The following is a 56583-nucleotide window of genomic DNA, read 5'->3' on the forward strand; positions in this document are numbered from 1 at the left end:
CCTGGGGTCATTTTAAGCCTCTCACAAGTCCAAAATTTTCTTGGCGATGAGGGGGACTCTGCCCCCTTCAAACCCCCAAACAGAAGGGGGCACATCCCCCTTCTGGCAACCCCCTGATGTAATATTTGGATGGGGGGCGGCGCCAAAAAAAAGGTCACTTTTTTTTAACAACATTTCTCAAACGAAAGACAGTGTTTGGGGCCTAAATAGGGCATTTTTTCACTGTTTGAGGCCTCAAAAAAGGGGGGGGGGGGCAAAAAGCCGTCGAAACACGCTTATATAAGGGAAAAGGTTAAACCATTCATTACAGTTAACGATGATTCAAACATTAAATTGAAAAACTTTTGCTTAGTCGGCCATGTAAGATACTTTTTTCTCAAATCGGAGAACTTCGGGCAAATAATTAAAAAATGATATTCATTCTCTATTTGATTAAATTGACAATTTTCACAAAAACGTTCATTTCTTGGAATATTACGATATCTTCCATATTCTATAGCTAAATTGTGTGACAATGTTCTAAATCTAGATAAGGCTATTCTATACTTTGGTTCTTTAATTACACTTAAGAAAATTTCTAAATCAAAAGTATGTTTAAATAAACTGTATGTATCAAGACAAGGTGAATTATTTATCAAGGTATACCATTGTTCGTAATACAAACTAAGAATTCTGAATTTAATTGTTTTAAAATCTACCTGTATGCTATATTGGTTTTCCCATACAAATATTAATCCAGATTCATCTAATATTTGTTTAATAGTGTAAGCCCAGTTTTTACCATTATAAGATTGTCCATTGTCAGCATCAATTCTTAACATAGAATATGTTTTAAAAAGGATAGTACTTTCTTGAAGCGATAATAACTTAATCCAATATTTAATCATAATTATTTTCCATTGAATATACATAGGTGTTCGACCAAGTTCGCCATATAACGCTTCTCGGTTTGTGGATAATTTAGTTCCTAAAATTTTTCTACAAAATTTACAATGAATAACTTCGACAGTGGGTGCGATGTGTGATCCCCATACCTCCGCCGCGTAATTTAAAGTTGATGATACGAGAGAATCAAACAATTTTATTTGCTGTGAAACGGGTAAATCTACTTGATTAAAGATAATAAATAAATTATGAAGAGCGAAAGACGCATGTTGTGCTATACGTTCCTGCGTTCTATTCCATTGTCCGATTTTGAATAGATGTACACCTAGATATTTAAAGGATTTGACAATGCCTAAACTGTGATCTAAATGTCTAAACTGAAATTCAAATGCTTAAAACATTAAATTTAAAAGCATAATAGAGCACTTAAAATGGAAAAAATATGCAACAGATAAAAAAGAAATTTATCAGAATTGATTGGATTAAGAAGACCATTTGTGTTAAAAGTGTTTATACACTTCATTTTTGTGTCATTTTGCACACTGAAATTGACTTTTCTGGAGTAAAAAGAGAGAGCAAATGATCTGAAATTTTGCCACACAAGTTATTAGTTCAGACCTACATCAAATGGTACAAAAAAATCTTGATAAAAGTTTCCAGTCCTGTCTTATTCAGTATACCTCAATGGCTCTTAAAGACTTGTACAGCTTCAAGGATATCACATTTTTAGTAACTCAGGGAAGATTTTTGTCATGGTGCATGTATTTTTTGTTTTGCAGGCAGAATTTTGCAAAGCCCTAGAAGCTGAGGAGGGTGGTAAAAAAATTCATAGTTGATAAATGGCAAAGAAAAGAGGTAGTTAAATTTTGATACAATATTTCCATTTTATTTATTAAAAAAGCAAAGTGTATAATTCTGTTTTGTTTTATCAGCATGTGTCAGCATGTGTCAGCAATACATTATTTTACAGAACCATTTTTGTTTTCATTTGTCAAGAACTTAAGTTATCTCCCTTTTGCAGAAGTTCTATTTTTGAGTCCATTGCACAACTATCGGTATAAGCAAAGCTAAATTTTTTGTTCAGTATATATACTTACAAACGGCAAGAGTACTCATGTCAAGGCTTTTTTTCACAGGTTGGGGGAAACAGCCCTGCCCTTAATTTTGGGGTAAAATTACACGGTATATAATTACAAAAGGGGAATGAAAAACTGGATGTAAATTCAATTTTTGAGAAAAACTGCATGATTTTAAAGAATTTTTCTATCCGGAAGCAGCCCTATGACAGCCCCTGCTAAAGAAGGTAAAAAAGCCCTGCTTGTGGTAGCATGGCTGAGTGGTTAACATAATGGACTAGTGGTCTAAGCATTTATTCTGGCCACATTGGTTCATTATGGGAAAGCTGTTGTTTCCTTCAGCAAGAATCTGTATACTCATTGTGTAGTACTTGTTCATTCTAGAAACAGATTCACGTTTATAGCCTCCTACACCATCAAACCAAATTAAATTCTGTATTAACTTAAAGTACTCACTTTTCTATTTATAATCTATTACCAGTTGGTGTTGTGTATTGGGCTTGTCCTAATTTTACCTTTGAACTGTCTTTTGTTGAGAAAACAAAGTACTACTATCCAGCAGTTGAATGTAAAGAGTATGGTAAAACTGTACAAATTTGCTGACTGGCCTGGCTGTTCAGTAATTGCATAGGCAAGCCATTAGGTGTTAGAAAAGTTCAGTTGACCTTGAACTTTGACCTTTCATTACAGGGAGGTGGAGGTATCACCTGTGTGATGCAGGATGGTGAAGTGTTTGAGAAGGCAGGGGTTAACATTTCTGTTGTCATGGGCAACCTTCCGCCAGCGGCTGTACAACAAATGAAGTCAAGGTCAGTTCATTTTGCATTTATGTAAAATAGCATAGATATTCTACGTTCAACAGTTACATCTTTGTAGAATCAACCATAAAATTATCAAAACAACATAATTTTTACTGGTAATAAATTTTGTTAATAAAACTTTATATGCACTTCAAAACAATGAAAACGCCTAATAAATAGTCTTGTTTTTATTTACTTTAAATGATATGAATTTTATATTTCAGAGGGAAAAGCCTAGAAGGAAAGACTCTGCCATTCTTTGCTACTGGAGTGAGCTCAGTAATACATCCTGTAAGTGAACAATATTGCCTGCTCTGCTGGCTTTACTCAATAGAGAGGGTATTGGATTTGTAATCCAGGGTCACTGGTTTGATCCATGGGGTGACATGAAATTTCTCCATGATAGTCTGTCTCAGATACTTACATTTGTAGTCCAATGATCATTTTCTCTCACAGCTGATTTATAAGTCATGTGGGGTGAGTTGGTGGTCACTTAGGGAGAAGTTAGTAATTTCTGGTTACAAAAGTAGTTGTCGAAAATAAATAATAAGCCTTTGCCACCAGTTTAGATGGATTTTTAATATAATTCATATTTCTTTATCATTCTTTGCAGAGTTTTACATTTTAAGTCCTTAAACTTGATCTATGTAAGAATTTCAATTTTTATGTTTTTAGGCTTTTTATTCTCAGTGGAGTGCCTTTAAAACAAAATTCAAAGGTGCAAATTTCAGACTAGCACCAGCTTAAAGCAATACAAATTTAGATTTTTGAAGCAGCCAATATTTGTTTCCCTTATTGCATGCATCAATTAGTACTGGTAATTGTCCAATGAAAAACGAGTTAATGCTGACAGCAATCTTTGTATAATCCAATGATGATGTGTTATGTCATATATCCAGTAACGCTGATCAGGTTATATATCCAATCATTGGACAGATATAATCACATAATTGACATTTCTTTAACATACAGGGAGAAAATAACAAAAATAACAGAAATTTGATTTTATTGCAACAAAATTGCTATTTCTATGTATTTTGAGAGACATGAATATGCAAGATGTAAAGGTACAGGTAAATTTTCATATTTTGTATTATAGCAGAATTGTATTTGTCGTTTTTTAGAAAAATCCCAATGTTCCAACCATACATTTCAACTACCGTTATTTTGAAGTAACAGATGAAACTGGAATGAAACACTGGTGGTTTGGTGGAGGCACTGATCTTACACCATACTTTCTTGATGAAGAGGTAATTAACTCAACTTTTTATATGATCATTGGACTTGCTGGTGGCATGGCTGAGTGGTCAACATGTCATACTGATAATCTAAGGATAGCTGGCCATGTGGGTTCAAACCCCACCAGGAGCAAGCCGTTTTTACACTCATTGTTCGGTCATGTTTGGTTCCAGGAACAGATTAGAGAATGTGTCTGTAAGTTCAATCAGACTTAAAATCAAAAACAAACAGTAAAGAGTCTGGTTAGATGTAAATTCGCCAGTTTGTTATCTGGTGGTAAAGGTGCATTTCACAAAGGATGTATTACCTCCCCTGGCTGCCATTTTAAGGGTCATTTCCAATATAACTCATGCAAGTTCATGGGCGGTGAAAAACAGCCTGTGGAGACAAGTGAATTTTTTTCAAAATCAACTTTATCATATCATATGAACAAGTAAACAATGATTAAAATAAAACAGACAAGTAAGTCAAAATTATTTTTTGCCGACCCTGTAGCTTGAGATAAGATTAAAATCTCTCACAATTTTATATAATAAAAACCTTTTTGATGCTATAAGTAATAGTTTCCTTCAAATATATAAAATGAATTTGCCGATCACCTTAATTAGCTGTTTGTATTGCTTCAATTATATAAAATATTGAACCTAAAAATGCAACGGAGTTAAATATTGTAATAATTAGGAAGTATCTAATATATACAAATCATTATTGCGACTGTAAAGAGAGTCACCTGTCTAAACAAGTGGCTATGTACTTTTTAAAAAATGTCTTTTTCCTGAACTTCAATCTACATTTATATTTTATAAATAGACTTGTCAAATTTTTTACTTTACTTCAGGATATTACACATTTCCATAAGACCTTGAAGACTGCCTGCGATAAACATGACAAAAGCTATTATCCGAGGTTCAAGAAATGGTGCGATGATTATTTCTACATCAAACATAGAGGTTAGTAAATATGCTTCAAAATTTATTTTGTGTAATTCATAATGTAATTCATTTATTTAGAAACTTATGTGATTTGGAGTTCTGTTCGAGATGTTGAATGCATGATATGAGCCGCGTCACGACAAAACCAACATAGTGGGTTTGCGACCAGCATGGATCCAGACCAGCCTGCGCATCCGCACAGTCTGATCAGGATCCATGCTGTTCGCTATCAGTTACTCTACTTGTTATAGGGTTTGTAAGCGAACAGCATGGATCCTGATCAAACTGCGCAGATGCTCAGGCTGGTCTGGATCCATGCTGGTCGCAAACCCATTATGTTGGTTTTGTCATGGAGCGGCTCATATGAAGGAGCTGTTCAGCTAGTTTGTGGAAGTTGATGATTCAACACAGAGACTTTTCTTCCAACAACCTCTTTAATTGGAAGAAGCCTGATATTGGGGAGTGCACTGGATCCCTAATATTGAGATCTAATGTTCAAATTATATTTGAGGTTAAATCCCCCTTTGGCTTCCTCAACCGCACAGGTGTTTTTATTGGATAAGATGACATGAAAGAATTATCTAGCACAATTTTTTAAAGGGCTAGGACTAAATCCCTAAAAATGGTGTTACATTATATTTTATGAAATAACGAATATATCTGTAGAAAATATGATTATTTTTCGCCCAAAATAGTACAAAAAGTCTTTATTGTATAACATAAGATTCTTTGAGATACAAATTTACATTTTTCCCCCTTTTAAAGTTACCTAACTATAATTATGCCTTATCATTTGTTTGTTTTAATATTTATCCTAAGAGTGTGAAGCAAAATGTTGATAAATGAAAGCATTTTGAATTAAGGTGCTTCTGTTGATCTACTGATTATAAAATTAATAGAGCCGTGTCACGACAAAACCAACATAATGGGTTTGCGACCAGCATGGATCCAGACCAGCCTGCGCATCCGAGCAGTCTGATCAGGATCCATGCTGTTTGCTATCAGTTTCTCTACTTGTTATAGGGTTTGTAAACGAACAGCATGGATCCTGATCAGACTGCGCGGATGCGCAGGCTGGTCTGGATCCATGCTGGTCGCAAACCCATTATGTTGGTTTTGTCGTGACACGGCTCAAATAGAAAAAAAACGAACAAACAACTAGCAATACTGGCTAGCTGCAGCATCTGTAAAGTTTCATAATTCCACTCAAGCATTTTTCAGCCATGAAAAGTTTATGCATAGAATCAAAAACTTCATTAGATTCATTCCTTCCCAGGAAGAACTTTTAATGAAATAAGAATGTATTATAAATATACACGAGATATTAACATTTTGATACTGGTATTATTGAACTTTTCTTAAGTACAATTTCATCTATGATTATTTTTTTCATATTTATGTAAATTTTGAGGTGCAGATGTTTGAGTATTGTTTACATTTTCAGTTTCACTGTGTTGGGCGAGTTTCAAGGCATTTATTTTGACTACGGAAATTTTATATTTTAATCTGTCTTAACCTTGCGTATTATAGTATGACATGTTACAGGTCAGTCTCGTGGTGTTGGTGGTATTTTCTTTGATGATTTGGACGACGGCTCTGCTGAAAAAACTTTTAAATTTGTTTCTGTAAGTTTGATTTATGTCTTGTTAAATATTTCCATCTTATTGAAGATATCAGTTAAGAAACTTCTTTTTTGTCAAACATCTTCCCTGACAAAACTTATGTAATTATTTATCATGAAATAAAAATGTATTAACCAAAGAAACATTTTGCAGATACATGTACTATAGTACTATACATGTATTGCATCTACGTCAATATCACATAAATTCGATGTGCTAATTTGCATACGTAGCTTTACCTATAAACATTGCGGATTGACCTAATTGTTATTGACTTTTATCATTGACTACACTTTGATAGATATGTGTACTTTAAGAAAAGGTACAGCAGCAAATGCTTGTAGAATTAATCAGTGAAACTTAGTCCTTTTCATTCTTAGAAACATAAGGAAATATTAAATATTGTAGCACCATCCTATATACATATAAGATACAAAAAATGTATATGAAGCTTACACATTTTATGGACTAAAATATTCAAGTTGAGGTAAAATGGAATTATTCCAACCTCAAACCAACATTATAATTAGAAATACCATAAAAAAAATAGGTACATTATAGATATTTTAATTTTGGTAGTTAAGATAATGGTACTGCAGATGGGATGGATATACCCGTCTTGCAAGCAGCAGCAGAAAATGAAAAAAATATTAACCCTGTTTGCTGCAAATAATTCTGCTAGTACAACTAATTCAGATCAAGATTAGCCAGTATTTGAGCCGTCTGATCATGGTCTGTTAGTACTTATTTTGAAATTTTCCTCAAATATGATGAGTGCTGTTTTTTTTCCAAATCAAAAGATAGACAGGTCCATATATGATATTTACCATGGTAAGGACTAATTCATACATCGTATATGTTAGTAGTGATATAAAGTGCTCCCAATCAAGTTTAAAGCAGCATGCCTCAAGATTCATGCTAATTTTCATGAAAATTTAAAAATGAATTTAAAAGAAAATTATGAACATATAAAGTAATTCACACGCTGCAAATGGCCCTTGCAATCCACGTTAATTACCAAAAATAGAGGCATAGATCTACATCTCTGCCAAAAAGAGGTCAAAATATGCTAAAAAATATCCTTAACTGCATTAGAAACTCAGTAGAATTATGGTGAGTGATGCTGCAAAATCAATCATTAATCGTACATAACATGTAAATCACGGCTCGTGAAAATATGTGGCATTTTATCATGTTTCGTGAAAATATGTTCCATATTTCACTCAAACGAAAAAATATCCTCTTAATATTTGATTAATATTTGTTTATTTGTAAAAGTATTATATTTACAGACCTGTGCATCATCAGTCATGCCTTCATACATTCCATTGGTGAAGAAAAATAAAAATAAAGGTTACTCCTACAAGAATAGGTAAGGCTTGCTGACCAAATGAATCCACAATATTCACCTTTAATATTTATATTTCATTATTTAAGAAAATACAAATATGGTGGATCAAATAGATGCTGACATTAGGCTCAGTGATCCTTAAACTTAGCTGTCAATCTTGATTATGGATGGTACATGCTAGATCTACTACCAAGATTTCTGATATAATGCATAGAGGGACAGAGACCATAGAGAACCATTTTGAAGTGAAAACGTGCCAAATATTGAAAAGTTAATTAATAATGCTCAGTATAGAAGAAAACTGGTAAACTTTTATTTTTTACTGCAGGAGATGGCAGCTTCTTCGCAGAGGTTATTACGCAGAGTTCAACTTGGTGTATGACAGGGGAACGAAGTTCGGACTTCAGACGCCTGGTGCGAGAATAGAAAGTATTATGATGTCTCTACCACTGAATGCTGTAAGTTAAAGTCTGGACATTATATAAGAAGTTTATAATCCAGAAATACCCATGTTGCTGTGACAATGTGGTGGAAGACTTTAAAATGTTCAGTACTATCTTTAGTTCATTGCTGATAATGTAGAAAAGTTGGCATTTTTAATTGTTGCAAAAAACCACAGAGAATTACTGATAACGGATATAAAACATTAATAAGGAAATTGGGGTTGCTTAGTCAAATTTGAATTTTGATACATTGCAACTGTCTTTTCCCATGGTATATGTTGTGGAAATATCTGCACGTATTTGCATGTTTGACTCACAAAGTCTGATACACAATAATGTAAAATATACATGCAGCAGAAAATTTCATAAGGCTTCACCGCTTCACCATTTTCCTCCTGAAACTGTTCTTAAGGTTATGCTTGATGACTTATCCAAGCTCAGTTCTCTTAAACAGCATAATGTGTTCTGTAAAAGAAAGAGTAATGTGTCTTTAAAAAAAAAAAGAAATAAGAAAAAAAAATATGACTATAAAAATTACTATGACCTGTAAGGAAACATTGTGTTGAATTTCTCTATACACAGTTTATATCTATATTGTATTTCAGAGTTGGGAATACTGTCATAAGATAGAACCAGGATCCCCTGAACAGAAGTTAACAGACGTTCTAAAGAACCCAAAGGACTGGGTTTGAACCAAAAGTGTTCATTACACAACAGCATTTACCTTGCATTTAAAACTGCCATGATTATATACAAATTTTCCTTTTATTTTCTTCTTTTTTTATTATATATTATGGAAGTCTCAGTCATTTATAATAGATTTATAAAAAAAATAATGATATAATAATTACATGCTAATAAGAAAATATTAAACAATTTAAACAGCCAAAAGGAGGTAGGAATAATTTACTGTAGCTGTTGAAAGTGTTTTTCTTATCAGCATCTGATTTACTTAGTCGTTGACCTAATTATCAAGATGGGCAAGAGGTATGTTATCAAAAAAGGTGTGACTTTAAATGATAAACAGGTCATAGAAACAGTTTCCTGGAAAAAGTCAGAAATTTTCAAATTTAGAACATCTAATTGGCTAAAGAAGTAGGACTGTAGGACAGAGAGGTGATTTAGTCAGTTATGTTAGATTATATCTTAAGACACACTGTATTTTTTGAGAGAATTTTTGATTTGTTGATATAAACAAGATACCAAGAGATTCAGTCTTATTTGAATATTTTTTACATAGGACAAATAAATCAAAAACTAACAAAAATTTTAAATATCAAATACATGCTTTGGTTTATCAGCCTCATTTGTTGATACATGATTATATTTTTACATGAATATTTGAAGCAAACTGTTTGTTATTTGGCTAAATTTGCATATGACTCGAATTTTCTCTTTTCTGATTCATATTCACCTGTTAGTTGTATTCTGGTCTTAAATCTATTTTTGCTTAAATTTTTCTGAAATCCTCTTTAAACTTTTCCCCTTTAATTGGTGCAGGCATTTATTGTCCCTATTTATCCATATCAGTTTTTTAAATATGATAAAAAGATGTAAATTAATTTTTTCTTCTTTAATTACAGTTAGGTTTTTCATGTTATGTTTTGTATTAGGCATACAGTATAAATTTTTAGGGGTCATAGTACAATGTCCTCCGTACTTTTGACAAGGTATTTATTGGCAGCATGTCATTCTCATTACTACTATTGCCCCTTTTACCTAATTTAAGCATGACATCAAAAGTTTCCAAGTGAATGGAATGACAGTTAAAAGATTTAGTGCCATACTGTTATACTTGAACTGTAAGGTTTTTTGAGTCATGACAATATTTCATTGAACTCTTTATATATGACATCTTAATGTGTTTTTTTTGTTTACTCAGGTTCCCACTTGTGCATGAAATACAAATGCAATGCATGGAGGGGCACTTGAGGTCTTCCTCCACCAGTAATGCTGGAAAGTGGCCATATGACCTTTATAGTTTATGTGTGACTTAAAAACTCAGGATAAGAATGTTAAAAAATAAATATGTGGTCTTTTTTCTTCATTAAATGATTTATTATGATGTAATATCGATATATAAGGCTGTTATATTGCAAAGATATACTGCATATATATAGTATTTACATACTTTATTTACTTAATTTATTATTTGTTTTGTCTGTAGTAATAGTTTCATTAGTTTTTGGTGTCTAAAGGTGCTAATTGTACTACTCGATGAGATATTGTGCTATTTAGTGTATGGGCATTATCTCCTCTCTTTTAAAAGCGAGATTTTGACCTTGTACAAAAATATCTCAGAATTTGCTTTGGCATGTTAATATATTTTGACTAGCGCACCTTCAAGCCTTCTGTACTTATCTGGAAGTTGTGTACTTTTCCATTCAAGAGCAAATATCAAAGTGGTTCATGTAAGCTCCAAACTTTCATCATACTTCACTCAAGTTATAATCAGACTCAAACAGATATTTTTAATCTTGGAGATTTTTTTTGATTTTTTTTTTTGTCCTTCTCCTCTATTTATGTAAAAGGTAATTATGGATAAAAGCACCAAATGCCGTATGCTAAATTCATTACATTTTATTTTCTACATGTACATGTGACATTAATATGCAATTTGAATGTATATGATAAATATGTGAATTTGTTATATTGTAATTTTGTTATAAAGTATTATTTAAGTAAAAGGCATTATTCTCCTGACACTGACTAAATATGACCGTGATGACAGGTTATTTATAATTATATAAATATCTATGTGAACTGTTTTTGTTAAAGGCAATTTATCTTCATGCATAATATGAAAGTTGTATGCTACAGTTTCATATAGACATATAGGCAGAATGAAAATAGAATAGAATTTGTCAAAACTTTTTGCACGATATTAAAATATGATAACAGAAACATTTTAAGTGAAAAATGAGGGGTTAACAAACTCGTTTTTCAAGTTATCTGCCCTTAAATTTTGATTTTAATATACAGTTTTCATTCTGCCTGTATGTCCCTATGTAACAGTAGCTTATGCCTTTTATATGTATCATAATTGTATATATTACATAGATTTACTTTGGTAATTTTTAGGAAAGGAATGTGATAAGAATATATGAGATAAATACACTTCACATCCTTTCCATGTTAGACTAAGCACTCAATCACAACATTATACAGTTATTGACTATTGAGCCACTGAATATGATGTTATATTCACCCGTAGATGACATATTGACCGAGGCGATATAAACAGATATTCTGTCCCCGTAGCCTTTCTGAGACGCTGTTCGAATATTGTCGCGGGCATGAAGCGGTGACAGTGTGATGGCGTCACTATGTACCTATCTTCCCTTGGCGTTGTTATGCGCGGTCTCCCTGCTAGGTCGATCATTAACGCTGCCTGTCTGTCGTACACGCTGTCGCAGATGATAAATAGTCTGTTCATTGCAACCAAAAAGTCATGCGATGTCAGAAGCCAAGCACCTCCTTCCAGCAATCCCAACGCGATATTCCTATCATTTACTGGCAAGCCAGGACGGCGCCTCATGTTATCCAACTCTGATTTTACACTGGTTTATTTAACTGACCACAATAAACAATCGATACTACACAATGTATGACAAAATGACCATGTGGCATACCCGAGCACGTGCACCTCATGCTTTTCAAAATATTGGCCGATACGGTACAACGATTTTAGAGATGGTGTTAAAATCGTTACATACATAGCCGCCAAGTATTACCCTGGACGTATATGAAGTTTAACAGTGATATATGTCATATTGTCAATTTGTTTAGAATTTTATTAAAATGTATGAAGAAGACCAAATTTAAGAAACTTCAAATATAACAAACCAGTGATTATAATGTATAGTAGGGTATGATAAGAAATGTATCTTTGAGGGTTGAGAGTTTCCTCATTATCATTGACATATGTGACATACTATATGATTTGAAATTTGTATACAAGTTTCGAAAAAGTAAAGATAAGGCTGAAAACGATGCGATAGAATGATCTGGTGTCAGACTGAAAATTAAACGTGTTGTTTTTTTATAAAATATTTTAACATTATAAGATGAAAAATGAGTAGGGAAAAAGAAATAAGTTGCTTTTATTTTGTAATTTGTTTCAAGAAAACGTCCTATCACGTGACTATAGCAAAATGTATGTGGCCTAATATTTATAGGGAGTGTCGACCGGCCAATAATTTAGTGAGAGCTGCCGACCTTGAGGGCTGTCTTATTGCCCTCGTCGGCGACAGACTCTTCTTCTGAGGAGGAAAGTGCCAGTGATCGGCTTGCTCTTGTTGACATCCGGCTGATGCTAGGTCTGTGTGACGACATTCAGCTTCTATTTCGTTCAGCATCTGCCTGTCGGTATCACACCTTGTTTCGAACTTTTCCCGGAACCGCTGTTCGCCTGCCTCGTCTTTTCGTTGCTTACATTCAGTTCTACAAATTATCAAAGAAAATTGTGTCAATGGAATGTTTATCAATGTCGTTGAATGATGTAGATTATAAAGATATATTTATGTGATATGAATGATGTAATATCTGATGTGATGTAAATGATATAATATCTAGTGTCATCTACGTAAATGATATATGTCTGTTGTGATATTTTTTGTAAATGATATTTATCATATGGAAAATGTATAATGATTAAGCGGATGAAATGTGATATTTTCTTATCTTAACATCAGGTGTTCGCAAACACCATTCTTTTGAAGATAAATTATGAAATTATTTATACATGTATATGTAATCCAATTGTTGTGAGACAACATTACTGAACTACTTTTTTCTCTGATGCTCTCTTGCTAATACTTTCTTTTTAGATAGCTCCTCACTTCTCTTTGCCTCGGCTTTCTCTTGTCGAGTGTCACATCCTAGGCGTATCTGTAAAATGTTGACAGTAAAATAAAACACAAAATAAACTATAAGGCAAAATCAAACTTTCCTTTCAAAATTCGCAATTTTGCCTAAATTGTTTATAGTTATTGTAATAATAACAACATATAAAAGTCCGTAGAAAAATTTCTTAGACTTCTATTCCTTACTTGCCATACAGTGCCGTTCTTTGTCTTGTGAATTTACAGTTATTTTATAAGCAATATTAAGCTTCATCATATATTCGTCAATATCTCATCATATTTCGTTTTTTCCGTTACTTATCTAGCGTCGATGGATTCAATACAATGAAATATGCTTAAATTTCTGCGATTTGTAGCATTGTCTGCCGGATTCCAATGTTGCATTTAAAATGGGATTTATACTTTCAGGCCCGTCAGCTTTCTTAATTGGCGGCAAAATTGGCTTAATTACTATTGGTTTACAATCCATTTCAATGGCAAAGGACTCTCCGCCACGTGATTTCCTATGCTCATATTGAACTAAAATATTAGATAGAAATAGTATTGCCACTGCCTTATCTGAATAAATAGTTTCAAAATAAAACCATTCTTGTCTTCTCAGTACACTGTCGAATATTTTGCGTTTTTTCTCTTTCAGTAAAAGTTAACGATGATAACCTTAGTAGAAGAAAACATTATTTATATAATATTTTTAACTGTCACAAATGTGAGCAAGGTGTGTTTGTGTACTAAGTGTAATTCTTACCTAGCGTTGGTGTGGGAACGCAGCTAGCTATAGCCTTCCTTTTCTTTTCACGGCGTTTCTCCTTCCTTTTAGCAATCCAAGTTGAAATGAAACCAAAACACCTTGGGAGCTTCCTCTTCTTCTTTTTCTTGTCATTTCCTTTGTCAGATTCTTTAGAAGTGGTTTTAATATTTTCCTTTTCTTCTTTTACCACGTGGTCTTTTTTATAAGTGTCTTTCCTTCATAAAAGAGGAATTCCAAGGGATATTGTATTACAAATGTACTGTCGCTTTCATTAAAGTATTCAAACATATACAATAAAAAATCAACAAAACAAATCACGTGTTCCTCGATATTGTTAATCCTTCATATGAAAAGAATCGAATGAAATCCGGAATATTTAAGTATTTATATAATGGACAAAAAGCTATTGGACAAAAAAAAAAAAAAACTAATGCAAGAACATGACCCGTCATCTGGTAAACAAACAAAGAACAAATTAGATACTTTGAATTTGCAGAGTATCTTAATACACTTATGTTGTTTTGATATAGGTTTGATGATTGCACATTTGAACTTTATTTTAAAAAGACATAACCCACTAATGTACCTATAATATTGAAATAAAAGCATTAGTTAGGATATTTCCATACAAAATGTTATCCTTATGTTGTGACATACGTATTCTCATGTTTTGGTAGTAATAAGTACTTATTATGCCAAGAACACGGAGAACTCTTAATAGAATTAACTCAAAAGTTACCTTATTTTCCGCCTCATTTTTAATTTTCGTGTTTGTACTTTGCACTCCTTTTTTGGTTGATACTACCGTTGATTCCTCTTTCTCATCCAAAACTTATATCATCTGTCAATTCTTCTGTTTCCTTCTTTGGTGTATTTGTTGGCTTTTGTTCCAGCTCTTCTAATTTTTCATCGCATAAGTCAGAAAATCGTCGCGATATTTCTCCTCTGCAGCCCTTGGTAAACTCTGTTCCCGCGTAAACTTAAATTGAACTTCTTTAAATGCTCTGTCAGAAGGAATAGAACGACTTCGGGACTTTGGCAAAAAGTTGACTTCTTTTATTTTTCGTTAAGTGACGTCATCATACTGTTGCAAAACATTCGTGACACCTTTGACGTTTCTTTCGATTCACATTTTATGAAATCAGTTTTGTATTAACGGCAATTTGACATATCTATAAATGAGAATCGTGTTTTAAAACCACTAGGGTTAGTATTGTTTGTTGCCGTTTGTAGATTAAAGTTTACGAGTAAAAATCGCATTTCATCCGTTGTTCATCTGTTCGTTCGTCCTTCAGTCATTTCTTTATCAATTTCATGTCATCGCATACACACTGACGAGAGTAACGAGAATTGTTCCACAACGAAAGCGCAAGAATGTTTTTCTACGAAAAAAAAAAAACAAACAAGATAAAAACAAGCCAAATACATACTATATTTTCATTTCAAATCTTAAGCATCCGGAGATACACATCATTTGACAGAGACACACATTTAGCTTAATAAAGGCTGTAATTAGTAACTGACTTTTGATATTTGCAAAAGATGATTTTGAATGAGTGTATATGTGAAATGTCTTTTTTTGTCTCCAATTATGGAGGAGAACTGTGTTCAAATTGTTTCTTTTTATTAATTCAATTACATATGCATTATTGTTTGAAGTATTTATTCAAGAAAATCATACTTGTATAGTTTATGTGTTATAAATTAAGAATAAAGTATTGCTTCGACCTGAGTATTTATTTGTGCATGTTCCTAAACGAAAATGAAATCTGTGAGAGTGTTGCTCAAAGAGGGCGAGCATGTTTAGCACAGAATAACATATTATATACTTTAATTGCTGTTGTTACCTGTTGAAGCGCGCCTTTCATCAGGTTTAATTAGTCCCCTACCGGTTTAACCGGAGGGGACTTTACGTTTACCCTCCGTTCGTCTGTCTGTCAGTCCGTCCGTCCACAAAACTGGATCCCGCGATAACGCAAAAAGTACTGAAAATATTTTTATGAAACTTGATAAATGGATAGATGGCAGTATGGAGATTATACACGTCTTTTTCTTTTCTTCCTATGTTGAAAATTATGGTTGCTATGGCAACAAATAGTCTGAAAATATGGCAAATTTAACACATAAACTTGATCCAGTGATAACTCAAAAAGTACTGAAAATATTTTTTTATGAAACTTGAAATATGGGTAGATGGCAGTCTGGAGATTATGCACATTTTTTTCTTTTCTTCCTATGTTGTTAATTCTGGTTGCTATGGCAACAAATAGCCTAAATTTCAAGATTTCTGATTTAAATTTTCCAGCTTTTTCACTATAAGTTCTTTATTTCTTAACGTGTTTACTTCAAACTTTAAGTATAAGTTTCTGGTCATTAACCACATCATATGTGACAAGGTTTACAACTTTAGCACAAAAATTATCAGTATTACCTCCCTTGAACTTAGAATTTTCTAAAAACAAATGTTCTCTTTTTTAAATAACTTCTTTATTTCCTAAAGTATCTACTTCAAATTTCATATTTATGTTTCTTATTATCACTCAACATTTTTGAGAAGGTTAAATACTCTAGCAAGACTATTTCCAGAATTATGTCCCCTTTGAACTTAGATTTTTTTTCGAGAAATTGGTATTTTTTACTCCAACTTCTTTATTCCTTTTAGGATTTACATGTACTATAAAATCCCACATCGTAATAATATGACAAGGTTGTATAAACATAATTTCCTTACTTGGCAGGGAAACTTAACACATTTCTGTGATATAGACAAACTTAGAACTCAAAAGATTTAAGTTCGTTCATGTCATTCATTCACCGGTAAAATTGAATGTACAATGGCCCATCAGAATGTTGCTGGGGTTCTAACCGGTAGGGGACTTATGGATTGCTTGCAATACTATGATAATTGCTTGTTGAAGAAGTATTACATTATACTTTTGATATTCTTCTATTATCTTGAGAAAATAAAGAAGAATTTGTCTTATTAAAATCAGTTATATAAGTTGCTGACGGTTTTTTAAAACAATATAGCCTGACTGACAAATATAATCTTAGCCTGTATTACTCAAATCCATTCTATCTTCTCCCGTACATCAGATGAGCAAAGCCGGCAAAGCTCCCCGGATCATCCCGGACCACCCCGGTGATATAAAATATTTTATTCCATCCAGGGTCGAATGCCGGATGTTCCCGGATCATCCCGGACGTTGTCGGCAGAGTTACGGATGTACACCGGTTGTTCCCGGTCGTACCATCACCCCGGACGTCTACTGGGGCTCTGCCAGGATGTCAGTGAGACTGTAGCTTAAATGAGGAATTAGCTCAAGTGGTAGAGCGCTCGCTTTGCATGTGAGAGGTACCGATACCCGGATTCTCCATATTTTGTTTTGCCATTTTTATATAAATTATATTTCGAAATAGTGCTTCGTCACGATAAGAAAATACAAAAATATCATGAATATTAAAAATTTCGAAATTAATTCGAAGAATAACATCTACGTTTGAAAATATTATAATTGAAGAAAGAATGTCGACAAAACCTTCAATATATCGCGTTCCTTCTTTGCATAGTCCACTTTTCACCTGATGAAAATAGTGTTGAATGTGAAACAATTCATGACAGAAGTTGACAAAAAAAATGTATTTGACTTCTATACAAATTTTTAATTAACTATAAATGTACTTATTGCCATATGAAAAGAAGTAAAAGATGGCTCAGAAATATGGTCAATGAATATAACTTTTGGACACTATTACAAGACACAAAAGATACAAAGCTGTCGAAAAATTAAAATAACATGCAATTATATTTTTTTAGACAATGGGCCTTTAAGTACAAATAGTTGTTTAAGAAAATGATATATGTGTATTGTAGAAGGCTGACCCTATCTTACATTAATGTACTTCAATTTGTTTTTTGTATTATAGAAGGCCGACCCTATCTTATATTAATGTACTGCAATTTGCTTTATGTATTATAGGAGGCTGACCCTATCTTACATTAATGTACTGCAATTTGCTTTGTGTATTATAGAAGGCTGACCCTATCTTATATTAATGTACTGCAATTTGCTTTATGTATTATAGAAGGCTGACCCTATATTACATTAATGTACTTCAATTTGCTTTATGTATTATAGAAGGCTGACCCTATCTTATATTAATGTACTGCAATTTGCTTTATGTATTATAGAAGGCTGACCCTATCTTACATTAATGTACTTCAATTTGTTTAATGTATTATAGAAGGCTGACCCTATCTTATATTAATGTACTGCAATTTGCTTTATGTATTATAGGAGGCTGACCCTATCTTACATTAATGTACTGCAATTTGCTTTATGTATTATAGAAGGCTGACCCTATCTTATATTAATGTACTGCAATTTGCTTTCTGTATTATAGAAGGCTGACCCTATCTTACATTAATGTACTTCACTTTGTTTAATGTATTATAGAAGGCTGACCCTATCTTATATTAATGTACTGCAGTTTGCTTTATGTATTATAGGAGGCTGACCCTATTTTATATTAATGTACTGCAATTTGCTTTATGTATTATAGGAGGCTGATCCTATCTTACATTAATGTACTGCAATTCGCTTTATGTATTATAGGCAGCTGACCCTATCTTACATTAATGTACTGCAATTTGCTTTATGTATTATAGGAGGCTGACCCTATCTTACATTAATGTACTGCAATTTGCTTTATGTATTATAGAAGGCTGACCCTATCTTATATTAATGTACTGCAATTTGCTTTATGTATTATAGGAGGCTGACCAATATTTTAAATAGGTGCTGCAGTTGCATTTGATACTTCTTTTGCGAATGTTTATCATAGGTATATATTGTCACTTCGATAACAACCTGATTAAGACTAAAGATCGTCTTTGTTAAGCGAGGTATGATTGAACATATTACATCAGATAGTCTTCGGAGGAAACCTTTTATTACCCAAATGAAATAGCTAATCCCGGGCGAACCGGATCCAGGGACTTTTCCGAACAACTGTTGTGACACTTAACTACCTGAATTAATTATCTCTCCTATATATATTGTTCTATTGCGTTAGTAACGCAGTAGATTACACGCTTTTGACAACATTCTTTCTTGAATTATACTAGGAACATCATAATGCGAAGTCTTAAATACGTTATTAACATTTTGACAATATCAAACCTAAGAATTAATTTCGAAAAATTTAATATTCATGATAAAATAAATAAATTAATGTATTGATTATAATTATTATCATTAAAAGTTGTTCTTTCAATTCTAAACAACATAGATTATATAGCATTTTGTTTCTTGTTTTTTGTTGTGTGGCTTTTATTGCTGCTGTTGTTTGCTTCTTTGTTGGTTTGTTTTGTTGTTATTGTTTTTTTGTTGTTGTTGATGTTGTTATTTGTTGTCGTCGTCGTCGTTGTTGTTGTTGTTGTCTTTGCTGTTGTTGTTTTCCTTTTTACCTTACATGTTTTATTCTCTTTAGTGTAAATTATTTTCAGTTATTTTCCGACTTCTCTATGTATTTCAAAAGCATTAATATGTTCACGCAGTGCTTTACAACGTTGAACGGGGAGTAACTGTAACATTTCTACCATCTCGATTCATTCTCGAGTTGTCGGGATTCGTAATGTCTACACTCATTGATAACCTTGTGATTTTGGGTTATCTTAATCAGGTTAAAATAATTATTAAACATTTCCATTGCTGATAAAAGTTCACTTTGACGCAAGGGATAAAGTCATCTACAATAACTGATGGCGTTAACATAATATATACATGTATATATTTTGGTAAATTGACATGATTATTTATCCAATTATTTTTTGAATGAAATCGATTTCACAACAATTCATTGTTTACACAATAATGAAATGAAACATGAACTACTTTTACAGTGTTTCTATTTCAGTATTGTTAGTTTGACAAATATGAATGTTATATTTGTTTCTAAATCCTATTTTAACATAGTTATATTTATTTATACTTAAGATTTCAACTTTCTTCAGATTTAAAAATGCCATGCATAAATTACTCTAACAGTATTTTCACTTCATCCTTTTTCTATCAAATCATTTTAGTAATGAAACAATGAAACTTCGTATTATGTGAACTATGATATTCCTTAATCATATTTTGATAATTACACCAGTTTCTATATTTATGAACGGACAACGTATATACACAGTATATATCCAGTAACGCAGGAATGTCCAGATAACGTAATGTGACGCCAAATCTGGGAAACGTCATACAATCAAAGCACCGAAGGTGCTGAATTTGTTTACGTCTCAGAATGTCGAAAGGTGAAGGTTTTGAGATTATAAAACAATTTGTTTTTGTATAGTGCCACCAATGCTTTCAGTGTTTTAACTGTAGTAAAGTGGCTATAAGACTTATTGCAACACTGATATTCAATTCAATGTTAATTTGACTTAAACAATTAAAAAAAAAGAGTTGCCTTAACTGGGATTCGAACTCCAAACCTCTAGATTCCTAAGGAGCGTGCAAACCCCTCGGCCACGGTGAAGTTATATGTCAATGGTCTGAAGAAAATCATATTATTCTAAATTAAGGTTTGTAACACTTATTATTTCGACGCTAGACCTGTTGTTTTACACATATGTAAATAATCATGGAGCTTACTATAAGCATGTATATCTATAAAGAATATTAGAAATCTACGACCATTCGGGAACTATTTTGCTTGAAAATTAATGTGCCTGCCATTTGACAATCTTTACGCAGTGATCTCCCCTGAATTTTTCGGCGTTAGTGTACATATAAAGGGAAGTAACCGCTTCAAGAAAGCGGACTACTTTCGGCATTTGCAAATTGCAATCAACAGCATCAGGGTCTGAAATTTCGCTACCATTATTTGTTTGGTCTGACGACCAAAACAAATGAAAAACGGGTACGCGTTATCTCGTAAAAATGGTCTCTGCAAATTTAAGTGTAATTAATATGGCACGAGTAGTTTGGAAAATGCCTCATGTACACCGATAGTAGAGACTCATAATGTAATACATGTGTATTATTGTATTAAAAGATATCGAACACAAATAATAATGCTAGCCAGTGCGTCATTCTCATGAATGATCTTCAAATTTTTTTTTTGTTCATGGATGTTTGAAATATATATTGACACAGCAACCGTATGCGCTAATTCATTTCTTATAATTTTATGTAAAATAAATATGTGGTTTATTTACTTTCACGTAGACCTACATCAATAAGAATGATTATCTCGAAAAAAATATTTCCAGTCACATCATGTCAAAATAATCTTAGTGCAATCCATTTAAATCGGCTTTAAACAAAAAACAAAGGAACTGAAACTAAATCGCAGCACACTTCGGGTGCACAATTTGCTAATTCTACTTCAAATAATAGAGTTGATCGGGAACATAAAATCATAGAAGGTGAATCGACTAGCAACGAGATGAAACAAAGAGATGTAGCGACCGGTAAGCATTTTATATTGCCGAAAATTGCAAGTTAAGACGAATGTTTCCAACATGCTTTCTAATTATTATTTACTTTCAATAAGATTACAAAAAAAAACATGGCAGTAAATTTTATCTTGATAAATCCTCAGTCGAATTATGAAGTACAGTAGAACTTCGATAAGTCGAAGTTGGAGGGACTTGCGTAAAATTTTCGACACATCCGGACTTGAATCGGTCTAAATTTCATGACAAAATTTCATTCCGTGACTAGCTCTGATTATAAGAGCTATAACGTGACTTATTTCATTTTTTTCAAAAAATCATAATGACTCTTGATCAAAACATAGGAAGCTTCAAAAATACTGTTATTTTTCTTTTTCAAAAACATATTTTATTTTTTGGTGCTCTGTTTCAGTTTCCAAAAGGTTACTCTTTAGTAACTCTGAGTAACGTTTTGCTTCTTTTGCAATAAGATCAGTTATATTTAACTAGTATTTTGAACGGTAGTTAAAGTACTTGTTTTCATTTGGCCACCTTATAATGACAAATTATAACACATTCAGTGCTTTTTCAACCAGGTTATAAGTATAATGCATGTGCTAAATCCATTATTATAACATTATAAAACAAATATTTGCACTTTCTACGCATGTAACAATTATTCGTATTTATTGCTAATGTGCCTTTAAACAATCAAGAATAAATTTGATATTAAATAAGAATTAGAGATAAGACACATGCTAAAATATGGAGATTAATCGATTTGACAGAAGAGTTGCTAAGCTGGAAGTGCGTGTATTGGAACAGTCAAAGAAAATAGCAGAATTACAAGCACATGACAAAAATGAAATTGAGCAACTGACAGGAACTGAAACTAAATCGCAGCACACTTCGGGTGCACAATTTGCTAATTCTACTTCCAATAATAGAGTAGATCCAGAACATAAAATCATAGAAGGTGAATCGGCTGGCAACGAGATGAAACAAAGAGATGTAGCGACCGGTAAGCATTTTATATTGCTGAAAATTGCAAACTAAGGCGAATGTTACAAAGATGCTTTCTATTTATTATTTACTTTCAATAAGATTACAAAAAACATGGCAGTTAATTTCATCTTGATAATTCCTCAGTCGAATTATGAAGTATATACCTATGGTGGCTGATTTGTGCTATTCGTGTTTTTGACCCGCGACCCCGCAAAATAGGGGAGCGGAGCGAAAACACGCTAATAAGCAGAGGCATGGGGTGATGTTTAATAAATAAAGCTTCGCCCGGCAGGGGTGCGGATTGAGAGTTAAGAAATAAAATGGCGGGGGCGCGGAGCGAACACACGCTTATTAATTAAACTTTGCCCCGCGCCCGCGCTACTGAGCGTGTTTTCGCTCCGCGCCGCAACTGTTTTCTTTCCTGAACCTCGCTCCGTGCCCCCGTGGGGCGAAGTATCATTTATCAAATATTGCCCCGCGCCCCCGCTAATTATCGTGTTTTCGCTCCGCGCCACCACTGTTTTAGCTTTTTTATTCTCGGGGTCGCAGGACGAAAACACGAACGACACATATCGGCTTCCATATATATCAAATTTTATCAAAGCTGAAATTTCTGTGTATTTAATGCGGAAAAATTATCAAAATAAAATAGGATTCGCGTTGCATCGCCCTGTCAAACGCATTTGTCCGCTGCACATATATGTTTGTAAATTATCGGAATTTGCTTTCGATTTTCTGATAATCTGTATGTTAGGCAGTCAAATACGAGTGGTAAAGCTATGCAACGTGGAAACGCTAGCCTAAGGGTGAATATATCATTAATTATGATATTGAAAGAATAGTTATATCAGTAGAAAAAAGTCGTTCGAAAGAGACGAAATACATAAACATAAAGATCTAGGCAAGATATGTCATCAGATCGTATGTGACATGGCTTTTATGACGTGACAAAGTAGATTTTTTTTCTTGTATGATCAAATTCTATTTCAATGTTAGATTTTAAATAGTGGTTACGCTACTGATAAACGTATTACAGCTGGGTCTCACTCAGTGAAATATTATGAGGATATCTTACAATATTGAGTAAGAATACGTAAAGTTATATTCTCAAAAATGTATAATGACGTCTTTATTTTACACCACCACTTTTGACAGACATTTGTTCCTGCAGTTAAAATAAGGATCTGATATGGTTTTTTGTGATCTCTCAAAAAGAATACGAGGCTAGATGGAGTTTGATATACATTTGCTTTAGATCTTATAGAGTCTGAAAATGAAAACGAGGCTAAACAGGGCAGGATATGCATTTGAAAATTTGAAATAGACTTTTTGCACTCTACAAAATAAAAAACGAGGTTCTTGATTAGATTGTATCCAAGAGTGATTTCTATCAGAAAATCACGTGGTGCAAAAGCTTAAAGTTCATTTGTTATGTTTTATGAGGTTTGCAATAAAATTTTATCTCGTACTGACACAAATGAGTCTATTTCCTTATAAAATAGAATGTAGTAAGACCATTTTGTCAATTTCTCATAACTTTATTTAACTCATACATAATGTTATATCTAAATGTCGGACACAAGTCCCCAACCATACTTATAAAAAGAAATATATTTTTCAGGTCATTACCAAAGACGAGCAATACAAGCACAGGTGGCATTTTCTGCTTACCTGTCTCATTTAAAAGACCATTTGGGAATCTCTCAAACAGTTAAATTTGACAAGATAATAACAAATGATGGAAATGCTTACAATGCAGTGACTGGAATCTTCACCGTACCAGTTACTGGAACCTACGTCTTCATTTTCTACCTCAACTCATCCTCTTCAAATGTTGAGTTCCGTTTGATGGCTGATAATTCCCTTGAAGCATCCGGCACTTCAAGACCATTTGAATTAAATCATAGTAAAGATGTTCAAGGTGGAGGCACGGTTGTTCTACGTTTGAATCAAAGTGTTGCCGTTTGGATTGAGAACGTTGGTGCAGAAGCTATAGTTTACAGCACCAACGTACACAGATGGGTCACATTTTCTGGTTTTCTTTTATACTAACTTTAGGATAATTGCCTTTCCTTCTTTAATTATTTTCTTATTTTTAATCCGTTACATTATAGTTAATCATTAGTACAATGACACTGACAATGACAATCAATTTATTGAAACCGGTCACCGGTCCATAACAACAATCTTTACATAATAACACAGCTTTATAGCTGATATAGCGCATAATTAACTGTAAATATCAACTTATCGTCATAAGTTTAATGAAATACAGTGATTAAGATGCTTGAATGTTACATAACTTACCAAATTTTTAATTAACTCAACTTAAGTAGTTTCTTCTTCAGGCATAAACATGCATAAATACATTTCACTTACACATATTTTTTTAAATAAGCTTATGACATTTGTTTTCCGCTCACTTTGTACACTCTTTCAAACAAGAGCTATTTCTCATCTAGGTAGAAATATTAACTGTCTACCGGCTTTCAAATGAATTCCTTCTACTTCTAGAAAATGCTATTTTATAAATACACAGCAACGCCGCAGAAATAAAAGGACGTTATAGGCCAAGATTGCAGATGCACGGTGCTTCGAAGGACTGATAATAGGGTATTAACTGAACATTTGAAGATGTGGAAGCTGAGTCACTACATTGAAAAAATATTAACAGAGCTGATAAACAAGTATGGTAGACTAATTAACTACCGGGGTTCTAAAATCACCATGACCTGCACTGGATACAGTACCCTTGTGTACTTCGAAGGATTGTCATTTCTACAACAGTTTCTATAAATATTTTTGTAGACGCAAGCAATCAAAAATGCTCCAGATGCAAACGCTTAAAATAATACTTATATGTTATTACCATCTAACATTCTTCATAAGTTGCAAGTTCTTGTTAAAAAATGAAAAGAACAAAACACAATCTCCTGCTAAACTATTGATTCTCAGTATTATAATTATGGATGTATATGAAGGTTTGGTAACAGCCAGTTTGCATGCTTGTTCTCTCTCATGTTTCTGTTTAGTTAAGGTTTAGTTTAGTTTATTTATACAAATTTACTTTAGTTCGACTGTGTTGGAAGCTATAGCTTATTCAAACACTCTCGAACCCGTTCCTGGAACCAACCAGTAATAATCAATGAATGTAATGTTTCTTGCTCAAGAAAACAAAGGCTTGCCTATCAGTATGACAGGGTTTGAACCTAATCGTTGAACAATCCTTACATTACTAGTCTGAAGCGTTAATTAACCACTCGGCCACGCTGCCAGTCAAATACAGTTATACATGTGCCAGCTGAGCGTCTATTATCTATACCACTAAAAAGTTATGTAATGGATGTCGTTTGACCGTGATCAAGTATTGAAGAAGTCCTTGTGATACGCGGTATTGATAAAATAAAGTCGTCTACATGGTCGTTTGGTTTATAAAAAAAATAGAAATCGCGCAATGTGTAAAAATAACTATGGTTTCGATATAGAAAAACGATATACCTTGAACAGTATGAAATGGTATTTTAATACACCCATTTAAAGCACCTCAAACCTAACGATATATACGTACATTTTGTCAATCTTAATCAATGCTTAAACCAAGCTACACAAAACAAGTACATGAATAAATTCAAAAGTAAGCTCGAAGGAATTCGATGACGGACTTGAAGAATTTTCAATATCAGGTATATTTCTTAATCCTTTTCTGTGTTCGTATTTTTATTTAATTTCTTCGGTTTGCAATGACCCGCAAAGATGAAATCGATACAAATGTGATACTTTCAAGCGCGTTTATAAGGGTTCTCTTACAGTAGAATATCTATAGTTGATCTATTAAAATCACAGACTACGTTGTTATAATTTAAAATTATTTCTTGTTTCCTTAACTTGCTAATTTGTAGAATTGTATGCATACATTAAATTGTTAAGGTCTAATAACTGTTCCATAATAAAATGCTGATGGTAGAATGCCTTCAATACATAATAGATCACGGAATTTTTTCTACTTTTGTATTTATATGTATTTCGTATCGCGACTGATTCGAAATATAATTTGTAAAATTAATGGCAAAATGAAATATGAAGAATCCGGTATCGATCCCGGTACCTCTCTCATGCATAGCGAGCGCTCTACCACTTGAGCTAATTCCCCATATACATATTCATAGTTGCAAGTAAAACTCGTTTATGTACATAGACGATGAATAAAGTAGAAAAAATCCAATACTATATATTATCGTAGCACTCTCTTACCACGGGGTCCAAATAATTATGGTAATTATCTGTTCACCCTGTGAGAAAAAACTAACACAATATATATTTATATATGGTATTCTATTCAGAACATATAACCTTAAATGAATAATTATATAATTAGCAATATTATCTATTTATAAAAGGATGGCAGTTGCTTGGCCATGACTGACTTGTAACAAAAACGCATTGCACATGCAATAATATATATTATACAAAATATGTTCAATATAACTTTGATTGAGATTTCCAATATGCCAAAAGAAAGGTTTGTAATATAAATACCAATCAAGAACAATGCCGAATGCTTCTTTAAACACATGAATATGTTACTTGATAAGTGCGCTAGAATGCCGTATCATAATAAAATGCAACATAAATCAATTATTAATTATGGAAAGAACCTTGTTATCTTTTCATAAATGTTAGTTTAAATCACATTCACAATTTCTTATTTTCACACAAGTCACAAATACATTTCTTTTGTTCTTTACATAATATCAAATGTAGATCTAAATCAATCTATGTCATAATTTCTTCAACATGAACACTTTACTCTTTCAACATAATTAATGAATCTTGGTTCCTGTTAAATCACATTAAATCACATCACTATACTGTCATACCACACACAAGTCTTGTCCAGTGATTTTTCAGTGTTAAGGTTCTTCCCATCAGCCAGTCATGACGTAGATCATTAAGGTGTATCAATGGCTAAGATAGCATATCAATTGATCTAGTGAGCAGTTTATGCTGAAAATATACAAAGAAACAAACGAAGCAACTCTTCCAAATATATAATCAATAAATCTTTCTACAAGGGTAGGGTTTGGGAGGGTTAATTTGTAAGAAAAAGCAAAATGTCGACCTTCCTGCTTGAATTCCTCGAGGAAAAGGATTGAAAACGCGCAAGGTCTCGATGACATCAGATTTAATTATGACGTCACGCACAACACGTGGTTGAAGCAACAAGACCGGACGAGTTCTCTCCCTTTAATGGGGACCAGATAACTGCATTCATTTAAAGACGAGCTGTAAATGAATGGATTTATTTGCATACTGTATAAGTAGTTGATAAAAGCATCCGTAATTGATAAAAACATACACTCGTTATTTAACAATATTTGTAATTACATGAAGTAAGCACACAATAATATCTTTCTTTTAAAGGCACATTTTACCTCGGAAATGAATAAGTTTTTCAGAAAGGAAAGAGCAAATATGTGTTTTTATAATGTTTCAATAATGGATTTAGAACATGTGAGATGCTAATCACCTGAAAAAATGGTGTTGAATGTAAAACGATTATGATAAAGGTAGCCAAATTAAAAAAAAAAATGTATTTTAAATATAAATGTTAACTATAATTGTACTTATTGCCAAAATGAAAAAGAAAGAAAAGATGGCTCAGAAATATGGCCAATGATTAAATTTTTGGACACTGTAACAAGTCACAAAAGATACAAAGCTGTCGAAAAATTAAAATATACATGTAATTATATTTTTTTTAGACTTTAGACAATGGGCCTTTAAGAACAAATAGTTGTTTAAGATATTGATATCTGTGTATTATAGAAGGCTTATCCTATCTTATATCAATGTGCTACAATTTGCTTTATGTATTATATAAGGCTGACCATATTTTAAATACGTGCTGCAGTTGCATTAGACGCTTCTTAGCAACGTGGCGAAAAAGTAATAACGTGAATGTCACTTTGTAGAACGACCTAATAAGGACTAAAGATCGTCTTTGTTAAGCAAGATATGATTGGATATACTACAAAAGATGATCTTCGGAGGAAACCTTTAATTACCCAAATGAAATAGCTAATCCCGGTCGAATCGGATCCAGGGACTTTTCCGAACAACCGTTGTGGCACTTGACCAGTAGATTAAATTATCCGTCCTATTTATATTGTTTACTGCACTTGCTCTTGTTGACATCTGGCTGATGCTAGGACCATGTGACCACATACGGCTTCGATTTCGTTCAGCATCTGCCTGTCGTTATCCCACCTTGTTTCGGAATGTTTCCCGAAACCGCTGTTCGGCCTCGTCTTTTCGTTCCTTACATTCAGTTCTACAAATTGTCAAAGAAAATTGTGTCAATGGAATGTTTATCAATGTCGTTGAATGATGTAGATTATAAAGATATATTTTGTGTGCTATGAGTGATGTAATATCTGATGTGATGTAACTGATATAATATCTAGTGTCATGTATGTAAATGATATATGTCTGGTGTGATGTAGATTATATGAATATGGTGTGATATAAATGATATATGTATGGTGTGATGCAGATTATATGAATATGGTGTGATATAAATGATATATGTCTGGTGTGATGTAGATTATATGAATATGGTGTGATATAAATGATATATGTCTGGTGTGATGTAGGTAATATGAATATGGTGTGATATAAATGATATATGTCTGGTGTGATGTAGATTATATGAATATGGTGTGATATAAATGATATATGTCTGGTGTGATGATAGATTATATGAATATTGGTGTGATATAAATGATGTATGTCTGGTGTGATGTAGATTATATGAATATGGTGTGATATAAATGATATATGTCTTGTGTGATGTAGATTATATGAATATGGTGTGATATAAATGATATATGTCTGGTGTGATGTAGATTATGTGAATATGGTGTGATATAAATGATATATGTCTGGTGTGATGTTGAAATATATATATATTTAAAATATATATATATATATTGTGTTATGGAAATAATACATATATTTCTTTTAAATGATATTTATCATATGGAAAATGTAAAATGAGTAAGCGAATGAAATATGATATTTTCTTATCTTAAGATCAGGTGTTCGCAAACACCATTCTTTTGAAGATAAATTATGAAAGTATTTGTACATGTATATGTAATCAAATTGTTGTGACGACGGCCTTGCATAACTGAACTTACTTTTTTCTCTGGTGCTCTCTTGCTAACACTTTCTTTTTGGATAGCTTTCTCTTGTCGAGCGTCACATCCTACGCTTATCGGTAAAATGTTTGACAGTAAAAAATTACACACATTAAGCAATTTTGCCCAAATTGTATATATATTGTAAAAATATCAAAAAAAAATTTATAACTTTTTCAAAGTTTCGAATTTAGACTTTTGGCTTTTCCCTGATTTTTCCAAATATTTTTTGCCTTGTAACTTACTTATTTTAAAACAATATAAAGTTTCATCATTATATTCGTAAATACTCGGTATATTTCGTTTTTCCCCGTTACTTATCTAGCGTCTATAGATTTAATACAATGAAACATGCTCCAATTTCTACTTTCCAAATGCAGATAACAATTTGTAGCAATGTCTGCGGGAGTTATACATGGATTATTTATATTGTTTTTTTTACATTGCAGATTAAATAAAAAATCATTTAGTTGAGGTAGTAAGGCACAATTCAAATGCGTTTTACCAGTACCATTCTTATTACATATTTTAAGCACAGTTAAAAATAAAACTTTAAAAAAATATGATACATGTATATAATTTTCAATTATGTGTCAGAAATATTTAAAATGGGATTTATACTTACAGGTCCGTTAGCTATCTTAATTGGCGGCAAAATTGTCTTCATTACAATCGGTTTACAATCAATCTCAATGACAAAGGATTCTCCGCCACGTGATTTCCTATGCTCATATTAAACTAAAATATTAAATAGAAATAGTATTGACACTGACTTATCTGAATAAACATTTTTAAAATAAAACCATTCTTGTCTTCTCAGTACACTGCGGAATATTTTGCGTTAATTCTGATTGCTATGGCAACAAATAGCCTAAAAGATACCGCCAAAGACCCGAAGTCGTTCTGTTCCGCGGGAACAGAGTTTACCAAGGGCCGCAGAAGAGAAATATCGGGATTTTTTTCTGTCTTAAGCGATGAAGAATTAGAAGAGCTGGAACAAAAGCCAACAAATACACCAAAGAAGGAAACAGAAGAATTGACAGATGATATAAGTTTTGGATGAGAAAGAGGAATCAACGGTAGTATCAACCAAAAAAGGAGTGCAAAGTACAAACACGAAAATTAAAAATGAGGCGGAAAATAAGGTAACTTTTGAGTTAATTCTATTAAGAGTTCTCCGTGTTCTTGGCATAATAAGTACTTATTACTACCAAAACATGAGAATACGTATGTCACAACATAAGGATAACATTTTGTATGGAAATATCATAACTAATGCTTTTATTTCAATATTATAGGTACATTAGTGGGTTATGTCTTTTTAAAATAAAGTTCAAATGTACAATCATCAAATATATATCAAAATAACATAAGTGTATTAGAAATACATTTCTACAATTTGTGACAGTTAGATTCATTGCCGAATGCGTTGCAATACTTTTCAATCTGATTGGGCTAAAAAATACTTCAAAAATACGATCCTGAATTCATTTCTAAGTACATGTATAGTTCTTTGTTATCTTTTCATTCTTTTGTTTAATGCCGAGCTGATCTTTTAAGAAATTAAAATTTTATGTTTAAGTTTTTGGCCTCAGGGGGAGGGGCCTTTAAAATGAGATTTCAGTGTTTTTAAATAATACCATTACGGGTGATGCAGTTTTTTTTAAAACAATTGAAATGAAAATTAGGCGATCTTCATAAAAGTTTGCGGGTACTGACGTTGTTTTTGGCATAATGTGATAACGGTTCAAATCCAAACGCTTTTCAAAAAACTGAGTTATATGGGGCCAGATAAAAGGGGTTTTTTCCCCGAGTAAAATTTTAAAGGAATAGGGCGAAAAAACAGCATTATGTTTTAAAAACCTATGAGATTCTAAAAAAGTTGAACAATTCCTTTCTATTACACAGAAAAAAACCTTGAAAGTCGGAGCTGTTCGGACAAGGCCAAAAGTCCGTTTTGTTTTAAAAGATTCCGTTTTTTTCTCGTTGAATTTACTTGGGAAGTATGTGCCTCTTTTGATGGAATAGTACTAAAATGTCACATTGAAAGTTCAATGATAACCGCCGTATGGACCCGTCTGCGGATGTTTAAATTAAATTCAAAATTCTAAAATGTCGAATTCTGCGTTAGCAGGTGCTAGGGGCGCAGGTTGTAGCTAAAATTTTCCTAGTACCGTCCATGACCCCAATCTGTCAATACAAACCCATGCCTGTAAAAAAAACTTCCGAACAAATGCATTGTAATCCGCAACGGAATCAGGGTGTTTGAACGGCTTAGCATCACTAGCATCAAGAAAACTTTTTTTTTGGCGAAATTTCATGCACAAATCGCCGATGTTGTATATTTTGAATAAATTTACGTTTAATGAGCCCTAGTTGATCTATGTAAGAAATTCATTCCTTTCCTTCTTTTGGCCTTTTGACCTCAGTGGAGTTCATTAAAACAAAACCCCATTAAATTTGTCTGGGTTCTATGGGTCTATTCAGAAACTGCTCATATACGCCAATGGTAAACTGATATTTACTTTTTTACGTATACGCATCATCATATAATAATTTGCAGTAACATTACTAAAATCTTGTTATTTTTTTTGCTCTTTTGATACTTTGCTTAAACAGGTCCAAATTCAATAACGCCTTGTCAATATTACCAAAACAGAAAAAAAGTCAAAATTGACCATGCGACTACGTGTATTAAGCGACTTTTGTCTATTGCGACCACTTTAAATCATTTTCTATCTATATCTTTAATGTTTGACGACCGATCAATCTTTCATCAAACGACCACCTTTACCTGTCAAATGTTTGTGTTTTTAAGGGAACGCCCCCATTCGTTATGTCACAAGTTCAAAACTGTATAAAATATGTGAAAATCGTTTAAATGGAGTTAAGTATACGCCTGACGTGTAATTATCCCAATAAATATTGAAAAGAACATTGCAACGCTTTCTACACGTTTGACTGTAATTTTTGGATAATTAAATTTTTCCATTGTATACAAATTTCATATATTCACGACTCTATTCGTTTAAGACAGAGAAATATTGACAGCTTAAATAGTTAACCACATTCTAACATGCGTTAGCAATTTAAAAATCAATCAATTGAATCGATTCTTATCAATCAATCAATCAATCAATCCAATCGATCAAGCAAGGCAATCAATCGATTCAAGCAATTCAATCCAATCATTCAATCAATTCAAAAAACGAATTTATTATGTACAAAAAGGTATAAGCTTTAATGGGACCATTACCCCAAGTACTCGATGCCTTAAAGGAAGGGCAGAGCAACAGAAAATCACCTACAAGGTCCCGACGAAGCAAGACAGAAGACGAACATGTGAGTGAGCTACTTTTAATCAATGACATTCCATTCACATGATAATCGTTTGTTTATCAATAACCACATTTAATTGAACTTATAACGTTACGAGTAACCCAAAGTTAAACGCTCGATAAAACTAAACAAAGGTTATATCATATATACATAAGATTATCACGAATGTGAACGATGCATTTTTGAATGACAGCAAAATCTGAATCAAAAATGGGAAGCATTTATTTTGAAATTTTGCTATCTATTTAGTATACGTAAAATATAAATAGACATGCTTAACACCCTTTACCTCATATATATGCCGAAACAACGCACTTTCGACCCCCCCCCCCCCCCTCTTTTAGGCCTCAAATATGAAAAAATGTCCTATTTGGGCCCCAAACACATGTTTTCGTTTGAGAAATGTTGCTAAAAAAGTGAGCACTTTTTCTGCGCCGCCCCATCCAAAAGATACATCAGGGGGTTGCCAGTAGGGGATGTTGCCCCTTCTGTTTGGGGGGGGGTGAAGGGGGGCGGTAGTCCCCCCTCATCGCCTAGAAAATTTTGGACTTTGTGAGAGGCTAAAAATGGACCCCAGGTCGATCATAAGATAACGTGTAACCAACACTGAAAAGCATTTTGACTCTTACCTCAAATCCATTGAGAAGTTGCAGCACTTTGAAATAAATTTTGATGGAAAAAATCAAGTCAAAATATGATATTTGGCAATTTTAAGACCTCCCCTCGTTGCCTTGGTAAAAGGACATTTAAGACTGAGCATGTCGTTACAAAGGCAATGGTCCATTCAACATTTGTGTCAAGTTTGATTAGTATTGAAGCATTTTTCATAGTTTCATAGCAGTTTGAACTTGTAACAGGAGGCTTTTCAAAGAAAACGGCCATTTTCACAATATGCTCATGAGGGAAAGGGTTAATTAAAAGGATAAAAAATGTTACAAAACAACAATTTTTCAGCCAAAATTAGGTGAAAGACCACATGCTAACATGGAAAAGCTAGATTTTGGGTAATTTCAAAGTTTTTCATCATATCTTGTTAAGCAAATAATTCGAAAACGAATAGGTAAAATGTAATACAACTAGTTGCTTACAGTCTGATCGAATGTACTATTTTTTCGAATTCCGCTAGAGTCTTTATTAAAATTTCGTGTTAGGAAGCCATTAAGCTAACTTAAAGATAGTCGATGATTTTACTCAGGTAACGCCCGCCCCTCAAATAACGCACTGAGGAGTATCCTTGGTATACTACCACCGGTAAAACATGTTCTGTGTAGTTATAATTCTTACTCTATCTGATTAATCAGAAACCACCGATATAAATGACAAATACATGTTAGATGTTGTCTGAGGAATTGTATTTCTATTTTCCTTATGATGCTCATCAAAAATAAAATACTAATACAGTAATTATTGTATTTGAGGTGCTTGTGGGATTTAATTTTTCCTTTGGATAACAAACGAAATACAAATTAACACTTTTAGGACTCGATACATACAAAATTAAGTTATTGTCAGTCTTATAATTAGTGCCGAAAATGTTATACATAACACTTTCATTTGACTTCATATTTTGTATCATGTTTACGTAAAAGATATTACAAATCATATGTATAATTCATGAAGATGTGAACCGTTTCAAAGTTACTCATGAGCTTAAAATTGAACTTCTGTCATTAAAAATCCGATAATACTACCAACGATTATAAAAATCAAGCCCAACGTAACAACGGTATAATTTACGACCTAAACATCCTTGGTTCCCATGGCCCACATATTTATTCGGTTTACGTCATGGGAAAAAACACATTTCCCATTTAGATTGTTGTAAATCGTAGTTCACCTTAATAACAATTTGAAACCGCAAAGAACGCAGAGCTGCGTATGTGCATAAATTGATTTAGCAATTCACTTTTATAGGATTGATTTATATGACTGGATTATAAAAGGGATAATCTAACAAAACAGTTGATTTGTACTCATGCCCTTTTTCAGATAATACAGTTAAATAGAAGACACCACGATCACTGATGATGCAAAATTCTTTTAATATCGAAGTGGATAAAGAAGCAAACGTTGAATTAGACGCCGCGATAGATAGTTGTAGTTATCTTACTTTCTCCTTTGACAATCTTAAATGTTCCGGAACTGAAGAAACATTTTGTAAAGAAATTAATACTGGAGAAACCTCAGAAACTGATCAAACATTTGTTAAAGAACGGTATATCGAAGTTACAGATGAAACAAGAGATGAAAATGATCCCATCTCAAAATTGCAGATACGTGCGCACACAGGAACAAATTGGCCAATTATGCCGAGACAGCCTTATGACCGGTGGAACCTAAACTTACTTCTGGTGCAACTGTCAAAAGAGACAACTGACGAAGAATTGGCTATAATCAAGTTCCTCATGGAAGGTAAAATCATTTTATTTTGCGAAATCTGCAATTATATTAATAATGATATCTTAATTAAAAGAAGGTAACACATGAAGATATACTATCGTAGAAAACAAATGACATAGGAAATAAGGTCATTTTGTTAAGTATTCATGGATGAGAATAAAAATCCCTGCATATGCCCTATGTCAAACCGGTACCACCAATATACATACAGTTAACAAAATTTATAACAAACCACATCATATGGTGAGAATTATGGAAATAACATATTAGCAAAACTATCAAAAGATTGATTGCGAAGTTAACACATAACATCTTAGTAAATATGATTTCCACCAATATTTTAAATTAACACAATTACTGCTGGATTAAAAGTGACACCCACAAATCTAAAAGTCAAACAATTGATGGCACATTTTCATATAGCATCTAACTGTGTAACAAATTAGTAAAAAGATACAAATTTCTACATTTTTGAACTGGTTAATTGCATATCGTTATCTTTGTATACCAAAAAGATGTACTTAATGAAAATCGATCGAAAGTGAATATAGGCCAAACCCGATGTACTATATTGAACACGGAGAATTATCAGGTAAATCTATAACTGACTATATATCTCAAGGAAAACATAATTAATACAGCTTTAATTATGTTATATTTGGGACAAAATGCACATATCTCATACGTTATCTTTTGTAACATTCGCTTATTCTCAAGGTATGGATGATTTTGTTTCAACTATCAAGGTCTATGATCTTCTGCAAGCAAGAAAGTTCATCACAATGAACGACCTACTCTATCTTCAAATGATAATGGCAGTTCTAAGAAACGACTCGCTTATTGCCATGGTCTACAAGTTCGCCCAAAGCCAAAATAATGTGCTACACTTTGATCCACCTTTAACAGACTTAGGTATGTTTCACATTACTTTGGATGTTTTTTTTTTCTAAAAACAAAACAACACTTTTTTTCGTGTAAATCAAACCGACCATGAAGCATTTTCAATTTTGCCGTTTTGCACTATATTTCGCTTGAAATATTTTTATTATCATACTTAAAGAACATGCCAAGTTTTCAGAAATTCTATTTAACATTTTTAATTTTGCCTATATGTCTGTATGAAAACTCCCGAAAACGTATTTAAGGAACCCATTTTCTCTTATTGATACGGAGCTGTGGTAATGAATAACCATTTTAGTTTCTTTTACTTTTCTTGCATTCTTTTTCTCCCGAACTTGTCTTATACACGTTCGAAATTGGTCACAAAAATGAAAACGGACTCATATTTATTTCATATTGATATTTAAAATGCTTTACTTCAGCAAATAAAAATATAACCTAATTATTTTTTTCAAATGAAGTGGTTTACTATTATTCGCAGAAAAAAGTATTTCCTCATTAACATGTTAATTTTCTCCAAAAATATCTATAAAAAATGTTACCAAAAAAACTGATGTTTACCAAAAAAAACTGATATATTTTGAAATTTTCATAAGTTTTACAAAGAATTTGATATATAATGAGATTTTCATAAGTTTTACAAAGAATTTGATATATTTTAAGATTTTCATAAGGTTTAACAAAGAATTTGATATATATTGAGATTTTCATAGAAATATTATGTTCATTTTACGTGATCAATGTAAAAATAATCCTTATTCATGAAAAACCGAGACATTTTATTATTTTCTTATTTGGTCTATCTTATCATATCAGGTTGTAGAACAATGTAAAGTCAGTGTGATAAATTGCTGACACGCGTTAACGGTATCTGAGATTTAATTTGTATCAATTAGTAAATAGTGGTTTTGATAAGTTAATGGGACACTTTGCTATTTAAGTTGAACTACATTTGCTTTTACATGTATATAAAAATATTGACTATACTATAACAATACTTTTTGACCAACAAATGATGATGGAAAATGCTAAGGCTGCCATTAAATATAAAATACTACCCCACCCTCAATAAAACATTGACGATACATTTTGAAGGGAATGGATAGATTTTCCGCCTCCACGTGAGTTACATATTGTACAAAAAAAGTAAACTATAAAATTGGAAACCACTTTAGTAGAATCTCTTATGTTTTTTAGTTTGACCTGTTTGACCCACCTTTACACTAATACGGACATTATACCACTTTCAATAAGACCATGAACTTTTTTAATGCATGCAGAGATACAGTCTTTGAATCTAAAATGAAAATTAATAAAAAATAAATAATAGTAATAAAACTAGTAAAAGATTTTCTTATTGCTAATTTACTTATTTTAATTCAACAGATTTACTTCGTTAAGTCATTCAAGAAAATACTTTGCGAAAAAATGTACAACATCAGTTATTAAAACTAAATTATCGTAACAAAATTCGTAGTATTTTTAAATCCAACTTGCAATTGTGATTATGTTAACGACTCTGTTTTTTTTGTGAAAATTAAATTTTATCTACATGTAGATTTTCAATTATCTAGCAATGACAAGATACAAACAAACCTTATTCTAACAGTTAGCTTTTAACCATTTTTAGTTATCTGCAATAGTTTGGTAGAAGTGGGGGTTAGCGGAGCTGATTTCCATCGTTACTCACCAACCCAACTTCACGAGCTTGCTTTTCGCATAAAACAGATTGTCGAGGCATTTATAAAATTTAAGAGGTCTCCTTGCAGCTACAGACTCGTAATACCATGTTGTGATGGTGAGAGCTTTAATGACGAGATAGAGACGGACATTGAAAAAATTGCTGATTCAAAATCACAAGAAGACAGACAAGTAGATTGCCGAAGAAGCAAGTCACGCACTTACTGCTGTGACATTGGTAACAATGTTATCTTCGTCAAATTTAAATGACATGCATAAGACTTTCATTAGAGTTTACACCCTTAAATATATTATCTACTTATTAGGAACTTGACGATTCTATGAAAATTCTTATCTTAGCAGAATGAAGCTTAAACGGATAAATTTAATTTCATTTTTAAAGATTTTTATGCATAACAAATGGTTATGGTTAAATCGGAACAACCTACACATCTTAAAGCAATATTTATAGGTGTTTATTTTTTTTGGAAAGAAATTACCTTATTTTTTTTTCTTCAGGAAAACTTCATACGGCTTAAAATGTAGAGTTTTCTTATTGATTAATGGGTGTATATATACAATTAGTCATTACATTTTATCTATCTGTTAATGTAATTGTAGGAATGCAGACTGATGAAGAATTTGGAGATAATGTTAAATCCGGCAATCAAAAAGAATTGGAAAGAGAAAATACAAACCTGAAAAAACAATTGACCGAAGCCGTACACCGTATCCAAGCACAATCAACGGAACTCAGAGAACTGAAAGATAAATTAGTCACTATGGACGCCACGCATCGTCAATTAAATTGCCACAGGTCTTCGCAGGAGGCTGAAATACTGCATATCAGCGAAAATTTTTATGCGAACGGATTAGATCTTAAGAATACAGAATATGAATTGAATTCTTTGAGGAAAGAAAATGATGTTCTGGTTATGAAATCAGAGAAACATAACGAAACATTGCAAAATTATGAAAAGGCTGTAAAAGAGAACAGGGAGCTGAAAGTTGAAAAGACAAATACAGAGATACAAATGGGCATACTGCAAAGGAACATCGAGGAACTGGAGGAAAAACTCAGGATACGCATTGACGAAGAAAACTCTCTAATCATTGGTCTAAGAAAAGAACTGGAACTTACCACGGCCAGTTTGCTCAATGTGCAAAATGATAAAAGATTGTCCGAGCTGACAATGTGCTTGGAACAGATAGCATCCATGTCTATGACAGTGAAGAAAGTTTACGGAAACTATGCTCCAGCCCATGATCAGATTCTACCAAAACAGGACGAGTTGTACAGAAAAGCTCTGTCTGGAAAGATTGGAAGAATCTATCCACAAATCTATTATTCAACCGCAAAGAGATGATGTTCAATCAAAACTATGAGTTGCAAATTCTGTGATATTTTCTGAACAATCATCGTCATGTTCATCATCATCATCATTTAAAGCACATTATTTTTCAGAAACGAGTTTTTTTTTTCTTCTCAAGAAAGGACACACATGATTTCTTTAAACCTATAGAGCATATTAGATGCATGTTACCCGAGGAAAGTCGCAATGGCTGAATGTGAAATTATTTTGCCATAAAAGAAGCAAAAAGGTAAACTATATTGTATTTGGACTTCCATACAAAAAACTAAATCACTATAACCGTACTTAATGCTAAAACCAAACCGAAGGAAAAGATGGTTCAGATAATTGAACAATGAGTAACTTTTTGGAAACTTTAAAAGTACTCCAAAAATAAAAAGCTTTGAAATTCGTGAAATAAGAATAAATTCATTTCATTTGGCCTTTCAATTAACACCTCGAATGAAAGAGCGTAAATATATATTGTGTGTAGCTGCTCTTTTCTTATGACTTTCGATTCTGATATTGGTTTCAAAGCGATTTATATATACTTAAATCATTATAAACATCATAACTTTGCTAACACAATAAATAGATTGTGTAATACTTTAACTAACTATTGTGTATTTGCCAATTAAACGTATTTCATCACCACTTATTGTCTAACTGCAGAGTTAACAACAACATCTTCAATTCAGTTACCCCGGTGTAAATCATCTATGTATTTGTATCTCAGAAATTTTCTATTCCATGTCAGGCAACTACTTTTTTCATCTTTAATTCACATAACAAGATGTAGTGCACTTTTGTTTACCTTAATGTGAAGAAACATTTTGCAGGGCAACTATTTTCATATCCCATTCTTTCTCTTAATTAATCGTAGAGAAACGCATTCTTTTCGTAATTCGATGAAAATTATAAAGTTTTCATCAATTCTTCCATTCGCTAAACTCGATATGAGGGCGACTAAATGTCTTTACTTAAATCAATATAAGACGTATGTTTTTCCCTTCATTTACATATTTTGATATAGTGCACATATTTTGTATCACTCTATGTAGGGCATCTATACTTTATATTCCATTTTCTTAACATTAGGTAGAACTTTTATTCATGTCATCTTCCATTCACTTAACTCATTGTAGGATGAACAGTTTTATCTACCATTCACTTTACTCGATAAAGGATGGATACTATTTAATCTTCCATTCACTTAACTAGCCAAGGTATAAGGCAACACTTATGATGATACTTACCATTCTACCTCATAAAATTCATTGAATATAGTAACACATATGACATGCATTGATATACTCTTTCACAATTTGTGTATATCTTCTTAAAGTATCGCGTTTGATTGATTCCTCAAGTAGTTACCGCGTTTGATTCATTTCTAGGATGCTATTGTAACAATTGTTGTACTGTTATTCAATAGTTATTTAAAAGAGTAACTGAAAAAAAAAACACCTTAAGTTGACATCACGTAAAAGCATTGCCAGAAGCTCGCCTAATATAATTTCATTCACCTCGTTAAATATATCCAGTATTTAACCTATACTCATTCAATATCCTTATTCTATATATACTGTTGTGTGCAATTACTTATTTCTAAACTCTATAACATGTTTAAAGTTATTGAATGAGTGAGTTATGATAGAAATTTTGAAATACAAGTTCATGTACAGAACTAGTGAATTTAAACAAGAAATTACCAATACATTAGTAATGATACTGTACATTTGTAACGTCAATTTCATTGGATAGTCAAGACGTATATATACGAGAATAAAATATTCCAAATACACGACCGTCGTAAAGTAATTTAATGTATGATCCTAAAACAGAGGAAATATGTAGTATTAAAGCTTTCTGACATGCCATGTATAAACGGTTGCGCAACCGTTTAGACGCGACCATATTAACCGTCCTAGATCTTGCTTATACAAGAATTTATAAAACAGGCACTCCTTGTGTGTAAATATGTAAATCAATTCATAATTTTACAATTGTATAAAACGTTATGAAACTCTGACGAAAATCGACGAAAGTTACAAACGTGCAGTTTTATTATAAATCTATAATTTAATTTAATTTAATTTAATTATTTCTTGTTATTTCACACCAGTATAAAATGCTTGTATTTATATAATGATCACTGATTGTACATGTATATATGTTGACAAGAAGAAAAGAAATTATATTGAAACTGTTTTGCCGTTCGTGTAAATGTCATGTGTGTACCCGTATTGATATTATATATTCTAATAAATGTAATATTTTAATGGTTATCGTGTTTGTCATATACATACCTCCTAAGGACGTTTGTTACAGTTTTCAGGCAGAAGAAATGTAAAAGAATACTTTCACAGTGGCGTTGTCTACAAATGGCACAATGGACATAAGAATTTCAAATATTGATACAAAAAATAGGAATGTATATTGATACAAACAATAGGAATGTATCATTTCCCTAATCTTTTTAAATATTTCTTAAAAATGCTGCTATAGTTCTACGGGCTTTTCGTATAATCATTCATATGACGAAAAATGATATTTTGTTTTGGAACATTTTATCATCTTCTATACATGTACATAATTATTTTATATCGGATCATGTATCTCCCACATACAAACAACATCAATATATAAGTATTTCGTGGTTTGTTGTCGTTTAAGGTACTAAATACTATCAACAGAGTAATTTATTGTATTACAGACTTTCCATTCTTTAAACTTTACAGAATCTTGATATATAATGTAAGAAACAATAAAAGCGAAAATAAGTGTATTTTGGAATCGACGTTTTCGTTTTTGGAGTTATCAACCATTGATCGACGATAAACATATTGTTGCTTGAACTGTTTTTGTTGTTGTCATATTTTTTAAGATCATGCAAGGTTGAATATACAGTCCTTTATTCTGCCTATCATAACTATGCAAACTGTAGAGACCTTCTTTCAGAGAAGCTGACGGAAACAGAACTTACAAGTGACTATCCCAGACTCGGTATGTCTAAGTATGTTCCAGAGAAATAATGGAATGGCAACATTACTCAGCCAATATGTCTCTTCTATATGTAACAAGCAATTTATATTAGACGAAGGAAAATCATTCTTAGAAGTACATTCATCATACTTACATGTACCATCAACATAACGTTTAGCAAGCTCGAATGTGTTATATAGATATCGGGACATTTTTGTACTAATATTTCGATGCCTTAAAATCAGAAGCATCCATTCAAATATCTCATCTTCAAGTAGTTATTTTGATACTATCTAAATATTGAAACTGGTCACAAAGTTGAGAGCAAAGTCAGGGAGGTCTTTTAAAGCTACACAGAGTTTTGAACGGCATGGATACTTTATGACCCCGTTCGCTAAAACGGATAAAGTGACCATTTAAACACTATAACGTAATAAAATATAATCATTATATTTTTGGGGGGCTAAATGATTATGTGCTTATGATATGATATAGCATTTGTCGTTTGCTATAACACTATCTTAAGTTTATTTTTTGTCATAAATTTATTGTATTACCCTTTGGGGAGGGCAAAAGAATTGCTATGTAATAAGACCGATTATCTATGTTACTATAAATACATGTAGTAACAAAATATAGTGTTTTTTTTCAAGGCCATTATATCAAGATTTCGGTCAATAAGCTATGTACTGTGGGTCAAATTATGAAGTGTCGCAAGAGTCGAAATCAAATAATAAACACCCTTTCCCGTTGAAGTCAATAGCTAAATAGATTAATAATAAACAGTGTGCTTTCGAAGCAATGATACAAGATATACCGTAAAATCGATTTTCTTAAAAAACAAAAACAAAAAAAAAAACAACAAAAAAATAAAAAAAAAACCAACAAAAAACACTTAGTAGTTTTACCTTTTGATATATCCTTAATTGATCAAAGGATCACAATAATTGCAGATTTAGTTTAATAATTAGCTTGAAACCACCAGTAAGAAGGCTGCATGTTGGTTGAATCTGTATGAGCAGCTTTCTTAGTTGGGTTATTCTTATTTATGTAGTGATTCATTGTACTAAATGCTTTTTTAACGTTTCATATACGAACATTAGTGTTGACGTGGGAGTTTCCTTTCAAATTTATCCTTTTTTTTGAACAGCCTTTGATCAGATTTAAAGCAATACTGTCTAAAAGGTTTATGAAACAATAAGAATGGTAAAATAATTTTATTTATTTATAAAATGCTGTTTTGTCTTTATAAAATAAAAGCTTAATGATCAAATCTGTCTTACTTATGCGTAACATATTGCTATCGACCAAGGACATTTTACTGTCAAACCGCAAAGTGTGCTCTTTGACCTAAAACAAATATTGACTCATGTTTATATACAAGTACATTGAAATCACGTGGTTTTATGACGTCATTTACAGACATTTTAAAATGACCTTAGGGGACTTCTTGGTGAGATAGGAATTGGGAGATCAATAACAATGGTAGGATAAAAACTACATCATCGCGCACCCGCGAAAAAAGCAGTCTGAAATATGGGTAAATTTTGTTTGGGAGTCCGATTTAAACACTCTTTCTTTTTTTGGAATGTGATAAATTGACTGTTAAATTCTCGATGAATAAAATATCATGCTCGCATAATACATAAATTTATTCAACTCGTTCAATAAATTCAGTATCGAACCCTACTTTCATTCAATATCCACTACTAAATTTGCACCAAAATGTGTCTGAGACCATTAACGAGGTTGAAACCCGTTTTGGCCATAGCGTTTCACTGATTTGGCGTCACATTGCGTTATTTGGACATTCCTGCGTTACTGGATATATGCTGTGAATATACATTGTCAGATCATAAATATAAAAACTGATGCTATTATCAAAATATGATTCAGGAATATTACAGTTCACTTAATAGGTAGTTTCATTGTATTTATGACAAAAATGACTCGGTTAAAAGAGAATGTTCAAGTGAAAATATATTTATGCATGTCATTTTTAAATCTGAAAACAGTTGAAATCCTAAGTTTAGCTTAATATTGCTTAAATGGTAAAATAAGATTTAGATACAAATTTAAATTTCATATTTGTCAAACTAACAATACTAAAATATAACCCCCCTAAAAAAATAGTGTCCCCTTGAGTGGCGGCATGGCCAACGCGTCGGACTAGTAATCTAATGATCGCTAGCCGCATGAGTTGTTTCCTTGAGCAAGAAACTTTACACTTATTTCTCAGTACTGGTTGGTTCCAGGAACGGATTCGAAAGTGCGGCTATAAGCTTTTAGCTTCCTCAACAATCGACCTAAAATAAATTCTGTATAAACCAAGTCCGTGCCCTGAGTAACGCCTAAAACGGCAATATTGAAAAAGCTGCATATAAGTGACACGTTGTTCTTTTCCTTGCAAGACTACAGGTTATAGACTATGAACGTGACGGAAATGTTTCAAGATCATTAATCTTATCTGTCAATAAATTGTATATGGTTTTCAAATCTAATTTTGAAATAGTTTTAGAAAGATGTCGGGTATTGTTTCATATAAGTATTATACATAAGCGGTAACACAATATAACACAAGATAAAAGTATTTCATGTTTTATTTCATTATTGTGTAAACAATGAATTGTTGTGACACCGAATTCATTCAATAAAATATTTTGAACTCTTCACCTTGCGTCCTTATTAAACAGCCCTAAATATAATCATATCAATTCACCAACATTTATATATGTTAACGTCATCAGTTATTGTTTAAAGTTTGTTGAGATGACTTTATCACTTGTGTCAAAGTGAACTTTTATCAGCAATGGAAATGTGCTACCATCATTTTTAACCTGATTAAGATAACCCAAAATCACGAGGTTATCAATGAGTGTAGACATAACATACATGTATTACGAATCCCGACAACTCGAAAATGAATCGAGGTGGTAGAAATATTACAGTTACTTCCCGTTCAACGTTTTTAAGCACTGCTGAACATATGTTTGAATTATAAAGAGAAGTCGGAAAATAACTGAAAATAATTGACACTAAAGAGAATAAAACCTGTAAGGCAAAAAGGAAAACAGCAACAACAATAACAATAACAACAACAACAACGACAAAGACGACGACAAATAACAACAATAACAAAAATAGCAGCAGCAGCAATAACAAAAAAAAAAACAATAACAACAAAACAAACAAACCAACAAAGAAACAAACAAACAAACAACAGCAACAGCAATAAAAGACACAAACAAAATGCTATATAATATCAAATGCTATATAATCTTTGTTGTTTAGAATTGAAAGACAACTTATCATGATGGTAATTATATTAAATACATTTATTTATTTTATCATGAATATTAAAATTTTCGAAATTAATTCGAAGAATAACATGTACGTTTGATATTGTGAAAATGTTAATAACGTATTTAAGACTTGGCATTATGATGTTTCTAGCATAATTCAAGAAAGAATGAAACTCGTATCGTATTTCTTCTTTTATAATCTACTGAGTTACTAACGCAATAGAACAATATATATAGGAGAGATAATATATAACGTGGTCAAGTGTCACAACAGTTGTTCGGAAAAGTCCCTGGATCTGGTTCGCCTGGGATTAGCTATTTCATTTGGGTAATAAAAGGTTTCCTCCGAAGACCATCTAATGTAATATGTTCAATCATACATCGCTTAACAAAGACGATCTTTAGTCTTAATTAGGTCGTTCTACGAAGTGACTCGTCATTATTTTCACCACTTTGCTATGATAAACATTCACAAAAGAAGCGCCTTATGCAACTGCAGCACGTATTTAAAATATGGTCACTATTCTATAATACATAAAGCAAATTGCAGTACATTGATATAAGATAGGGTCAGCCTTCTATAACACACATATATCATTTTCTAAACAACTATATATACTTAAAGGCCCATTATATCTAAAATTTTCTATTTTTTCGAAAGCTTTGTATCTTTTGTGCCCTGTTACAGTGCCCAAAAGTTATTCATTGGTCATATTTCTGAGCCATCTTTCGTTTCTTTTCATTTTCGCAATAAGTACAGTAATATTTAAAAATTAGTATGGGAGTAAAAAAACATTGTTTTAAAATTTTGTTACCTAAATCATGAATTGTTTCAAATTCAACACTTTTTTGTACAGGTGATTAGCATCTCACATCACCTCAATCCATTATTACAACATTTTAAAAACACATCTTTGCCCTTTTTACAAAATGAAAATTGTAATTATTTCTGAGGTAAAATGTGCCTTTGAATGACAGATATTAGTATGTGCTTTGTACATGTTATTACAAATATTGTTAAATAACGAGTGTATGTTTTTATCAATTACGTATCTTTATATAGTATGCAAATAATTACCATAATTATTTGGCCCTTGCAGTGAAAGAGATAATATTGGAATTGTTCTACTTTATTCATCGTCCAAGTACCTTTACGATTTTTACGTGCAGCTATGGATATGTATATGGAGAATTAGCTCAAGTGGTAGAGCGCTCGCTTTGCATGTGAGAGGTACCGGGATCGATACCCGGATTTTCCATATTTTATTTTGCCTTTTTTTTACAAATTATATTTCGAATCAGTCGTGATACGAAAAACATATAACTACAAGAGTAGAAAAAAATCTATGATCTATTATGTACTGAAGGAATTCTACCATCAGCATTTATTATGGAACAGTCATTAGACCTTAACAATTTAATATATGCATTCAATGCTACACATGAGCAAGTTACAGGAAACAAGAAATGATTTTGAATTATAACAACGTAGTCTGTGATTTTTATAGATTCTACTGTAAGAGAACCCTTATAAACGCGTTTGAAAGTATCACATTTTGATAGTGTGACTCTTTTGATCAACATCGATTTCATCTTTGCGAGTCATTGCGAATCGAAGAAATTAAATAAAAATACGAACACAGAAAAAGATTTAGAAATATACTTGGTATTGAAGATTCTTCAAGTCCGTCATCGAATTCCTACGAGCTTACTTTTGAATTTATCCATGTACTTGTTTTTTGTAGCTTGGTTTAAGCATTGATTAAGATTGACAAATTGTACGTATACATCGTTTGGTTTGAGGTGCTTTAAATGGGTGTATTCAAATATCATTTTATACTGTTCAAGGCTTTATCTGAACCATAATCATTTTTACACATTGCGCGATTTCTATTTTCTTTTTATAAACCAAACGACCATGTAGACGACTTTATTTTATCAATACAAGTATCACAAGGACTTTTTCAATACTTGATGAAGGTCAAACGGCATCCATTACATAACTCTTTAGTGGTATAGATAATAGAAGCTCAACTTGCACATGTTTAACTGTATTTGACTGACAGCGTGGCCGAGTGGTTAATTAACGCTTCAGACTAGTAATGTAAGGCTTGTTTAACGATTAGGTTCAAACCCTGTCATAGGCAAGCTTTTGTTTTCTTGAGCAAGAAACGATACATTCATTGATAATTATTACTGGTTGGTTCCAGGAACGGATTCGAGAGTGTTTCAATAAGCTTATAGCTTACAACACAATCGAACAAAAATAAATTGTATGAACTAAACCTAAACTATCAGAAACAAGAGCGAGAACATGCATGCAAACTGGCTGCTACCAAACCTTAATATTCATGTATATCCATTATAAAATAATACTGAGAATTAATCGTTAAACAGGGGATTGTGTTTTTTTTTTTCTTTTCATTTTTTATCAAGTACTTGCAACTAATGAAAATTGTTAGATGGTAGAAATATATTAGTATTATTTTAAGCGTTTGATTGCTTGCGTCTGCAAAACGATATTTATTGATTTATATAAATTGTTGTAGAAATGACAATCCTTCGAGGTACGCAATGGTCCTTATGCAGTGCAGGCCATTGTGATTTTAGAAGTGAATCAGTAATAATTGCCAATAACGTCGTTGATTGTCTGTGTCTTTAAGGACAACCGTTGCTGTGTATTTATAAAATAGCATTTTCTAGAAGTTGAGGGAATACATTTTAAAGGTTTTTGAAGTCCCTCTAGCTAGTAGACAGTTAATATTTTTACCTAGATGAGAAAAAGCTCTTGCTTGAAAGAGTGTATAAATTGAGGCAAAAACAAATGTCATAAGCTTATTTTAGCTGACAGACTTTTTCGGGAGTTTCCATAAATACATGTAAGCAGAATATAAACTGTTCAATGGTGTATTTTTAAAACTTGGCATGTTGTTGGAATATGATGGCAGATATATTTCAAGCGAAATAAAGCAGGGTGTCATCGATTTCACCTTTTGAGTTATCTGTCTTTGAATCAGAGAATCAGAACTATTTACTTATTTGATGTCATTTCAAGGGCAGAAAAGTTAAAAATACGTGAAGAAAATCTTGTTCTTACTTTTGGATTATGTTTTTCTTTTTGTTGTCAATCACAAAACATAATAATATGCATAATTTATGACTCATTAATGTTCATTAATGAAGATGTTTTATTTGAATCATGATACAACTGAGGTGAATTAAAGTGAGATTTTTTTTAAGTATGACGTCTTCTACGTGTCGATTTATGTTTAAGGTATAGCGATGTTGCAAAAGGAGTAAATGTTGCCATAGTTAAATATATGTACGTAAAATGTATTTATGCATGTTTTTGCCTGTAGTAAAAAATACTTAAGTTGAGTTGAATAAAAAATTGCTAAGTTATGTAACATACACGCTCCTTTAATTATTTTACTCTCCGAACTATATTACTAGACATTATATTTATCACTATGGCAATGTAAGGTTGCTACTAACAGTTAATTATGCTCTATATAGGCTATGAATATGTATTATTATGTACAGCTTGTTGCTATGGACCGATGGCCAAGTATCAATAAATTGATTGCCGTTGTCTTTATGGATATGAATAACAGTAATGTATGGTGGCTGATTTGTGTCATTCGTGTTTTCGCCCCGAAGCCTCGCCAAGCGAAAATTAGTTAAAATGACCGGGGGCGCGGAGCGAAAACATGCTCATTAGCGAGGGCGAGGGGCGAAGTTAAAGAAATAAAACTTCGCCCTGCGTGGGCGCATAGCGAGATTAAAGAAATAAAACAACAATATAAACAAATACAAATAACTTTATTGCAAATAAAACATTATTACAATGTTTATAGCAAAACAAAACATATATATACATTCATGAAAATGAGATCTGACATGGAATGAAAATATAATATAAACACTATTTCCTGAAAGGTCTTAAAATACTTAGGAAATAGCAGGTTGCACATAATGTCTTAAATATGATATTGACACTACACCAAGATGTTAATATGATATTAATTGATACTACATCATCAAGATATTCTCTCATTATTTGCAAAATATAAAAACTTCGAAAGGTTGTTTAGCTCTATTTTCGATTTAGAATTTAATAAAGATTCAAATTTATTAATTGTCGGCCACCTACAGAAATATCCCTTTAAAAACTTGTTTCTAAGCTCTCTATATCTAGGACACACCATCAAGAAGTGAAACTCTGTTTCAACTCTATTCATGTTACAGGACTTACATAACCGTTGCTCTCGCGGAATATTCGTATATCGTCCGGATTCTATAAATAGCTTATGTGCAGATACCCGAAATTTTGATAAAGTTGTCATATATTTTCTATCTTGTATACAATCAATATATGTCTCGCGTTCAAAAGTGTGTTTAAATAAACTATAGCTTTGTAATCGCGGAGAATTATTTATTTCTGCATACCATGACTGCTTATAATTATCCAGGATTCTACGTTTTACCATATCAAAGGTAACATTATCCAGAACTTGGTTATGCCATACGTAACCGAAACCATGCTCTTCGAGTATAGTTTTTACATGTGAAGCCCAATTTTTGTTTCTATACGTGACATTGTTATCCGCGTCAAATTTTAAGACACTGTATGTTTTAAACGTTAGCGATAAGTTGTCATGCGAAATAAGTTTTCTCCAATATTTCAAAATAGTTATTTTTCGATAAATATTTAAAGGGACTCTACCAAGCTCCCCATACAAAGCTGATAAGTTTGTTGATTTACGTACCCCTAGGATATACCTCAAAAATTTTAAGTGTATCATTTCAATATCAGTGGCTCTATGTGTACCCCATATTTCTGAGCAAAAATTCAGCACGGATCCAACTAACACATCAAATAAATGAATCTTTTTTGAGTTAGGCAATTCAATTTGTCGAAAAATAGAAAACAAGTTATGCAGTGAAAACGAGGCATGGTCGGCAATTTGTTTCTGTGTGCGTGCCCAGTTACCATTTTTGAAAAAATTGACACCGAGATATTTAAAGGAGTTCACCAGTTCAATTTTTTGACCGTATATATAGAAATCTGCGAAAGTACTTCTGCCATTTTCAAAAATCATGGCCTTCGTTTTGTTAACATTTATTTTCATACCCCATGTGCAGCAGTAATTCTCGACATCGTTAAGCATAGACTGAAGAGATTTTTGTGATGTAGCAAATAAAGCCATGTCATCCGCGTATAATATCAAAAATAGTTTGACGTCATCAATTGTTATGACATCATCTAAATTACTATTAATGTTTTGTGTGATGTCGTTTACGAAGAACATAAACATAAGAGGCGAACTGGGGTCTCCTTGTTTTAATCCAATGTCAGAAGATAGAAAGTCAGAGACTTCTGAATTATAACGCACGCATGACTTCACCGCAGTATACATGGATCTTAACGCCATAACAAATTTACTACTTACATTTTCATTTATCAACTTTTGCCACAAAAATTGCCTGTCGATTTTATCGAAACACTGCTCGTAATCGATGAAAATACAGTAGAGTTTTTGCTTGGAGTTTAGTATCTTAGATATGACGGCGTTTAATATAAAGATACAGTCAGTGATAGATTTTCCTTTTTGAAAACCAAATTGGTTGTTTGACAATTTATCATGTTCTTTCGACCATTTACTCAAACGATTCAGTAATATTTGCGAGTATATTTTCGCTATTATATTAATCAGTGTTATCCCGCGATAGTTCTTAGCAACGTTTATATCACCCTTTTTAAATATAGGGGTTATAATTCCTTGTCCCCATGCGGTGGGATATTCATGGTCATTAAAAATCTTATTGTATAATTTATTGAGAAAGGGAGAGATTATGTCAAATGTCGATTTAAAAATTTCAGCGGGGAGGTTATCTAATCCCGGAGCTTTGTTACTATTTTGCATGAAAACAGCGTCACGGATTTCTGCATTAGATATTTCTAAATCCAACGAAATATTATTAGAATTCGAATTTTCGGGGATTTGTTGGTCGTTATCGTTTGTTAAACTGCCACCGAACATTTCTTGGAAATGTCTTTGTAGCTCATCAATTGTAAGAGAACTTGCGGTTGGAGTTTTCTTTTTATATGACTTCTTAATAGATTTCCAAAAGTCACGCGGTTGAGAGGACGCCAAGCTACTAATTCTACGACCTTCTTGTATTCTATAATTACGACGCGCTTTCTTTTTTGCTTTATTATAACTAGTTCTCGCGCTAACATAGGCGCAACGGTTATCGTTATTTTTATTTCTGTTATAAATGTTTCGGCATGCACTAAACGTTCGTTTGGCTGTAAAACAGCTGTCATCAAACCATTTTTTATTTGAGAAGTCACGTTTATTTTTGTTTACAGTAACTCGTTGTGTTTTCCCGAACACATCGTATGTTTGCGTTTTCATGAAACTACAAAATTCGTTTACAGTACAGTCAATCGGTTGAGTGCACACTTCATTCGTTAGGCGGCTAAGTATATCATGATTATTCATGAGATTATCACGGAACAGCGGTATTTTACCTGTATCCCAGACAATTCGATTAATTTCATTACCTGAATTAATTTCCTTATTTTTGTCAATATTTGTGTGAACAATTCTGAATTCGAAAGATATACAAGCATGATCCGAAAATTCATTAAAATCATGAACCGTAAAATTAAAAACATTATCAAAATCTTGGTATTTCAATAAAAGGTAGTCAACTAAACTTGCACCTAGTCGGGAGGTAAAAGTAACAGCCCCGATACCTAAATCACTGTCAAGCCTACCATTGGCTATCAAATAATTTGTCGCTATGCACATTGCTAGCAAACTCCGCCCACTATGATCTAGCACGTGGTCTTGGCTTACTCTAAGCGGGATAGATGTAGTGTCAATAAATGGCTGATCACTATCTAAATATTTATCAAAAGTCAAAAAATCACAGCTATCGCTGGAACGAGCATTAAAGTCTCCAGAAATGAAGACTTTACCTAACAATTCGTACTTTAAAATACCCTTTTCTACCTCGTCATAAAAATCAAAATCATTAGTTTTTAATATTTTGGAATCTGACGGGGGTATGTAAACATGGCAAATATAAACATCTGTTTTAAAATTAAACAACTGACCTGATATTCTTATCCATAATATTCCGTTATCAATACTTTCAACTATTGAAACATATTTTGCTATTTCAGTCTTAAAATACACAGATATTCCACCACTAAAACGTCCTCTAGAGTTTTGTTTCACCTTAGTTCCATATATATGATATGCCTTATAACCAGTAATATCTAAATTTAATGTTTCTTTCTTAGAAATCCAAGTTTCATTTAAGAAAAACAAATCAAATGAATCGATAAATTCTATAAAGTCACTGTCTGTAATATTCCTTTTAAGTCCATTTATATTCCAAAATGCAACCTTAAGTGATTCCCTTTCATGACTTCCCTACTTTGTTGTTGGTAGCTTGAATTCCTCACCGTCGATGAAGAGTTTGGAACCAACAAATTTCACTGCTTTGTTGGCTTTTTTGGCGTCGTTCATAGCTGGGTATAAAGGTTTCCTTGCCTCTCTAATTCGTTTTGGCAGCTGTGCTCCTACGCCATATCCCAAGGCTTTTAATGCGGCGTTCTTGTTGAAGGCAGACTTTCGAACGAGCTCGCGTTCCTTAGGGTAGTGAAACTTCACTACAATGGGTCTTACTTTTTTGTTGTGCTGCGGCCCAATCCGGTGTGCACGATCGATTGTCACATTGTCCGAAATATCCAGAATGTCCGAAATAATAGATTTCACCAGGGTTTCACTGTCCTCGTTTTTGCCCTTTTCACATTCTGCTATGCCATAGAATAGTAAGTTATCCCTCATATCTCTCATTTCTAGTTCCGAAAGTTTATCGTCGAGATCCATTTCTTTTTCAAATAATTTTTTCGAATTGTGCTCAAAATTGTCGCAGGACTTTTTCAAATTCTTAATCTCCGATTTTGCGAATTTAAGCTCGTCTCTGTGCCTATTAAATTCCGTTGTCAGGAAACTACATGATTTTTCTGTTTCAGTCACTCTTAGGTCAATCATTTTTAGGGTTTCTTCCATGTCGGTGACCTTAACATTTATAACATTCACGGTTTTATCTACTGTGGTTAATTTTTCCTTGATAAGTTTCATTTCTTCTAATATTTCACATGCCCACGGAGGCGGCTGTACCGCCTGTATCGGGTTACTAAAACCGGGTGGGGTTGTGTTCATAAGTCCAACAAAACCTCCGTGTTGAGAATAAGGAGAAAAAGACATACCACAACTCGTGTAATCGTCGAAGTTAAACCGCTTGTTAGTAGTATTCGTGTAGTCCGAATCACGATTTACCTGACTGATTTCACTTGTATTTTTACACGTGTCCAAAGGTGATATAACTTTTCGCTTATTTTTCTTCTTTTTTCCTGCACTATTTTGGCTATTTGCTATTCCAGACATAAATAATAATGTTTATACACTGGATTAGAACAAAAATTCCAAGAAGCGCTCGATATTTCACGTAAATAATTAATTTTTTATCAGAGCTAAAAAATCCATGTCCATCTCAAAATCATGACCTTGACCTTGACCTGCGGGGCGCAGAGTGAAGACACGCTAATCAGCGTCTCGCTAATAAGCGTGTTTTTGCCCTACGGCAACGCCATTTAAACTAGTAAATTATCGACCTTTTGCTTAGCGGGGTCGCGGGACGAAAACACGCTAATTAGCGGGGTTGCGCGGCGAAGTTTTATTTATTTACTTCGCCCCTCGCCCCGCTAAAAAGCATGTTTTCATACCGCGACCCCGCCGTTTTTTATTTTTTAAATCTCGCTCCGCGTCCCCGCGGGGTGAACTTTTATTTATAAAACTTCGCCCGCGCTCTCGCTAATAAGCGTGTTTTTGCTCCGCACCCCCGCCATTTTAACTTGTTAATTATCGACTTTTCGCTTGGCGGTGTCGCGGGACGAAAACACGCGAATTAGCGGGGTTGCGCGGCGAAGTTTTATTGATTAAACTTTGCCCCGCGCCCCTGCTAATTAGCGTGTTTCCGTCCCGCGACCCCACCGTTTTATTTCTTAAATCTCGCTCCGCGACCCCGCGGCGCGAAGTTTTTATTTCTTAAACTTCGCCCCGGGCCCTCGCTAATAAGCGTGTTTTCGGTCCGCGACCCCGCAATTTAAATATTTTAATTTTCGACTTTTCGCTTGGCGGTGTCGCGGGGCGAAAACATGAATGGCACAAATCAGCCACCATAGTAGTTTAATGGATTAAAAATGATAAACAAAAACTACAGGAGGACAGGCAATTTTTCCAAAGTTAGTACAAAAGAAAACCAGAAAATGTGACCCATCTGAATGTGCTGGTACTGTAGACAGTAGAATCTGCACTTGCGTTCTGAATCCAAACGGAAACACCTTGATTCAAACGTAGAACAACCGTGCCTCCACCTTGAACATCTTTACCATGATTAAATTCAAATGGTCTTGAAGTACCAGATGCTTTAAGAGAATTATCAGCCATCAAACGGAAATCAACATTTGAAGTGGACGAGTTGAGATAGAAAATGAAGACGTAGGTTCCAGTAACTGGCGCGGTAAAGATTCCAGTCACTGCATTGTAGGCATTTCCGTCATTTGTTATTATCTTGTCAAACTTGATAGTTTGATGGATTCCCAAATGTTCTTGTAAATAAGACAGGTAAGCAGAAAATGCCACTTGTTGTTGTATTGCTCTCCTTTGGAAATGACCTGAAAATATATCTCTTTTTTTATAAAAATGACCGGCGACTTGTATCCGAAATTTAGATAATTACAATCTAATGAACGATTTAAACAATGTTATGAGAAATTGATAAAATTCTTTCGATACATTCATAATTTATGTCAGTATGAAATCAAATTTTATTAAACACCTCAAAAAATATATACCATAAACTTTAAGTTTTTGCACCTTGTGATGTTCTGATAGAGATCATTGTTGGTTACAATTTAATTAAGAACCTGATCGCTGTGCAAAAGTTTATTTCAACTTTTCAAATGCATATCGTACCCTGTTTAGCCACTTTTTCATTTTCAGACTCCATTAGATCCAAAGCAAAAGCATTTCAAACTCCATCTAGCCTCGTTACCTTTTTGTGAGTTCACAAAAAGCCATATCAAATCCTTATTGTAATTGCAGTAATAGAGGTATTTCAAAAGTGGTGTTGTGAAATAAAGACGTCATTATAAATTTTTGAGAATAGAACCATGTCGCAATGTTTAAGCCATACGACTTGTTGAATATTTCTTTACATATCTTGCGTAGATCTTTATGTCTATGTATTTCATCCCTTTCAAACGACGTTTCTTTTCTACTGATATATCTATTCTTTCAATATCATAATTTATGATATATTCACCCTAAGACTAGCGTTTTCGCATTGCATAGCTTTACCACTCGTATGATTGCCTAACATACAGATAATCAGAAATCGAAGGCAAATTCCGCTGTGTTACAAACGTCTAATGCGCTTGACAGGGCGATGCAACGCGAATCCTATTTTTTGTTGCGTCAAAAGGATTGTGGTTCCGCATGAAATACACAGAAATTTCAGCTTTAATGAAATTTGGTATATATGGTGGCTGAATTGTGCCGTTCGTGTTTCGTAACGCGAGCCCGCCAAGCGAAAAATCGGGAATAAATAAGCTTAAATAGCGGGCGCGCGGAGCGAAAACACGCCTATTAGCGGAGGCGCGGGGCAATATTTAATAAATAAAATTTCGCCCCACGGGGGCATGGAGAGAGATTTAAGAAAAATAAACAGTGGGGGCGCGGAGCGAAAACACGCTTCTTAACGGGGGGGGGGGATGGGCGAAGTTAAATAAATAAGCGTGTTTTTGCTCCGCACCCCACAATTTTATTTCTTAAATCTCGCTCCGCCCCCTACCGGGCCAAGCTTTATTTATTAAACCTCGCCCCGCGCCTCCGCTAATTAGCTTGTTTTTCGCTTCGCTCCCCAATTCTCGACTTT

General features: G+C 32.9%; 3 protein-coding genes and 1 non-coding gene across 4 annotated transcripts; all 4 read left to right on the plus strand.

Moving 5' to 3' along the window:
- Window positions 1-1664: 1664 nt before the first annotated feature.
- Window positions 1665-9920, plus strand: LOC132714438 (oxygen-dependent coproporphyrinogen-III oxidase-like; the record flags this gene model as incomplete). The annotated part of the gene is given in 10 exon segments (XM_060697327.1): window positions 1665-1703; window positions 1705-1740; window positions 2652-2770; window positions 2986-3052; window positions 3886-4011; window positions 4839-4950; window positions 6478-6557; window positions 7847-7926; window positions 8234-8363; window positions 8954-9920. Coding segments are annotated over 10 exon segments (876 nt in total), but the record flags the coding sequence as incomplete, so codon positions are not given.
- Window positions 9921-22164: 12244 nt separating this feature from the next.
- On the plus strand, window positions 22165-25427 carry LOC132714439 (complement C1q-like protein 4). The gene is made up of 2 exons (XM_060697328.1): window positions 22165-22420; window positions 24026-25427. The coding sequence occupies exons 1-2, from the start codon at window positions 22165-22167 to the stop codon at window positions 24454-24456; spliced, it is 687 nt and encodes a 228-aa protein (XP_060553311.1). The 3' UTR covers window positions 24457-25427.
- Window positions 25428-34969: 9542 nt separating this feature from the next.
- Window positions 34970-41660, plus strand: LOC132714437 (uncharacterized). The gene is made up of 4 exons (XM_060697325.1): window positions 34970-35354; window positions 36060-36254; window positions 37873-38160; window positions 38544-41660. The coding sequence occupies exons 1-4, from the start codon at window positions 34970-34972 to the stop codon at window positions 39287-39289; spliced, it is 1614 nt and encodes a 537-aa protein (XP_060553308.1). The 3' UTR covers window positions 39290-41660.
- Window positions 41661-46747: 5087 nt separating this feature from the next.
- Trnaa-ugc (transfer RNA alanine (anticodon UGC)) lies at window positions 46748-46820 on the plus strand. Its single transcript has one exon. It is a non-coding gene; the product is annotated as a tRNA-Ala (tRNA).
- Window positions 46821-56583: the final 9763 nt, after the last annotated feature.

Source organism: Ruditapes philippinarum, unplaced genomic scaffold, assembly GCF_026571515.1.
Source record: "Ruditapes philippinarum isolate M1 unplaced genomic scaffold, ASM2657151v2 ctg5618_1_1_1_1, whole genome shotgun sequence".
Classification (NCBI taxonomy): Eukaryota; Metazoa; Mollusca; class Bivalvia; order Venerida; family Veneridae; genus Ruditapes; species Ruditapes philippinarum.

Excerpts from the sequence above, each read along its gene's own strand:
- LOC132714439 (XM_060697328.1), top strand. The coding sequence starts at position 22,165 with ATGGAGATTAATCGATTTGACAGAAGAGTTGCTAAGCTGGAAGTGCGT. Across the intron at positions 22,421-24,025 it reads ACAAAGAGATGTAGCGACCG|GTCATTACCAAAGACGAGCA; the intron begins GTAAGCATTTTA and ends TATATTTTTCAG.
- LOC132714437 (XM_060697325.1), top strand. The coding sequence starts at position 34,970 with ATGCAAAATTCTTTTAATATCGAAGTGGATAAAGAAGCAAACGTTGAA. Across the intron at positions 35,355-36,059 it reads AATCAAGTTCCTCATGGAAG|GTATGGATGATTTTGTTTCA; the intron begins GTAAAATCATTT and ends CTTATTCTCAAG. Across the intron at positions 36,255-37,872 it reads TCCACCTTTAACAGACTTAG|TTATCTGCAATAGTTTGGTA; the intron begins GTATGTTTCACA and ends AACCATTTTTAG.